Raw genomic sequence first — 72089 nt, 5'->3', positions numbered from 1 at the left:
AGACGGTGAACATGATATACGCAACCCACGTCCCCAAGAGGGAGCGGAAGCGTGTGCTAAGGGACGTATACGCGATGGAGCCAGTCGCCCCAAAGTTCAACCCATGGTCTTCCTGCCCGATCACTTTTGATCAAAGGGACCACCCCACTAGCATCCGTCATGGCGGATTCGCCGCATTGGTTCTAGACCCAATTATTGACGGATTTCACCTCCCTAGAGTCCTTATGGACTGCGGCAGCAGCCTGAACCTAATTATCAGGATACAGTGCGGAAAATGGGCATCGATCCCTCGAGGATTAAGCCCACTAGAGCGACCTTTAAAGGCATCATACCAGGTGTAGAAGCCAACTGTACAGGCTAAGTTACACTTGAAGTGGTCTTCGGATCTCCAGATAATTTGCAAAGCGAGGAGTTAATCTTCGACATAGTCCCGTTCCGCAGTGGCTATCACGCACTGCTCGGGTGAACCGCATTTGCCAAGTTCAATGCGGTGCCGCACTACGCATACCTCAAGCTCAAGATTCCAGGCCCTCGAGGCATCATCACGGTCAATGGAAACACCGAACGCTCTCTCTGAATGGAGGAGCATACGGCGGCTATCGCAGCGGAAGTACAAAGCAGCCTCTCAAGGCAATTCTCTAGTCCGGCCATTAAACGTCAGGACACCGTCAAGCGCGCCCGGAGTAACCTACACCAAGACCGCCCGGCACGTTCAGAGCAAGCGTAGCAATGCGGCCCCAACCCCAGCCCTCGCGAACTTGTGAAACCAGTGCTGCGCGTACATAACTACGCTCTGGAAATACCATGGGCACATGGGGAGGGGCACCATCACGGCACGCCTGAAACGTGGCTTAAACCGCACTAGGGGCTGTCGATCTCTTAATTTTCTCTTATTTTCAGGACTCCATTCTTCAGAAGGCTTGTCTGGCAGTACAATTGTCGCACAAACGATACAACCAGGGAAGCAGAAAGCTACGCTGCACTACGGAACTATAAGGTGGTCTCTATAACAAGCAGTATACCTGTTTCGCATAACATTCCGCAGCTCGCCCCTGGAAAGGACATATTTGATAGTCCCATCTTTTGCTTATCGCACTATTTGTATCGTCCTGCTTTGATCGCAGCCTTTTTAAATAAACAATGCATAGCTTCCGTCTATTATTGCATTACTCTTTTTTATGAATATATGTTCATTAATGACATATTGCACCCGTACACTTTGGTACGGCCAATATGCCAGGGGCTTAAGTACCCCACAATACGGTGTGAGAAGTCTGAACACTTTCACAAGTGCGGCACCCCGAACTTATAGCATTATATGCATCGGCTCCGAATCATGTCTTGGGTCAATAGTTGGGTTTGCCCGGCTCCTATGTTTTTGTACCTTACATTCCGTTATATCGGCTAAGGTAGCACTAGGAGAACTACTGTGATTGTGCCCCAGTTGAGCTGGGCTAAGCACCTCAGTAGAGAAAGCTAAAACTGACCGTCATGATGAGGCGAGAGCTGGTCGCTGTTCGAGAGATTTTCGAGTCCCTAAAGACTTATGCCGGTTAGAGCGGGGAGTCGGCTTTGTCCGTCCTAGGCGTGGATAGCGCCCCGAACTCGGTCTTCCGAACACTAGGGGCTTCGCCGAAATTTAAAATTATAGAATTCTATGGCTAAGTGAGAGTGTTCAAGCATTATAGTCCGATTGCCTTGTTCGTTGTGTTGAGCGCCTCCCTCGAAGGACCCAAGAATGGGAAAAAGAGTGCTCATGTTTATCCCGAACACCCCAGCACTCGTGCCATGGGGGCAGAAGCCGACGACTCACCATCTCTCAAATTTGATAAACGGCCGCACAGAAGGTAATATTTTAAATTCAAAAAGCATTTCTTAGCGCACATGAACAAGTTTTCAGCGCACAGGACAAAACGAGCGAGTTTACTAAAAAATTACATCCATGGAACATTCATCGGCCACAAGGCGGGCACCCTTCAGAATGCCCTCATAATACATCTCGGGCTTGTGATGCTCCTTGCCCGGCGGTGGACCATCCTTCACAAGCTTCTTAGCATCCAGCTTGTTCCAGTGCACCTTCGGATGGGCAAGCGCCCAATGGGCACCCTTGATGCATACGGAGCGCTTGATGACTTCGAGCCTTGGACAAGCCTCCACCAGCCGCCTCACCAGCCCGAAGTAGCTCCCAGGCATGGCCTCTCCAGGCCATAGCCGGACTATGAGGCCTTCATGGCCTGTTCGGCCACCTTATGGAGCTCGACCAGCTGTTTCAGCTGGTCGCTTAAGGGCACCGGATGTTCGGCCTCAGCATACTGAGACCAGAACACCTTCTCCATCGAGCTTCCCTCCTTGGCTCGGTAGAAGGCGGCGGCATCCGACACGCTACGGGGCAAGTCTGCGAATGCTCCTGGAGAGCTCCGGATTTAGGTAAGTAACAAGTAATTCACTTTTACGAGCTTGCTTTGCATAAATAATGCCTTACCCGCCGCTATCTTTTTTATTGCCTCAACCTCCTGGAGGGCCTTCTAGGCTTCGGCCTTGGCAGACTTGGCATCTTCAATGGCCACTACGAGCTCAGACTCTCGCGTCTTCGAGTCAAGGTCCAAACTCTCATGTTTTTTCATGAGAGCATGGAGCTCTTGCCGCACCTCGCCAACCTGCGTCTCATGCTTCTCCCGCTCGGTGCGCTCCGTGGCCGCCCTCTTTTCGGCCTCGGACAGCGCTTGCGTAAGGGTCGCCACCTCAGTTGTGGCCCCTACAATAGCCGTGTTAATCCTGTCACTTTTTGCAATTGCAACTTTCACATATTTCAATAAGGTATTTCTTACCTTCCTTCTCCTCGAGTTGCTGCTTGGCTAGGCCGAGCTCTTGCTTGGACCGCTCGAGGTTCTGCTTCAGCGTATCCACCTCCGTAGTTAGTGCGGCGGAGGCCAGCAGCGAAGCCTGCATACGCATATTGACTTGATTGTGTTAGACTCCTGTGAATGTTATTAGATCCTCTATTCGGCTTTTCTTTCCGAACGCCGAACAGAGCATCAGGGGCTACTGTCTATGCGGTAATATCTTTACATATTCTTTACTTACCTCAAAGCCTGTTAGAAGGCTGGCACAGGCTTCAGTCAGTCCGCTCTTGGCGGACTGAACCTTTTGGATCACCGCACTCATAATAGTGCGGTGCTCCTCGTCGATGGAGGCGCCGTTAAGCGTCTCCAGCAAATTGTCCGGTGCCTCCGGTTGGACGGAGGTCATCGGCTCGGTAGGCTTGCTCCTCTTGGAAGGAGGCTGCCTACTGGAGTCCAGAACCGTTGAAGGTTCCAGCGCGGTGTCCGGCTCAAGGCCGAACTTGGAGCCCTTCGGCGTTCTATCCCCTTTACGCCTGGAGTCCGGGAGGTTGCCTTGTGGCGCCTCCAGGACCACCTCCTGCCGGCTTGGAACCTGTTGGGACGCCACCTCGGCACCGTCCGTAGGGTGGGGGGAGGAAGCCGTCAAAAGCGAATTCACATCCGACGAATCCAGGGAGCCACTCGACGACTCATCGAGCTCGGCCTTGGGAGGACTGCACAATCATGTTCGACGTAAGGAAAAGCTGTGCAATGGGGGAATACTATGAATCACTCTGGTATCCGGATACTTACGATCTCGCCAGGGGCTTGGCCCTGTGCGGCCACTCCTCTTCGCCGTCGTCGGCGTTGGTGGAGTAGTCCGGAGGAGGGGTCTTCCCCCTCTTGGACCCTTCGGCCTCCCCAGTTGGGGCGACCTTCCTTTTCTTCCCTCCCCCCGCTGGAGGGGGAGAGGTCTCTTCTTCCTGTTCCTCGTCTTCATGGGAGGAGTGCGCCTTGGAGTCGTCGGATGATCAATCTGACACCTCCTGGCGCCGGGCACTCTTTCGAGTCCCCGTGGCCTTCTTCTTGGCCTTCTTCTCTGGCACCACGTAGGGTGCCGGAACCAGCAGCTTCGCCAAGCGAGCGTCCGCTGGGACTTCGGGCAAAGGAGCCAGACAGTTGATCTGTCCGGACGTCTCCTGACAATCCTGTCAAAGGTAAGGGAGCTTAGATCCCGCATGGAGTCGAACTATGAAAAACTAATACCCTGTAAAAGGTAAAAATAGCTTACCGCACGAGCGTGACGCTGCGTGCTGAATCCGCGATCCTCGGTAGTGGATGAAGGGGCCTCGGCGCCCTTGAAAAGCACCTTCCAGGCATCTTCGTACATCGTGTCAAAGAGCCTGCTCGGAGTTCGGTGCCGCACCGGGTCGAACTCCCACAGGTTGAAAGCCCGTTGTTGACACGGGAGGATCTGGCGGGTGAGCATAACCTGGACTACGTTGACAGGTTTGAGCTTCCTGTCCACCAGGGTTTGGACGCATGTTTGGAGTCCGGTAAGCTCTCCTTTTTTACCCCACGACAGGCCCGTCTCTTTCCAGGAGGCGAGCCGCGTAGGGGGTCCGGATCGGAACTCGGGGGTTGCGACCCATTCAGGGTCCCGCAGCTCGGTGATGTAAAACCACCCCGACTGCCACCCCTTTAGGGATTCCACGAAGGAGCCCTCGAACCATAGAACGTTGGGCATCTTGCCCACCATGGCACCTCTGCACTCCACTTGGGTGTCGCGCACCACCTTCGGCTTGACATTGAAAGTCTTGAGCCATAGGCTGAAATGGGGGCGGATGCGGAAGAAAGCCTCACACACGACGATAAACGTCTAGATGTTGAGGACAAAGTTCGGGGCCAGATCGTGGAAATCCAGGCCATAGTAGAACATGAGCCCCCGGACAAATGGGTGGAGAGGGAAGCCTAGTCCGCGGAGGAAATGGGGGAGGAACACCACCCTCTCATGGGGCCTAGGGGTGGGGATGAGCTGCCCCTCTTCGGGAAGCCGGTGCGCAATGTCGTTAGACAAGTATCCGGCCTTCCTCAGTCTTTTGATGTGTCCCTCCGTGACGGAGGAGACCATCCACTTGCCTCCCGCTCCGGACATGGCTGGAGAAGGTTGAGGTGGGGTGTGCAGACTTGGGCGCTGGAGCTCAAGTGCGCGGAAATAGATAGGCAAAGGAGGAAGAAGGCATGGATGAAAACGTGGATCCTTATCCCATTATATGGGCGGACGCGACTATGCGCCCCCACCAGCCTGGTAAAACTCGCTTATCTCCCAAGCGCCATAGTCAATGGCGCGGTTGGGTTACCCACACCTGTATTGATGAGAATCCCGAAATAAGGGGACACGATCTCTGCTTTAACAAGACGTGCCAAGGAAACTGCCTCGCTAAACGCGCTGAGGTGGGACAGTAAAACGATTCGAATAAAGACTTGGCCGTGGTGTGATGTCACGCTACGGAATACATCAACAGATTAGATTTGTGTAAATATTATTCTCTCTATGGAAATATGTGGAAACTTATTTTGTAGAGCCGGACACTACCTTTGTGTTCAAAATCTTCTATGAAGTACTTGGAGGAGGAACCCGCCTTGCAATGCCGAAGACAATCTGCGCACCGGACTCGTCGTCATTGAAGCCTGGTTCAGGGGCTACTGAGGGAGTCCTGGATTAGGGGGTGTTCGGATGGCCGGACTATACCTTCGGCCGGACTCCTGAACTATGAAGATACAAGATCGAAGACTTCGTCCCATGTCCGGAAGGGACTTTCCTTGGCGTGGAAGGCAAGCTTGGCGATACGGATATGTAGATCTCCTACCATTGTAACCGACTCTATGTAACCCTAGCCCTCTCCGATGTCTATATAAACCGGAGGGTTTTAGTCCGTAGGAGGAACAACAATCATACCATAGGCTAGCTTCTAGGGTTTAGCCTCTCTGATCTCGTGGTAGATCTACTCTTGTACTACCCATATCATCAATATCAATCAAGCAGGATGTAGGGTTTTACCTCCATCAAGAGGGCCCGAACCTGGGTAGAACATCGTGTCCCCTGCCTCCTGTTACCATCCGGCCTAGACGCATAGTTCGGGACCCCCTACCCGAGATCCGCTGGTTTTGACACTGACACAAAATCTTCATGATGCTCTCTTTATGTTTCAATTCTTATCCTTTATGTGAGGATCATTGAAATCATCATGCCTAGCTAGGGGCATTAAATGATAGCGCTTGTTGGGAGACAACCCAACTTTATTTTTGTTCCTTGCATTTTGTTCCTGTATAGTAATAAATAATTTATCTAGCCTCTATTATGATTGAGTTTTTATGTTTTAATTAGTGTTTGTGCCAAGTAGAACCGTTGGGAAGACTTGGGGAAAGTCTTTTTGATCTTGCTGTAAAAAACAGAAACTTTAGTGCTCACGAGAATTACTACCATTTTTATCGGAGATTGCTATTTAGTTAATTATTCTTGCAGATGATTAATAGATAATTTCCTCACGTCCAGCAATTTATTTGAGAATTTTATGAGTTCCTTAAGTATACGTTTGATCCAGATTACTACAGACTGTTCTGTTTTTGATAGATTCTATTTTCGATGTGTTGTTTGCTTATTTTGATGAATCTATGAGTAGTATCAGAGGGTATGAACCATATAGAAGTTGAAATACATTAGATATTACACCAATATGAATTTAGAATGAATTCACAACAGTACCTAAGTGGCGATTTATTTTCTTATACTAACGGAGCTTACGAGTTTTCTGTTAAGTTTTGTGTTGAGAAGTTTTCAAGTTTTGGGTAAAGATTCGATGGACTATGGAATAAGGAGTGGCAAGATCCTAAGCTTGGGGATCCCCAAGGCACCCCAAGGTAATATTCAAGGACAACAAAGAGCCTAAGCTTGGGGATGCCCCGGAAGGCATCCCCTATTTCGTCTTCGTTCATCGGTAACTTTACTTGGAGCTATGTTTTTATTTGCCACAGGATATGTGTTTTGCTTGGAGCATCATTTTATTTTCTTTTGTTTTGCTTGCCGTTTGAATAAAATACCAAGGTCTGAAATTATTAAATGTTAGAGAGTCTTCACATAGTTGCATAATTATTCGACTACTCATTGATCTTCACTTATAACTTTCGGAGTAGTTTGTCATTTGCTCTAGTGTTTCACTCATATCTTTTTAGAGCACGGCGGTGGATTTATTTTGTAAAAATAGATGAACTCTCATGCTTCACTTATATTATTTTGAGAGTCCTAAACAGCATGGTAATTTTCTTTGGTTATGAATTTAGTCCTAATACGATGGGCATCCAAGAAGGGTATAATAAAAACTTTCATATAGAGTGCATTGAATACTAAGAGAAGTTTGATACTTGATAATTGTTTTGAGATATGGAGATGGTGATATTAGAGTCATGCTAGTTGAGTAGTTGTGAATTTGAGAAATACTTGTGTTGAAGTGTGTGATTCCCGTAGCATGCACGTATGGTGAACCGTTATGTGATGAAGTCGGAGCATGATTTATTTACTGATTGTCTTCCTTATGAGTGGCGGTCGTGGACGAGCGATGGTCTTTTCCTACCAATCTATCCCCTTAGGAGCATGCGCGTAATACTTTGTTTCGATAATTAATAAATTTTTGCAATAAGTATGTGAGTTCTTTATGACTAATGTTGAGTCCATGGATTATACGCACTCTCACCCTTCCACCATTGCTAGCCTCTCTAGTACCGCACAACTTTCGCCGGTACCTTAAACCCACCATATACCTTCCTCAAAACAGCCACCATACCTACCTATTATGGCATTTCCATAGCCATTCCGAGATATATTGCCATGCAACTCTCCACCGTTCCGTTTATTATGACACGCTCCATCATTGTCATATTGCTATGCATGATCATGTAGTTGACATTGTATTTGTGGCAAAGACACCGTTCATAATTCTTCCATACATGTCACTCATGGGTCATTGCACATCCCGGTACACCGCTGGAGGCATTGATATAGAGTCATATTTTGGTCTAAGTATCAAGTTGTAAGAAAATAAAAGTGTGATGATCATCATTATTAGAGCATTGTCCCAGTGAGGAAAGAATGATGGAGACTTTGATTCCCCCACAAGTCGGGATGAGACTCCGGACGAAAAAAGAGAAAAAAAGAGGCCATAAAAAAGAGAAGGCCCACAAAAAAACAAAAAAAATAAAAAAATGAGAGAAAAAGAGAGAAGGGACAATGCTACTATCCTTTTACCACACTTGTGCTTCAAAGTAGCATCATGATCTTCATGATAGAGAGTCTCTTGTTTTGTCACTTTCATATACTAGTGGGAATTTTTCATTATAGAACTTGGCTTGTATATTCCAATGATGGGCTTCCTCAAAATGCCTTAGGTCTTCGTGAGCAAGCAAGTTGGACGCACACCCACTAGTTTCTTTTGTTCAGCTTTCATACACTTATATGTCTAGTGCATCAGTTGCATGGCAATCCGTACTCACTCACATTGATATCAATTGATGGGCATCTCCATAGCCCGTTGATACGCCTAGTTGATGTGAGACTATCTTCTCCTTCTTGTCTTCTCCACAACCACCATTCTATTCCACCTATAGTGCTATGTCCATGGCTCACGCTCATGTATTGCGTGAAGATTGAAAAAGTTTGAGAACATCAAAAGTATGAAACAATTGCTTGGCTTGTCATCAAGGTTGTGCATGATTTAAATATTTTGTGTGGTGAAGATGGAGCATAGCCAGACTATATGATTTTGTAGGGATAGCTTTCTTTGGCCATGTTATTTTGAGAATACATGATTACTTCATTAGTATGTTTGAAGTATTATTATTTCTATGTCAATAGTAAACTTTTGTCTTGAATCTTATGGATCTGAATATTCTTGTCACAATAAAGAGAATTACATGGATAAATATGTTAGGTAGCATTCCACATCAAAAATTCTGTTTTTATCGTTTACCTACTCGAGGACGAGCATGAATTAAGCTTGGGGATGCTGATACGTCTCCAACGTATCTATAATTTTTGATTGTTCCATGCTATTATATTATCAACCTTCGATGTTTTATATGCATTTATATGCTATTTTATATGATTTTTGGGACTAACCTATTAACCCAGAGCCTAGTGCCAGTTTTTGTTTTCCCTTGTTTCAGTGTTTCGCAGAAAGGGAATATCAAACGGAGTCCAAACGGAATGAAACCTTCAGAAAAGTTATTTTTGGAAAGAAAGCAATACAGGAGACTTGGAGTGCACGTCAGGGGATCAACGAGGAAGCCATGAGGCAGGGGGATGCGCCCACCCCCTGGGCGCGCCCTCCACCCTCGTGGGCCCCTCGTGGCTCCCCTGATGTATTTCTTCCGCCTATATATATCCATATACCCTAAAACTATTGGGGAGCACAATAGATTGGGAGTTTCGCCGCCAGAAGCCTCTGTAGCCATCGAAAACCAATCTAGACCCGTTCCGGCTCCCTGCCGCAGGGGGAATCCCTCTCCGGTGGCTATCTTCATCATCCCGGCGCTCTCCATGACGAGGAGGGAGTAGTACACCCTCGGGGCTGAGGGTATGTACCAGTAGCTATGTGTTTGATCTCTCTCTCTCTCTCTCGTGTTCTTGATTTGGCATGATCTTGATGTATCGCGTGCTTTGCTATTATAGTTGGATCTTATGTTTCTTCTCCCCATCTACTCTCTTGTAATGGATTGAGTTTTCCCTTTGAAGTTATCTTATCGGATTGAATCTTTAAAGATTTGAGAACACTTGATGTATGTCTAGCTGTGTGTCTCTGTGGTGACAATGGGATATCACGTGATTCACTTGATGTATGTTTCGGTGACCAACTTGCGGGTTCCGCCCATGAACCTATGCATAGGGGTTGGCACACATTTTCATTGTGATTCTCCGGTAGAAACTTTGGGGCACTCTTTGTGGTTCTATGTGTTGGTTGAATAGATGAATCTGAGATTGTGTGATGCATATCGTATAATCATACCCATGGATACTTGAGGTGACATTGGAGTATCTAGGTGACATTAGGGTTTTGGTTGATTTGTGTCTTAAGGTGTTATTCTAGGACGAACTCTAGGGCTGTTTGTGACACTTATAGGAATAGCCCAACGGATTGATTGGAAAGAATAACTTTGAGGTGGTTTCGTACCCTACCATAATCTCTTCGTTTGTTCTCCGCTATTAGTGACTTTGGAGTGACTCTTTGTTGCATGTTGAGGGATAGTTATGTGATCCAATTATGTTATTATTGTTGAGAGGACTTGAACTAGTGAAAGTATGAACCCTAGTCCTTGTTTCAACGCATTGCAATACCGTTTACGCTCACTTTTATCATTAGTTACCTTGCTGTTTTTATATTTTCAGATTACAAAAACCTTTATCTACTATCCATATACCACTTGTATCACCATCTCTTTGCCGAACTAGTGCACCTATAAAATTTACCATTGTATTGGGTGTGTTGGGGACACAAGAGACTCTTTGTTATTTGGTTGCGGGGTTGCTTGAGAGAGACCATCCTCATCCTACGCCTCCTACGGATTGATAAACCTTAGGTCATCGACTTGAGGGAAATTTTCTACTGTCCTACAAACCTCTGCACTTGGAGGCCCAACAATGTCTACAAGAGAAAGGTTGTGTAGTAGACATCACCGGGTCCCCCGGCAGACTCCTTGGCGGCGTCCTCGGCAACACCCTTGGCGGCCTCTTCAGCGGCGGTCTTCTCGGCCTCCGCCGCGGCGTTCTTGGCAACATCCTCGATAACAGTGTCCAGGTCCTCCCGGTCCGCCGGGAGAGGATCTAGGTATTAGAAGGGGGAGTAAAGCCAAGACCAATATTCAAGAAAAAGAAAAGGGATGGAAGGAGAATGGCTTACCCGTGCCAGGCAAGGAAGACGAGGCCCCCTCCCCGCCAACATTAGGCGCCGAGGTGTGGCCACCGGTGCCCAAGTTTGCCTCCTCCTCCTCCATGTGCATGGGCTCGGTGCTTGGCGCCCTTGCTGGGAACACCCCTCGGGGCGGCGTGGTTGATGGAGGCCGTGGGTTGGGAGTGGCCCTCAGCGGCTCATCCTCCTGCTCTCCACCTCCTGCAGTCACGGCAAGGTCAGCTCGAAGAACCGTGCCCTTGGCGCACGTCGACGAGGGGGCGGGTGGTGAACTTACGATGGGGGCTACTCCGGGGCTGCTATCCGGGCTACTCACCACCACCAGTGGCGCCTTGGAGGTGCCCGCCGGGGGCTGGCCGCCCGCCAAAGACCTGGCCCTCTTTACCCTTTGTGCCAGGGTCTCCGCAACCCTGCCAAGATGAAAACAAGTCAAGATAGGGGAGCATAGTTAGAGGGGGCTGGGAATGACAAAAGGGAACGACGCTTACTCGTCCTACACCTCCTCTTCTGCGGCCTTCCTCTTCCTCCTCGGCTGAGAGACCCGAGGTCAAAGAAGACCTCCGTGTCGTTGCTTGCGGGAGGAGGGGAAGCAGACGAGGTTGGGAAACGCTTGGACAAAGAAGAGGCAGATGCTTTCTTCTTGGCCACCATGGCCTTCACCAGTTTCTTCGCCGCTGCGGCCCTCGTTTGGCGTGCGGACACCTCCTGGGCGTGCCGGGGTTGGGCGGCCCTTCCGGGCCGAACCGGCTCACCGAAGCTGGCTCGCCGCAAGATTCACCCTTTCCCCGCGATTGGGGGCTCGACGGCTTCGGCTTCCTCCTTAGACGACTCATCATCGTCATCCTCGACGAGAGGGGCCTCGGTGGGGCCGTTGCTGGCCTCCCCAGCAGAGTCCGCCCACTGGGCAAGCTCCTTCTCCTCCGCGGCTGTCGCGGCCTTTTCCTCCACGCCGCCGGTGCTGCCGGCCTCCTTGGCGAGCTCCGCCTCCGCCGCCCTAGCGGCAATGTAGTCCAGCTCCGCCCAGGTGGTGTCTTGGACGAGCCGCGGCTCGTCACGGACGTACTTCTCCTCCAGATTGTCGAAGAACTCCTGCACCCGCTCCTGCGACGGCACGGCCCAGTTGGGGATGGGGCCATGCGCGTTACAGTCCGGCATCATGGCGATGATGTTGTTCCGGCACGAGTTATTGCTCAGCAGGACCACCCCCGCCGGCAACCCAAACAAGGGCCCCTTGGCGACCTTGCCGGCCCTTGCGGCCTTGCCGGACCTCTCAGCCCTGCTGTCGCGGCCCTCGTCGAGCTGGAAGATCCGCTGGCAGAAGTGGGCGTGCTCCAGCACTGTGAAGTTGTGGTCGAGGCCGGGGCGAAGCCTCATGATATCGGCCGCATTCGTGAAGAGCCAGGCCGGCCTCCCCCTTGTTATGCAGTGGAGTGATCCGGCGGCGGATGAAATCTGCCCCGATCATCACAAGGGTGAGCCCGGACTCGGTGAGGCGGAGAATCCGGGTGACGGCGACCTTGGGCTTGTCATCCTTGGCGTCGACGTCACCCCAATCGGGCCTACGAACGGGCGGCGCTTGGCAAACCTGGCAGAACTCCTGTGGGTCGTCCTCCTCGATCCAGCACCACCGCCTCCGCCATTGTTCCCACCTCTCCTTCTGGGCGCCATCTGGGTACGCGGCCCCTTTCTACCTCGGGATCCAGGTGATGCAACCAGAGATGGCGCCTCCCCTCTGGATGCAAAGGTGAAAGTAGTGGCGGTAGAGCACCATGTTGGGGACAACTCCGGCGAAGTCCTCACAAAAATGGGCAAAAAGAGCCATGCACGCCACGTCATTTGCGGTAAAATCCAAAAGGTGGAAGCCAAATGTGTGCATGACATCATTGAAGAAATCGGAGAAAGGAGGGCAGAGGCCACAGGAGAAGTAGTCGACGAAAAACGGGTACTGATTCGGGGCGGCCTTGGCGCAGTTGGCGGGGACGACGCGCGTGGCTGGGGGGAAGAGATGTATGACTATATTCGGAATACATGCCTACATTATATTGATGAACTGGAGCTAGTTCTATGTCACCCTATGTTATAATTGTTGCATGATGAATGCCATCCAACATAATTATCCATCATTGATCCATTGCCTATGAGTTCGTTTCATATTGATCTTTGCTACACTACTTTTCCGTTGCCACTATTATGATTGCTACAAAACTGCTACTATTACTGTTGTCACTGTTACCGTTATTTCCATATTACTTTGCTACTAAATACTTTGCTGCAGATATTAATTATTTTAGGTGTGGTTGAATTGACAACTCAGCTGCTAATACTTGAGAATATTCTTTGGCTCCCCTTGTGTCGAATCAATAAATTTGGGTTGAATACTCTACCCTCGATAACTGTTGTGATCCCCTATACTTGTGGGTTATCACGTGGTTCTCCTACTGGTTCGATAACCCTGGTCTCGTCACTGAGGGAAATACCTACCGTAGCTGTGCTGCATCATCCCTTCCTCTTTGGGGAAATACCGACGTAGTTCAAGCCGCATCAAATTTTCGGCGCCGTTGCCGGGGAGACAGCATCCACGTCTACCAGGTTCCTAATCACAATTCTCATCTCCTTGCAATTTACATTATTTGCCATTTTCCTCTTGTTTTCATCTCCCCTACTTCACAAAAAATACTGTGTTATTCGCCCTCTTTTTCGTTCGCCTTTTTCTCATTAGATGTTTTGTTTTCTTGTGTTGCCATGTGCCTTCTATATGCTTGGATCTTTGCTTTCTAATCTTTTTAAAAGATCCAGTCATGATGAACTAATTGCTAGTGAGTTGAGTGCACTAGATTATCTTTATGAAGTTTTGCTTGAGATTCGTGAATCTAGAAATTGTGATGAAGAAATTTATGAAGTGATTCATGATAGCTCCTTGAATGAAAAGCATGATTGTAATGATTTTACTATAAACTCTATTCATGTCAATTGTGTTAATACTATGCAAAACCCCAAGCTTGGGGATGCTAATTTTGCTATATGTCCACTACTTGTTGCAATGATCATGATTGGGGTGATAATGATTCTTATGATCTTGAAAATCTATTTAAGCCTCATGATGAATATGTTTGCAATAATATTTAAAGTGGGCTTGGAAGAGCGTCAACTTTAGTTAAAAATAATCCCACATATTTGGGGAGTGTTGAATCATATGAATTTTTTTATGACAGTGGGTTTGGAGAGGTCATGACTTTAGTTGATGTTAATCCCAATATTTTGGAAGATTATAAAACTTTTATGCATGTGGATCATGAAGATAAAATTTTATATGATAGCTATATTGTTGAATTTGATTATGATCCTATATGTAATAATTTTTAGAGAGGGAAATATGGTTATAGAAATCTTCATGTTACTAAATTACCTCTCATTATGTTGAGATTTCAATGTTTTATCCCTCTCCTTTGCATATGCTAGAAATTGTTTGTCTTGATAATTTGTTTTCTTATAAAATGCTTATGCATAGGAAGAGGGTTAGACTTAAATGTGTTTGTGACATGTTTCATGATGCTCTCTTTGTGTTTAAATTATTATCTTTCACGTGAGCATCAATGAAGTCTTATGCCTAGCTAGGGGCATAAAACGATAGCGCTTGTTGGGAGGCAACCCAATGAATAAAATTTATTTTTGTCTTTTTCTTTCTGTTCTTAAGCGTTTTCACAATTATGCTACTGTTATGATTGTGTTTTTATGTTTTAATTGGTGTTTGTGCCAAGCAAAGCCTTTGGGATCATGTTGGGTAATAGTTGATTTGCTCTTGTTGGAAAACAGAAACTTTTGCGTCGAGAAAAACCATTTTCATTTTTAAGAGAAGCGCGATAAAATCCTGATTTTTGTACACAAGTTTAATATACAAACTTCCCACGTTGTCCTATTTTTTCAGAATTTTTAGAGTTCCAGAAGTATTCGAAGTTTTCAGACTACTACAAACTATTCTGTTTTTGATAGATTCTGTTTTCTTTGCGTTGTGTGCTTATTTTGATGAATCTATGGTTTGTATTGGATGATATAAGCTATAGTAAAGTTGGAATACAGTAGATATAATGCAAGAATAAAATTTGAATGGGTTTGCAACAGTAGTTAGAGTAGTGATTTGCTTTGTTATACTAACGGATCTCATGAAGGTTTTGTCAAGTTTTGTGTGATTGAAGTTTTTAAGTTTTGGGTGAGATCATGATGGATGAAGGAACAAGGAGTAAGAAGAGCCTAAGCTTGGGGATGCCCCATGGCATCCCAGGCCATTATCTAAAAGAGAAGCAAGCAACTAAGCTTGGGGATGCCTGAGTGGCATCCCCTCTTTCTTCTAATGACCATCGATATTTTACTTGGAGCTATATTTTTATTCGTCACATATCATGAGTTTTGCTTGGAGCGTCTTGTATGATATGAGTCTTTGCTTGTTTTGCTTCTTATTTTTAGAGGCCATGGAGTTAGTGTAGAGGCCCTCCGTGATCAATGCCCCCTCTGGCGGAGCTCCGGAAAAGGCCCCAATAGATGGGATCTCTCGGGTACAGAAGGTTGCGGCGGTGGAATTAGGTTTTCATGGTGCTCCTAGATGTTTGCGGGGTACGTGGACTTATATAGGAGGAAGTAGGTCGGTGGAGCAACGAGGGGCCCACGAGGGTGGAGGGCGCGCCCAGGGGGGTAGGCGCGCCCCCTTGCCTCGTCGCCTCCCCGATTGTTTATTGACGCCCACTCCAAGTCTCCTGGATCACGTTTGTTGAGAAAATCACGTTCCCCATGGTTTGATTCCGTTTGGACTTCATTTAATATTCCTTTTCTGTGAAACACTAAAATAGATAAAAAAGCAGCAATTTGGGCTGGGCCTCCGGTTAATAGGTTAGTCCCAAAAATGATATAAAAGTGTAAAATAAAGCCCATTAACATCCAAAACAGATAATATAATAGCATGGAGCAATCAAAAAATATAGATATGTTGGAGACGTATCAAGCATCCCCAAGCTTAATTCCTCCTCATCCTTGAGTAGGTAAATGATAAAAAAGAATTTTTGATGTGGAATGCTTTCTAACATATTTCTCAATGTAATTTTTCTTTATTGTGGCACGAATGTTCAGATCTGATAGATTCAAGATAAAAGTTCAATATTGACATAAAAATAATAATACTTCAAGTATACTAACTAAGCAATCATGTCTTCTCAAAATAACATGGCCAAAGAAAGTTATCCCTACAAAATCATATAGTCTGACTATGCTCTATCTTCACCACACAAAATATTTAAATCATGCACAACCCCGATGACAAGCCAAGCAACTGTTTCATACTTTTGATGTTCACAAACTTTCTCAATCTTCACGCAAAATATGAGCGTGAGCCATGGATATAGCACTATATGTGGAATAGAATGGTGGTTGTGGAGAAGACAAAAAGGAGAAGATAGTCTCACATCAACTAGGCGTATCAACGGGCTATGGAGATGCCCATCTATAGATATCAATGTGAGTGAGTAGGGATTGCCATGCAACGGATGCACTAGAGCTATAAATGTATGAAAGCTCAAAATAATAACTAAGTGGGTGTGCATCCAACTTGCTTTCTCATGAAGACCTAGGGAAATTTTGAGGAAGCCCATCATTGGAATATACAAGCCAAGTTCTATAATGTAAAATTCCCACTAGTATATGAAAGTGATAACATAGGAGTCTCTCTATCATGAAGATCATGGTGCTACTTTGAAGCACAAGTGTGGAAAAAGGATAGTAACATAGGAGACTCTCTTTTTCTCTCATTTTTTTATTTGGGACTTCTTTCTTTCTTTTTCTTTTGGCCTCTTTTCTTTCTTTTTTTTCGTCCAGAGTCTCATCCCAACTTGTGGGGGAATCATAGTCTCCATCATCCTTTCCTCACTGGACAATGCTCTAATAATGATGATCATCACACTTTAATTTACTTACAACTCAAGAATTACAACTGAATACTTAGAATAAAATATGACTCTATGTGAATGCCTCCGGCGGTGTACCGGGATGTGCAATGATGCATGAGTGACATGTATAAAGAATTATGAATGGTGGCTTTGCCACAAATACGATGTCAACTACATGATCATGCAAGCAATACGACAATGATGAAGCGTGTCATAATAACGGAACGGTGGAAAGTTGCATGGCAATATATCTCGGAATTGCTATGGAAATGCCATAATAGGTAGGTATGGCTGTTTTGAGGAAGGTAAATGGTGGGTTTATGGTACCGGCGAAAGTTGTGCGGTACTAGAGAGGCTAGCAATGGTGGAAGGGTGAGAGTGCGTATAATCTATGGACTCAAAATTAGTCATAAAGAACTCACATACTTATTGCAAAAATCTATTAGTTATCGAAACAAAGTACTACGGGCATGCTCCTAGGGGGATAGATTGGTAGGCAAAGACCATCGCTCGTCCCCCACCGCCACTCATAAGGAAGACAATCAGTAAATAAATCATGCTCCGACTTCATCACATAACGGTTCACCATACGTGCATGCTACGGGAATCACAAACTTTAACACAAGTATTTCTCAAATTCACAACTACTCAACTAGAATAACTCTAATATCACCATCTTCATATCTCAAAACAATTATCAAATATCAAACTTCTCATAGTATTCAATGCACTTTTCATGAAAGTTTTTATCATATCCCACTTGGATGCCTATCATATTAGGACTAATTTCATAACCCAAGAAAATTACCATGCTGTTCTAAAGACTCTCAAAATAATATAAGTGAAGCTTGAGAGTTCATCTATTTCTTCAAAATAAAACCACCGCCGTGCTCTAAAAGGATATAAGTGAAGCACTAGAGCAAAAGACAAACTACTCCAAAAAATATAAGTGAAGATCAATGAGTAGTCGAATAATTATGCAACTATGTGAAGAATCTCTATCATTTAAGAATTTCAGATCTTGGTATTTTATTCAAACAACAAGAAAAACAAAACAAAACAAAATGACGCTCCAAGCAAAACACATATCATGTGGTGAATAAAAATATAGCTCCAAGTAAAGTTACCGATAGACGAAGATGAAAGAGAGGATGCCATCCGGGGCATCCCCAAGCTTAGGCTCTTGGTGGTCCTTGAATATTACCTTGGGGTGCCTTGGGCATCCCCAAGCTTAGGCTCTTGCCACTCCTTATTCCATAGTCCATCAAATCTTTACCCAAAATTTGAAAACTTCACAACACAAAACTCAACAGAAAACTCGTAAGCTCTGTTAGTATAAGAAAATAAATCACCACTTAGGTACTGTTGGGAACTCATTATTTATTTATATTGGTGTAATATATAATGTATTCCAACTTCTCTATGGTTCATACCCTCCGATACTACTCATAGATTCATCAAAATAAGCAAACAACACATAGAAAACAGAATCTGTCAAAAACAGAACAATCTGTAGTAATCTGGATCAAACGTATACATATAGAACCCCAAAAATTCTAAAATTAATTGGTGGACGTGAGGAATTTTTCTATTAATCCTCTTCAAAAAGAATCAACTTAATATCACTCTCCAGTAAAAATGGCAGTAATTCTCGTGAGCGCTAAAGTTTCTGTTTTTTACAGCAAGATCACAAAGACTTCACCCAAGCCTTCTCAAAGGTTCTACTTGGCACAAACACTAATTTAAACATAAAACCACATCTAAACATAGGCTAGATTAATTATTTAATAAACAGGAAAAAAGTAATGAACAAAGATAAAATTAGGTTCCCTCCCAACAAGCGCTATCGTTTAACGCCCCTAGCTAGGCATGATGATTTCAATGATGCTCACATAAAATACAAGAATTGAAACATAAAGAGAGCATCATGAAGAATATGACTAGCACATTTAAGTCTAACCCACTTCCTATGCATAGGGATTTTGTGAGCAAACAATTTATGGGAACAATAATCAGCTAGCATAGGAAAGCAAAACAAGCATAACTTCAAGATTTTGAACACATAGAGAGGAAACTTGGTATTATTGCAATTCCTACGAGCATATATTCCTCCCTCATAATAATTTTCAGTAGCATCATGAATGAATTCAACAATATAACTATCACACATAAAGCATTCTTTTCATGATCTACATGTACGCAAAGTTGACACTCTTCCAAAATAGTGGGATTAACATTAACTAAAGTCATGACCACTCCAAACCCACTTTCATCAATATAATCATCATAAATAGGAGGCATACTATCATCAAAATAAATTTGCTCGTCAAAACTTGGGGGACAAAAAATGTCATCTTCATCAAACATAGCATCCCCAAGCTTGTGGCTTTGCATATCATTAGCATCATCGATATTCAAGGAATTCATACTAACAACATTGCAATCATGCTCATCATACAAAGATTTATTGCCAAACATTTTAATGCATTCTTCTTCTAACACTTTGGCACAATTATCGGAATCCTTATTTTCACGAAAGACATTAAAAAGATGAAGCATATGAGGTAACCTTAATTCCATTTTTTGTAGTTTTATTTTATAGGCTAAACTAGTGATAAAACAAGAAACTAAAATATTCGATTGCAAGATCTAAATATATACCTTCAAGCGCTAACCTCCCCGGCAACGGCGCTAGAATAGAGCTTGATGTATACTACACAACCTTCTTCTTGTAGACGTTGTTGGGCCTCCAAGTGCAGAGATTTGTAGGACAGTAGCAAATTTCCCTCAAGTGGATGACCTAAGGTTTATCAATCCGTGGAAGGCGTAGGATGAAGATGGTCTCTCTCAAGCAACCCTGCAACCAAATAACAAAGAGTCTCTTGTATCCCCAACACACCCAATACAATGGTAAATTGTATAGGTGCACTAGTTCGGCGAAGAGATGGTGATACAAGTACAATATGGATGGTAGATATAGGTTTTTGTAATATGAAATTATAAAAACGGCAAGGTAACAAGTAATAAAAGTGAGTGTAAACGGTATTGCAATGCTAGGAAACAAGGCCTAGGGTTCATACTTTCACTAGTGCAAGTTCTCTCAATAATAATAGCATAATTGGATCATATAACTACCCCTCAACATGCAAAAAAGAGTCACTCCAAAGTCACTAATAGCGGAGAACAAACGAAGAGAATATGGTAGGGTATGAAACCACCTCAAAGTTATCCTTTCTGATCGATCTATTCAAGAGTCCATAGTAAAATAACATGAAGCTATTCCTTCGGTTCGATCTATCATAGAGTTCATACTAGAATAACAACTTAAGATACAAATCAACCAAAACCCTAATGTCACCTAGATACTCCAATGTCACCTCAAGTATCCGTGGGTATGATTATACGATATGCATCACACAATCTCAGATTCATCTATTCAACCAACACAAAGAACTTCAAAGAGTGCCCCAAAGTTTCTACCGGAGAGTCAAGACGAAAACTTGTGCCAACCCCTATGCATAAGTTCACGGAACTCGCAAGTTGATCACCAAAACATACATCAAGTGGATCACGTGATATCCCGTTGTCACCATATATAAGCACATGCAAGACATACATCAAGTTTCCTCAAATCCTTAAAGACGCAATCTGATAAGATAACTTCAAAGGTAAAACTCAATCCATTACAAGAGAGTAGAGGGGGAGAAACATCATAAGATCGAACTACAATAGCAAAGCTCGCGATACATCAAGACAGTACCACCTCAAGAACACGAGAGAGAGAGAGAGATCAAACACATAGCTACTGGTACATACCCTCATCCCCGAGGGTGAACTACTCCCTCCTCGTCATGGAGAGCGTTGGGATGATGAAGATGGCCACCGGAGAGGGATTCCCCCCTCCGACAGGGTGCCGGAACGGGTCTAGATTGGTTTTCGGTGGCTACAGAGGCTTCTGGCGGCGGAACTCCCGATCTATTGTGCTCCTTGATATTTTCAGGGTATATGGACATATATAGGCGAAAGAAGTCGGACAGGGGAGCCACGAGGGTGGGGGTGCGCCCAGGGGGTAGGGCGTGCCTCCCTGCCTCGTGGCTTCCTCGAAGCTTCCCTGACGTCTACTCCAAGTCTCGTGGATTGCTTCCGTTCCAAAAATAACTCTCCCGAAGGTTTCATTCCATTTGGACTCCGTTTGATATTTCTTTTCTTCGAAACACTGAAATAGGCAAGAAAACAACAATTTGGGCTGGGCCTCCGGTTAATAGGTTAGTCCCAAAAATAATATAAAAGTGTATAATAAATCCCGTAAACATCCAAAACGGGTAATATAATAGCATGGAACAATCAAAAATTATAGATACATTGGAGACCTATCATAGCCATGTTCCCCCCAACAAAGCACACATCATCAGTGGTACTGCCACAGTATAAGCAGACGACACAACCCGCAAGCGGCGGGCACGGCCTGTTGGCCAAGTAAGAGACAGCTGGCGGGACCCACCAGGCGGCGGGACCCACCAGCCCGTGGAAAAGCTGGCCACCAGAGACACTGACGGCTGGGTCCTACACCTAGCCGGATTACCATTGTAACCCTGGGTGGTAGGCCTATATAAACCCCCCAGGGCACCGATGCAAAGGGTTCAGCTTCTTAGATAACACACACACGTAGAGAGAGCAGTAGAGCTAGCCTTGCCCTTCTTCCTCCTCCAGCCCAACAGCTCAAGGAGCAAGCTTGTAGCTACTTGTTGAGATAGTGATCGTGTGGAGACTCTGTAGAGCATGACTAGGGGTGTTATCTCCTAGGAGATCCCCGAACCTGGGTAAGATGCGTCGACGTACCTATCTATGCCTTATCCTGTTTCCAGGCACCGACGACGTATTACTCTCCCCCACCATGATAAGCCATCCTTTGGCATATGTCACACGACACCCCCGACATTTGGCTCCCACCGTGGGGCTAGGTGCACTGTCATCCCGAGAACTATTCTGGACAGGAACCCTTTTCCTCCCTAGCGAGCGCAGCTAGCCCGACACACCCGATGGCGTTTGCGCCGACGCGCTGCATGGCGCAGAAGTCGGTTGCGCGGAGGCCTGCCTCGCTGATATCATCGGCGAGATCCGCCTCTCCGACGAGCCCGCGCCTGACGCGGGAGCAGCCAGCTCCGAGATCTTCTTCGTCGACCTCCTTGGCAAGCTCCACATCGCCAACGAGCCAGCTGTAACATCCCAAATTTTCAATTTGGAATGTTATACATAGGTCATCATATGCATATCATATTTTAATTGCATTTTGGTTTTTGATCCTAGAAATTCTAAGTAACTCAAGGACCCACGGAGAGAGTTCATATTTGAATTTTTCTCAAATATTGAAAAGAGGATCAATTTGGTTTTAATTATTTTTCTCTCCGAAAATATTTCCAATACTGAAAGTAAAAGAGGAGATAATAAGACTTCTCCAAAATAAAAGAAATATTGGTGGAAAAATATTTAAAATCAAATAAAGATTTTATTTGGATTTTATTTGTTATTTTATATGAATTAGAAAAATATGCATTTTTCAAAATTGCATTTTTAGTCCAAGAAAATGTTCACTATGTTCTAAATATTTTATTTGGACGGTGAAAATTGTTCTTGGCATTTTTAGATTTTTTATATTTATTTAGGATTTTCCAATTCGGCGGAATAGTTAAAAAAAAGACTCTCGGACCGAACTGGGTTGAGGCCCAGCCGGCCCACTCGCGCCACCGCCTCCCTCGTGCCGCGGCGTCGCCGGCACGGACGCCCAGGCAGAGTCCGGGCCGGCCCCATACCCAAGTCAACCTCCACCCTCCCAGCCCCAATATAAATGTGGCCGCCCCGCCCTCCTCTGCCCTCGTCCGCCCTGCCGCCGCAACCAGCGCGCCGCAGCCGCCGCCCCGCGCCGCCTGCTGCCACCATCGCGTCGCGCTGCCTGCTGCCCCGCCGCGCCGCCGCCTCGCCCCGCCACCCTGTTGACCCGCGCCACCGCCGCCGTCGCCGGTTATGCTCCCGAGAACCGGTAAAAACTCGCAAAGCCACCGCCGTTCTTTTAACCCCTAGATCATTTTTTAGATCGGTTCGGTTTTTCTCCCGTTTTCTCGGTTTATGTTATTTAACGAACGTTCGTTCGTTAGTTTGTTTTAACGAACACTTTTCGCCCGTTCATCTCTGTTAACGAACGTTCGCGCCGTAGTCTTTTCTTTTTATTTTATTTTCGGCCAGGGACCTATCCGTGATTATTTTTATCGCAGATTAGCCCCTAATCTTGAAACCCTCGCAACTTTTTAACCGTTCGTCCAAATCCAGTGAAACCAACGCCAAAATCTTCATCTCGAGCCCCTCTTTCTTGTTAATCAACTTGAACATGGTTTTGACAATTTAAAATTTGGTTTCAAGCAGATTCGAATTTGAAGTTCTTTTGATCGTAGTTTCAGTTCCGTAGCTCCGATTTGATCGATTCTTTTTGCAAATCAAATCTCTTCAGTTGAACTTTCAGATTTGGATCTTCTTATTTGAGTTTTACCCTTGAATCTATGCTTGAGTGCTTATGTGTGCTATTGTTTGTTCATGATAGAATACCCGGAGTGCGCAGTGTGCTACTACAAGTCTCTCGGGTTTGCGGATCATGAGCAAGGCAAGTAACACATTGATCATACCCCTTATTACCCAGTTTTTATGCATTAGTTACAATCCTCAAACGTTGCATCAGTAGGATCTCTTAACATGTGGTTTGGGAAGTAGATGATGAGGTAGAACCTATTGCCTTTTATTATCAAACCCTTGGGAGTTACTTCTACGTGATGCTTATATTGCCATGCTATGCTCGCAGACGTGGATTGGGTTTGAGTGTATCCATGACAAATGTGAGATTGTTAAATAATGGTTAACTTAAGGTGGCTACTTAAACACACATATGGGTGGATTGGTTGTAGGTACCTAGGGATATACCGGTGATATCCTTTTGGTTCGCCACCCAGGCTCAAAGGGATCATAAGATTATTCATGCTAGAAACTTCCGTGTGCAGCCACAAGCTATCATGGGCTTTAGCATAGTTGAGTATGTTGCATGACCTCTTTAAGTGTTGGGCTTGTAGATGTAGGGGAAAGTAGGTGTAACTGTCTACCCAGAGTAAAGAGTTAGTGCTTCTGAAAGACTATGTCTCGGTCATCCATTTCTCAAACACCATGTAGTGCGAGAAATGCAACGGAGGAGATCGAGTCTTGTGGGGAAAATGGCGCAAACCTCTGTAGAGTGTACAAACTAATCATGGTTAGCCGTGTCCCCGATTATGGACATCTTGAGTATCTGGTACTTGAATTATCATGTTGATCTCGTCACTAAATTATTTTGTGGGGTTGTTAATTACTGTTTAATTGGGATTGATATGGGGTTAACATTCTCAATGTTTATCAACTACCATGGTAGTTAAATAAAATATATTCCTTTGTTGTAGGAAAAAATTAGCTTCTCGCAAAACATTATAACCATGGAGCCTCCACCAACCATATATGCATTTAGTGATAGCTTACTTGTTCCTTTGCTCTATTGTGTTACATTGCCAGCATATTCCATGTGCTGACCCATTTTCAGGTTGCAACATATCATGTTGTAGACTTTTCAAACGAAGAGTAAGGTGTGCTAGGTCGTTGCCGTGCACTCAGCTATGCTATTGGAGTTGATGGACTCACTTTATCTTCCAAGCCTTCCGCTGTTATCTTATTTAGATGGCCTTAAGCCATATTTATTGTAATAAGTTCTCTCTTGAGACTATCGATGTAATAAGTGTGTGATTGCTACTCTGTTATAAATCATTCGAAGTACCGTGGGTGTTAGCATTACCGATCCAGGGATGACACTTATGCACAGAGATTTGACCGGTTGAGGTCAGATCGCTTCAAGATGGTATCAGAGCACACGCTGACTATAGGACACGACCACTAAGATAAGCCATAGGTCACTCTTCTCTACTCGTTTCTGACTCCTCTTCATTTTCTACTCTATTGGATGGCGGACTCAAGGAATAAGTTTGCACAACCGGATGAAGACACACCTATTGGGCGACACTTGAAGGAAGTCACTAGGTACCTGAACGTCGGAATACTAAACTTCACCGGCACCTACACCACCACATTACCAGAAGATGAACGTTGGATGATTCGATTACAAGTTCCAGGAGGACCAATACACAAAAATACACTTCCATGATGATACGTGTTTGTCACAGTAGGCCACGTTTTCTGTCATGCATGTACATCCATGACGATTTTATGACAGAATCAAGATAGTCATAGCTGTGCTGTCGTAGAAGTGTTCCATGACATTACCAAAATTATCATCACGGAAGTGTCCACTTTCATGACGATAAATCGCGCGTCACAGAAGTGCTTTCGTCAAGGGTGACCGACACGTGGCATCCACCGTAACGGAACACTGTTAAGCTATCGGGTCGGGTTTTGGATCCGATAACCCGTTAATAGCCTCGACCAATGAGGATTTTCCATGTGTAAAATCATCATTGGTTGGAGGGGACACGTGTCAGGTCCGCGTTGGCACAGGTGTCACTCATTCAATGGGCGAGACGTGCCTATGATATGTTGACATGTGGACCGGCCCATCAAGTTTAAATGGGCTGGCCCAACTGAAGGCCCAGAAGATTTTGCAGACCATAATGGGCCGGCCCAGCTAAAGGCCCCACGAGATTTTGCGGACCATAATGGGCTGGCCCAACTAAAGGCCCACAAGATTTTGCGGGCCATAATGGGCCGACCCAGGTAAAGGCCCACAAGATTTTTGTGTGTCATAATGGGCCGGCCCAGGTAAAGGCCCACAAGATTCTTGCGGATCATAATGGGCCGGCCCAGCTAAAGGCCCACGAGATTTCGCCGACATTAATGGGCTGGCCCAGCTGTAGGCCCACAAGATTTTGAGGACCCTAGTAGGCCGGCCCATTAACTGGCTGCCATGTTTTGGGCCAAATGTCGGCCCATATTTGATCCGGTCCATTAATGGCCTGCCACGCTCCGGGCCTAATAGTGGCCCATATGAGATCCGACCCGTTAAAAGCCTACCACGTCCTAGGCCAAATTATGGCCCAGATCAGGTCCAGCCCTTTAAGAGGCTTTGGGCTCAATTATGGCCCATATCAGATCCGGCCCGTCAACTGGACACTATGCCTTTGGGCCCACTTGCTAAAGGCCCACTTAGTAATTCGGCCTGATATTAGTTTTGGCTTGTTGAGGCCCGTTTAACATTTTGGCCCTATATTAATTTCAGCCTGTTAAAAGCCTGTCATATAGTTGGGCCTAACTACGGCCCAGTTTGCATCCGGCCTGCTCGCAGCCGATATCTGATTGGGCCAAACAAGGACCGAGAAAAATTTGGCCTGTTAAAAGCCCGTGATTTGATTCGCACAATCATGGGCCGGGGTTCATTTCGGGCTGCTGCCGGCCCGTGAGCTGTTCGGCACATTTCAGGCCCAACGTACATCGTGATTGCATGACGGCCCGATTATGTACCGTAATTTTACGGTTTGGCCGGTTTACTACGAAGACAGGATATATATACAGTAAAATAACTACAGCATCGTGAATAAGAAAAAACCTAGACTATACAATAAAGAAATTATGGCATATTACATCCACTGGGCATCAAAGTTCGCCACTATGATAATAAAGCACAAGCAGACAACAGATTACATACACTTGGCATCAAAGATCGCCACCAGTGCAAATAAACATGCCCACAAAATAATATACAAAACCGACATCACTTCAATAGAGTTCAAGAAAGGTTAGCCCTACTAGGGAGCTGCAGCGCAAGCAGCTAAGCAAGATGATGAGACTGTGATTGTTCAACACTTATATCTTCCTCACTCTGAAAGATAAACAAGCAGACAGATGACAGGTTTTGCACATAAAAGTATCAGTGCTGACAATTCATCACATTTCTTACTCACGAATAAAGTGACACAGTTTAAAATTGCATTAACACAATATGGTATTGTTCAGGTCAAGACATGGCAGGAAATGACATTGTGAAGGAGTTGGCAGCTTCACGACACCACTGGATTACAGATCAAGAACTCATAAGTATCAATGGTTAGTGTGTTGTCAATTTATACCATTTCAGATTGGCAAATAAAGAGACGGTTTAAATAATAGTAGAATGATATAACATTGTTCATAGTTAAGACATTGCAGAATATGACATTGTGCTGTAGTGGGTAGGTTCACCACACCACTGGATTACGGATGAAGAACAGAAGCATACATGCAGTGCAAAAGAAGATCACTTGCTCTGGATAGTTTAATTTACATGGTATGAAGAAGGAACTTGGTTGTACAACTGAAAACTTAAATTGAGAAAGGACAAACTTTTGTTTATGAACTACATAATAAACTTTAAACAAGAAATTTGATGCAAACACCAAAAATAAACAGCTGTTGCAGTCATGCCTAACCAAATATATATACAACAAAGTTTGAAGGCTTGAGATGGACAAACTTACATTATTGTTGAAGACAGGCTCTATAAAGGCCTTGTACATGCTGATGGGGGGGGGAATTCAAGAAGTTTACCACAGAATCTTCTTCAAAAGCATTGCCTTTATTCTACATTTTGTTAAGAGTAAATATAGATGTGATAATATACGAAAAAATGGAGAATATTTAAGATAAGATGAAGAGTGATGCTACATAACCAAGTAGCTATAAATGTAAGTGCAGCGATACAGGCAAAAGGTACATCCAAGAGCAATGCACAGCTAAACTTCTTCAGTATCAACCTTATGGTAAGAGTAAATATAGATCTGATGTGTAGAAAATGGAGGGCAAAGGAAAATAAGCTGCAGAGTGATGGTACATGAACAACTACCTGTCATTATAAGTACACTAATAAAGAACAACATGTACTTACAAGAACAATGCAGAGCTAAAAAAACATTGGTATTGGATATATTCTACACTAATGTAACCATTCATAGAGATCAGACAATTTGGAGCGAACAATTGATAAGCAAGCTATCATGCATACTATTGTCACATAATGAACCAGGTATGTACGCAAGTACAGTGATACAGGACAACAGGTACTAACAAGAGCATAGCAGTGGGTAGCATATTTGCGATATCCTGTCGTTCTTGTCAAAACGGAATTCTTCTTCGAGCAGATTTCCTGCAAAAAAGATCCGTAAGGCACATGCGGAAAAGTAGAAGTTAAAATTGTCATGTGATTTCATAGACAATACCTCATCCTGGGAACGAGACCAGTGCATAACAAGGTTTTTCCATTCAATGTCTTCTAAATTTAGCACATGAGACTTCACCGAAAATTCGTTTATAGAATTGCCATCAAAGTGTGATTTCCTCAGGTAACACCGATACTGCTGCAATGCTTCCTTGAAAAGCACAAGCAAGATTTGCTCGTCATGACTATCCAGATTGGCCCTCGCCTAGTTACAACAATGTAATGTAAATCATTGATGTGTTCAATCAGCAGAAAACAGGAAAATAATAACCATGAATAATAGCACTTACACGTAAGTTGGACAGGAAGATGTGAAAATGGTGTTTGTCTTCACAATAATCTTCCCATGATGGGAATATATGCACGTAGTCCCTAACAACATTGAAAGCATTGTCTTTTAAACTGGCAGTAAATGGAATGGGGTTCCAATCTGCGGGAATTGGCCATCTTTGCAGTTGGGATAGGTCTTCGGCCGGTGGACTTGCTGTACTTTTTGCTGGAGTGGGATTTTTCTGTGGTACAGCTGGTGCTATGGCAAATGAAATCAGTATACCTTTTGCTGGAGTACAGGTCCTGTGTGGTGGGGCTAGTGGTGTGGCCAGTGAATTATGGGTACAGTTTGCTAGAGTCGGTCCTACGTTTTGTGTCACTGGTTGTACAGCCAATATAAGTGGGGTGCTGTCTGATTTCTCCGGCACCACCACGTTTTTCAAGGACTTTGCTGGTGCTCCTTCAGGTTCGGCAATCACCCTCTTCCTTTTTGATGTCTGATGCACAAGAATAACATTTGAGTGGAAAAACATGGTATGATGACAGATGGAATATGTATTGACAATGGATGGGCATGGCATCTCGACATATATGATGAGTAAACTAAGCAGATGGCGGTGCAACAAAGTAGAAGAAATGCAAGACAACATATGCAAGATACCCGCAATCAATAAAACATTGCCAAATTAGAACATGCACCTTGATGGGTGAACAGGACAGGCCATCTGCCTTTGACTCCTCGAGGTTAGAATAGTCATTAGGATCATATTCTGAACAAGAATCAACAGGTGGGGAGCGTATGAGTTTCATTGCATCCAGAATGGCACTCAATGCCTTGGTGCCAATTTTGTAAGTCATTGCAGTGTTTAGCTTCAAGAGTGGACTGCTGCTAGTGTGACAGGAAGCAGCTACACAGATCATAGTGTAGATATAACGGGAAAACCTTAAGCATCAGAGTAAAATCGGCAAAGTGGAACTTGCTGGAATATATGTGCTAGTATTGCCGGTACGGCTAGAAAGGCCTCAGATACCAGCTCTCTTCAAGTGAAGGTGCGGTTCGATTCAAGTGGGCAGGCCACTACAAATCCTATTCCTTTGTTTACAAGATCGTACGAATTAAAGAGGCTCAAAGTGTCCATCACAACCGACCGTATAGACGTCTACACTTCAAATGTCCCTGCTCATCTTCAGTACAAGGAACATACTGTACTACTATCATACTCCCTCCGTTCCAAAATATAAGTCTTGGTAGAGATTTCCACTATGGATCACATACAGATGTATCTAGATACATTTTAGAGTGTAGATTCACTCGCTTTGCTCCATATGTAGTACATGGTAGAATCTGTACAAAGACTTGCATTTAGGAATGGAGAGTGTACATATTAAAGAAGAATGGAAGAGGAACATGGTAAAGAAGAGCAAGCAGATTTTGGATAATAAAATGTTGGTTGCGCAGTGCCCACACATGATGAACCAGAGTGCATTAAGAATGCAACTCCCAACTATCTCTCGACCATTTCAGGCGGTTGGATGAAGATCCTACGTCTCCTAACCCTTCTTCTTCCTCGTCTCTGATTCTTCCCATACAGAACACCGCACGGGCCGCCGGCCGGACCACCGGCCCCCACCGCCTGTGTTCCTCCGCCACCCCCAACCCCCACCCGCGTCGAGTTTTCTTTGTTCGGCGAGGCTGCACAACCACCCGAGCCCCTTCGATCGCACTAGCGAACTCCGGCGAGCTCTGAAAAATTGACTGGCCCAATTTTGAAATTTAGTCTACTATGATTTAACTAGTGTGGAATATAAAAGGGGAAAACCATAAGCATTGGGAGTATAGTGTTGAGCGTGCCATTGCGGATCCGAAGGTGCAAACCAAACAAAGGAAACTTCACAACCAAGACAAGAAATCAGAGTAAAGCTGTGGCGATCTATTTTCTTGCTGCGATAAATAAGTTGAGCAGATACGAAAGAGTACCACCTCTGGTGCGGCACCGTGTACGCATCTGCTAAGAATTTGATGGTGCTGCGGTAGCGATGGCTATCGGCGGCGTGGAATTAGATCTAGGAGTGTAGATGGTAGCGGCGGGGCGCGGTAGACGAGACGGTCGTAGGAGCAGCGCCGACAAGGTGGACGACGGCGGGGATGAAGCCAAAGGATGGGATGCAAGGATCCCGGTCCGAAGCCGTGGATGAGAGAGGTCAATCTCTTGCAATGGACGGCGGCGTCGGGGTATCAGCTCTGGCATGGTGGAGGAGGACAGCGGCGGATGGGGTGGTGGACGGCAGCGTACGGAGGAGGGTGGGGTGGAGAGGGTGTTTTGGCACCCACGGAGTACGAATGGGGAAAAGGGAGGTAGAGAGGAAGGGCGGAACCATGTATTCAGGGTGCGCTTGTCCCAAATGCGAGGAAATTTACAAACTTAGACCCCGTTTCAAATTTCTACTACATCACAACAATATTAGTCGGTTGGGGATAGGACGGTAATCTCGCATACACCGAATATTTGCCGGCGAGAGTTTGTTTTTGGCGCCCACCGTGTATGAATATGAATCGGGGAGGGAGTCGATTTCGGCCGAGGACACACTGTGTTTTGGCGCCCGCCGTGTATGAATCCGGGTGAGAGGCGGTTACGTCATGTTTGGGTGAAATTACAAACCTATCCCTATCGAAACCTATAGAAATCGAGCAGATAGGCTTTGCGTGGCAGGGATAGGCAGTAGTGATTTCCATCTCATAGATTTTTGTTTCGGGCGGTTACTGCGACTTTCCACGCTTCGTTCAAATTTTGCAGAGTGCACGTTTACCGTGCTAACTCAATTCGAATCCCGTTTGTATTCTTTTTTTCGGGCGGGATCCATTTTCAATTGGAATTACATTCTATATACATCATTTTTTATATATACTTTCAAAAGCACAACAAAGAATTCTGCTCCTTTATATGTATAATATGATTTACAAATACAACGATCTCGAAATCTTAAGGTTGAATTCAAAAAAATTTAACCAAATTATGTTCTACTAAAATGTATGGATCAGTAATATCTACATATTAAATAACATAGATGTGCGTGAATTCATATGAGTATGCATGTTTGATAGATCAATTTTGGTTCGAGTATGGATTACATGTATCATCATCTTAAATTCAAATATTTGAATCCCTTTTTTGTTCACTCCTTTCACGCCCATCTCTCTCGCATGCATGCTCCTTCAGGTAGCTATCACTCTCTTTTCTCTAGCTCACCCGCACGCTCACTTCATGTTTCTCCTATCCTCGCAAACATGGTCTCTTGATGTCTCCCTTGAGAAGTGTCACACTCTCCCTATCATTATACATTACACAGTTTTCATTATCTCTAACGTCTCTATTGTTCTCTGGTATCACTTGGTACCTAAGCTTTCTTTTTCACCGCCACACACACAGTCTCCACTCGTCTTTCACTTTGTCTTCCTCTCTATGGGATTCTCTCACACACCCTATATGTCTCTACATATGACTCATACCACTAAAATTACTCTCTCTCTCTCTCTCTCTCCTGTAGACACAACATTTGTTGCGGTCTCCTTTTCGTCTCCATCCCAGACTGACATTATTCATTTGTTTACCGATTAGACAGCCCCGACTACCATCTCCTCTCTCTCTCTCTCACAGACACACATACACAATTCCTACTTCCACTCCCCTTCCCGACTACCATCTCTCTCTCACACACACAAAACTCTTGCTTTCGCATCCCGACTCGTATTTCTCTCACAAACATTTATCGACTAGCTAGCCTCTAGATAGGTTTATACACTCGCACACTCGTGCTTCCACCATCGCATACATGTCTCTCTCCCGCTCCTTGTATCTATGTTGATTTTTCTTCCCTTCTTGAGACACGCCCTCTCGATCGTGCACACACACTATCGCCTCATTTTAAGCTGATACCTATCGCACACACACTCCTTGTGTCTTTGTCACACATGCACCCCGTCCTCCTCCACTCTCCCTCTCTCTCTCACACACACATGGGCTTTTTGCAACAACTAGCAAGATGCCCATGCGTTGCACGGAACATCAAGATGCATTTGTATGAGTAGTTTATCTTGTGGGGGAAAAGGATGAACGAGGGAAGGCCTTGTTTGCAAATGTGGAGAGGGGTGTGGGTATCTTTTTGCAAAATTGCCATAGTTTCCTTCCTATCCGTCAGATATAGATCGGATGGCCTATATTGCAGGATGGCAGGCACACGATCATCACCGACAATGCTTTTTATAAGAGTAGGGATAAAAAATAGAGTTGGTGATGATGGTGGGCCTGCCATCCTGCAATGGAGGTCGTCCGATTTATATCTGACGGATAGGAAGGAAAATATGGCAATTTACCCGCACTCTTCACCACATTTGCAGATAAGGCCTTACCTTGTTCATCCTTTTCTCCCACAAGATCTATATTCCATGCAACGCACGGGCATCTTGCTAGTAAGAGTAGAAATTAGACATATACTGTTATGACCGGCCAGGTCTATGGCCGCAGGAGGCCCAACAGACTGGCTTAGGCCCGCAAGTTATCTTAGTTTTATTTTCAGATTATGGTTATATATACGAGTTGTAAGACTATTTTGAGAATTAAGCAATAAGACTATTTCTATTGCCCGGCTCCCAGAGGAGCCGGAAACCCTAAACCCTAGCTGCCTCCTTCTCTCGTCGCCGGCCGCCGCCGCACTCAAGCCCTCGCCCTTCCCCCTCCTTTCCCTACTGTCTCCGGCCAAGACCGGGCAGAAGCCTAGCCGCTAACACCTTGGTATCAGGTACCGGGGTTTCGACCATGTCTTCCCCGCCAATCCCACCACTTCCACCGCCGATCCCCCACGCCTTCCCCACCGCTGCTGCTGTCGATTCCTCCACCACCGCCGCCGCGTCACCGGGTTCCACGGCCTCCCTATCAGCGCCGCTCTCCTCCGCCCCAGACACCACGACGGGCCAGGGCCAGCCGCACCTTCCCATCCAGCGACCATCGCCGCCGCCTTCCCCAGCGCCGCCGCAATTCACACCGGAGGCTATGGCCGGCGTGCTCAATGACCTAGTTGTGGCGGTCCAGGGCATCCACCTCTACTTGGCCAGCCCGTATGGACCGCCTCCACCGCTGCATTAGGCCGCGGCAGCGGGACAGCAGGTGCTTCTGTGGTACTCAGTACCGGCGGCCCTCACCGGCGGCTTCCCGGCGCTTCCCGCCCCGGCGGCTTCGACGCCGCCTTGGCCGTAGTGGCCGACGCCGTTCCCGGCGCGAACCGCGCCCCCCGCCACCGTCCAGGGACCGCAGTGGCCGACCTGGAACCCGCTGTCCGCGCCACCCTCCACTGCGCCATCCCTTCCGGCGGCCACGGTGCCAGTTCCACCACCGCCACCGCCCAACCCTGGCCCGGGCGGGTCCTCGCCGAGCAGCCTTCCGATCCAGGAGGTCCGCTTCCCTTCGTCACCATCGCCGCTTCCCGACTGGCTCCACGGGCCGTCGTCGGCTCCCACGGAGGCCCGGCCGCCGTCAGGGGTCCAGTGGCAGCCTGAGGCGTCGGGCGTCATAGGGCACTACGCCGGGCCTTCCACCCTGGACCGGGCGCCGTCATCCGCCCTCCGTACCGCCGAGGCAGTGGGCCCGGGCGCGCCACACCAGCAACCGCCCCGGTTCACAAAAATTGACTTCGCCACGTACGACGGTTCGGACGACCCGCTTAACTGGCTCAACCAATGTGACCAGTTCTTCCATGGACAGCGCACGCCCGCGTCCAAGCGCACGTGGCTGGCTTCCTACCATCTCCGCGGGGCCGCCCAGACATGGTACTACGCCCTCGAGCAGGACGAGGGCGGCATGCCACCATGGGATAGCTTCCGCGAGCTATGTCTTCTTCGATTCGGACCACCGATACGCGGGAGCCGCTTGGCCGAGTTGGGCCGCCTACCGTTCACCTCCACGGTGCAGGATTTCGCCGACCGGTTCCAGGCTCTAGCGTGCCACGCGCCGGGTGTGACAGCCTTACAGCGGGCGGAGCTCTTCGTCGGCGGCCTTCCCGACCACATCCGCGTGGACGTCGAGATGAAAGGACCACAAGACCTTCAGACGGCCATGTACTATGTGCGGGCGTTCGAGCAGCGTGCCCAGGCGTTGACGTCGACGTGGCCATCCGTGCCACGTGGGGGCCGTCCGCCTCCCCGGTCGCCTCCGGCCGCGCCGTCGTCCTCTACCACCACCCCGGCCACTACCCCGGCCCCGACGCGGCCGTTCCGGCGCCTCACTCAGGCGGAGCAGCTGGAACGCAAGCGCTTGGGCCTGTGCTTCAACTGCGATGCGCCGTATGCGCCAGGCCATGTTTGCCCGTGCCTCTTCTGCCTGGAGACGACGGACGAGACCGAGGATGACACCCCGGAGGCTGACCTCGGCGCCCCGACTCTTGCGGAGCCCGCAGCGGCACCCGCACCGGCCCCGGCTACCGCCCTCATGGTGTCCCTTCACGCGTTGGCCGGCATCCGTGATGAACGGATGATGCTTTTACCGGTCATGATCCATGGCGAGCGCCTGGTGGCCCTCCTGGACACAGGTTCCACGCATAATTTCCTACCGGAGGCCACCATGCGGCGTCTGGCGCTCCAACCGACCGGAGGGGAGCAGTTGTGGGCCACTGTTGCTAATGGCGACCGTCTACGCTGGCACGGGCTAGCCCGCGACATGCCCATCACTATCAGCGACGAGCACTTCACCATCACCTGCGCCGGCATCGATTTGGGCTGCTTCGACTTCATCCTCGGCCTCAACTTCTTGCGCACGTTGGGTCCTATTCTTTGGGACTTCAACACACTGACGATGACCTTCTGGCATTTGGGTCGTCGCATTCGGTGGGAGGGCATTAGGGGGGCCGCACCCGCACCCCCTCTTCAGCTGGTCGCGACAACCACGGAGGCCGAGCATCCGCTCTTCGACGGGCTCCTGCAGCAGCACCGGGATCTCTTTGAGGAGCCACGGGGTCTGCCACCGGCCCGGATCTACGACCACCGTATTCACCTCCTTCCGGGATCGGCCCCTGTGGCCGTATGGCCTTACCGGTATCCACAGCTACAGAAGGACGAGTTGGAGCGGCAGTGTGCACTCATGCTTGCCGCCGGCATCATCCGCATCTCCACGTCCCCGTTTACAGCACCGGTCCTCCTCGTTCGTAAGTCGGATGGCACATGGCATTTCTGCATCGACTACCGCGCCCGTAATGCTCTCACATTGAAGGACAAGTTTCCTATTCCGGTTGTTGATGAGCTTCTCGACGAGCTACACGGGGCGTGCTTCTTCACCAAGATGGACCTCCGGTTGGGGTATCATCAGGTGCGCATGCATCCAGACGACATTGCCAAGACGACATTTCGGACTCATCACGGCCACTTTGAGTTCTTGGTGATGCCCTTTGGCCTCTCCAATGCCCCGGCGATATTTTAGGCCTTGATGAACGATGTCCTTCGGCCCTACTTACGCCGGTTTGTGCTCATTTTCTTTGACGACATTCTTATCTACAGCGCCTCTTGGGCAGAGCACCTCCAGCATGTGGCCATCGTCTTCAACGAGCTTCAGGCGCATCATCTTCATCTTAAGCACTCGAAGTGCTCGTTCGGGACACCTTCGGTCGCTTACCTCGGCCATGTCATCTCGGCCGAGGGAGTGGCCATGGATGCCGACAAGGTGGCGGCCGTCGCCGCCTGGCCAATCCCGCAGTCTCCGCATGCTCTTTGCGGTTTCCTTGGCCTCGCGGGGTACTACAGGAAGTTCATCCGGGAATTTGGCCTCATCGTGGCCCCGCTCACGCGTCTCCTCCATTGCGACACCTTCTCTTGGGATGCGGAGGCCACTTTAGAATTCGAGGCCCTCAAGGGGGCCCTCACAACGGGGCCCGTACAGCAGATGCCACATTTCGACCTCCCCTTCAACGTCGACTGCGAAGCTTCCGGTGCGGGGTTCGATGCGGTCCTCCACCAGGGCGAGGGACCCCTCGCTTTCTTCAGCCGTCCCTTTGCCACACGCCATCTCAAGTTGGCGGCATATGAGCGTGAGCTCATTGGGTTGGTGCAGGCAGTACACCATTGGCGGCCCTATCTTTGGGGTTGCTCTTTCCGGATCCGCACGGACCATTACAGCCTCAAGTTCATGCTGGATCAGAGGCTCTCGACGGTGCCCCAGCACCAATGGATCAGTAAACTCTTTGGCTTTGACTTCACCTTCGAGTACCGGCCGGGTCGCCTTAACACCGTCACTGACGCCCTGTCTCGGCGTGACGCCGATGTGGACGATGGTGCAGCGGAGGGGGCGGCCTTCTGCATCATCACCGGCCCCTCCTTCGCCCTCTACGCCTACATCCGCCGGGCGACCGCAACCGCGGCCGACTCCCTCCTCCTGCAGCAGCAGCTGGCGGGGGGAGAGCTGTAGGAGCCGTGGCGCCTCACCGATGGCCTGCTTCTCCATGGGCACCAGGTCTTCAATTCCGGCGCACGACGATCTGCGCGAGCAGGTGCTGCGCCTCGCTCACTCGGTGGGCTATGAGGGAGTGCAGAAGACGCTCCATCGTCTCCGCACCGACTTCTACATTCCCGGTGATCGTTCCCTGGTCCGTGACTGGGTACGGTCGTGTGTGACGTGCCAGCGCAACAAGATGGAGACTCTACGGCCGGCTGGCATGCTTCAGCCATTGGAGGTCCCATCTCAGGTTTGGGAGAACATCTCCGTGGACTTCATCGAGGGCCTCCCCAAGGTGGGCGGCAAGTCCATCATTCTCACGGTGGTCGACCGCCTCTCCAAGTATGCTCATTTCATCGCGCTTGGCCATCCATATTCAGCGGCATCTATCACACGGGCCTTCTTTGATGGCATTGTCCGTCTCCATGGGTTCCCTTCTTCGATCGTCAGTGATCGGGACCCCGTGTTCACGGGACACGTGTGGCGTGACCTTTTCCGGCTGGCGGGCGTGAAGCTACGCCTGAGCACCGCCTTCCACCCTCAGACGGATGGCCAGTCTGAGATCGTTAACAAGGTGATTGCCATGTATTTGCGTTGTGTTACAGGTGATCGCCCTCGCGCATGGGTGGACTGGCTATCGTGGGCGGAGTACTGCTACAACACCTCTTATCACTCCGCCCTCCGTGCTACGCCCTTTGAGGTGGTTTATGGCCGGCCACCCCCGCCGATCCTTACGGTTGATCCAGCCTCGGCACGGACCGAGATAGCCGGGGCTCTTCTGAGGAGCCGTGATGAGATGCTCGCGGAGGTCCAGCAACGACTCCTGCAGGCCCAGCAGTTGGCCAAACGTTACTATGATGGCCACCATCATGAGGCGGAGTACACGGTGGGTGATTCGGTCTGGCTGCATCTACTGCACCGCTCTACGCAGTCCTTGGACCCACTCACGAGGAAGAAGCTCGGTCCTCGCTATGCCGGTTCCTTTAAGATCCTGGAACGCATTGGGAAAGTGGCTTACCGTCTGCAGCTTCCGACAGGCGCGCGGATCCATGATGTCTTCCATGTCAAGCTGCTCAAGCCATTCTGCGGCGAGCCACCCGCGGCACCACCGGCCCTTCCACCGATCACGGAGGGGCGTCTCCTTCCTGAGCCAGAGAAGGCGTTGAAGGCTCAGCTGCGCCGAGGCTCCTGGTACGTGTTGATCCGGTGGACAGGACTACCAGAGGAGGACGCTACTTGGGAGCAGCGCGAGGAGTTCCGCCAGCACTACCCCGACTTTCAGCTCGAGGACGAGCTGTTTGCGCAGGCGGGGAGAGATGTTATGACCGGCCAGTTCTATGGCCGCAGGAGGCCCAATAGGCAGGCTTAGGCCCGCAAGTTATCTTAGTTTTATTTTCAGATTATGGTTATATATACGAGTTGTAAGACTATTTTGAGAATTAAGCAATAAGACTATTTCTATTGCCCGGCTCCCAGAGGAGCCGGAAACCCTAAACCCTAGCCGCCTCCTTCTCTCGCCGCCGCCGCACCGCGCCAGGACGGCGCCTCACCGCCGGCCGCCGCGCTCAAGCCCTCGCCCTTCCCCCTCCTTTCCCTACTGTCTCCGACCAAGACTGGGCAGAACCCTAGCCGCTAACATATACCACTTCTCGAATCTTGAAACCAACAACATTCCTCCCTTATGTCATCAAAACCGCCAAAGGAATATATTTTGAGTGAAACATAACATATTTTTAGTGATATACATATTTCAAAACTAGACTTTTTGTCTATCAAATCGGTGAATATGTATTAATCTACTTTGATCGTGTGGCACCGCATTGGCACATTGCTAGTAGTTATTATAATTTTTTGGACACCAGACAAACGGTGGAGTACATCTACGAAGAGAAGAGGCGCACACACGCTGTCGGCCTCTCGCTGTCTCGCACACATGAGTGTTACGTAAAGGTGACGTTAACAAATAAACCCTAAAACCCTAGGTGCACGATTGCTGCATTCGCGGGTACCGGGTACGTGGTGGAGCACCTTTGTAGGAATAGTCAGCTCACGTGATAATTTGATCCGTAGGAGTTGATGGTCGGGACCACAGGTGAACGACTTGGAGCGCGGTGGCTCGCTAGTTGCCACAGATTGAGTAGCCACGTTTAAAATATCATTTTTTTAGCGGGGTTAAGAGTTTCGATTTTCAATGGCGCGTTATAAGTAGTAAGTAGTTTTTAGAACGATTGGTATGGAGCGAAAATGGAATTCATAGTACTATGTACTTCCTTGGCGTATGGTTGTATGGTTTTTTTTGCGATGGAGGTTGTATGGGTTTATGTTGCGAGATGTTGAACCTGGTAGTTCTAGGGCAAATACTATGGTTTAGATTTAGATGATGGTTTTCAGTAATGAAAATTGGAAGGGGAAAACCTTTTTTGATTAAAAAACTACTACCTCCATTCTGGTTTACTAGTCCCCATCGTACTTTGGGTCAAAGTTTGTCCATGAATTTTACTTGTAAAATGTGAATGGAAAACGAGATTTTGTTATACCCAAGCAAAAAAGGACTGGAGGGAGTGATTTCTCTGACACGGACGCGACCTCTCATAGCACAGGCATTGAACCGGCGCCGGCCAAGAGGGCCGCACTCGCTGTAGGCCCGGCTGAGCACGCCTCCTCGCCGCGTGCAACCAGCTTAAGACTACCCCACCTGCCTTCATTGAATCCACACATGTGCCGACAACTCGTCCTTTCGCGAGCCAGCAGGCATTTTAGAACACAAAAAATGACTAAAATATAATTAATTTACGCATGGTCTTGACCTGTTGTGCTCGCACTGGTAGCAGGAACTAGTAGAGGATTTTCTTTATTTATAACTCTCCTCACATTTTTTTGGATTTGAAGTGAATCATGGTTGTGGACATTATGTATGAATGTGCAGATATCTATGAACATGAGTTTGATGTGGAAGTTGAACTTGGAATGTCGGGCTTGCGCGTGAACTATACCATGTCCAATGCTTCGTCTATTATTGTTTGGAAAGTAATTGTTGTTATTACATGACCCAAAAAAACATTTTGTGCCACATCAGTAGATGCACGGACATCACAACAGGCATGCTGACTGGATAAACATTTGAACCTAGCTATTATGAAGGAAATTTTGTATTGACAACCGTTTTAGATAGCAGGAGACGCCTAGCCTGCTCTGCCTCTGCTAGCTTATTTCTGGCTTCTTCCATCTCTTCTTTGGCTTGGGTGAAGAGAGCATCTGATTGCTCTTTTTGCTTCTTCAGGAACTCAGCTACATTCTCAAGGGTTGCTGCATGCTTTCTTTCAGCCTTTACTAATGCCACGAGGACACGAACAGCTGACGACTCCACCTGGCTTGTGTGTAATCCAGCATCATCTGGGAATTTGCACCTTGTGTCTAATCCAGCATCATTAGGGAACTGGCACCTTGTGTGTAATCCATCCTCATTTTGGAAACATGATCTCGATGTTGACCATACTTCCCTCCTCGCAGGAACTGCATCCTGACATGAAATTACTTCTTTTTTAGATCAATACTCAGAGCAACCAAGATCCATTTAGTAGAAGCTAGATAAACAGAACTCGGAGAAGTGAATTCAAAAGGAAAAAAAAACAGACTACAAGGTGAGAACACCCACTTCCTACATCAAGCTAAAAACAAAAGCATTAGGACGATTAAGACTCTTCTTATTACACATCGAAGAACACCACGCTTAAGAGAAACAGAAACTACAACATATACACATCGAAGGACAAGAGGCTACACGAAAGTAATTGAAAGGGTGTTACTTACCAAAGCTCGTTTTACAGTTTCGGTGCAGCTCCTCTTTAACTTGCCACGCTCCTTGAAGATATCTCGAATATCCCGTGTTTGGTCTTCATTGCTCCTCTGCATGTCCGCACTCATGGTTTTAAAATCTCAACATGGCAAGAAAAATATACTACTAGTAATACTTGCGCATCTTGTGGGCAACATTAAAGCACTCGTCTGCCATGTTAGAGCATCTCCAACAGAATCGCAATGCGCGGCGCTTTAAAAATCTCAACATGCTATCTCTACTCTTTTCTCTAATGTTATATTTATTTAATATTTAATATTTAATATTTATCTCTACTTCCTTTACTGTCTACTTTTTTTTCTCTATACTTTTTTTCTTGCAATATAGGCTGTCCGATTTATATCTGACAGATAGGAAGGAAACAAATGGGAATTTTGCAAAAAGATACCCATACCCCTCTCCAGATTTGCAAATAAGGCCTTCCCTCGTTCATCCTTTTCTCCCACAAGATAAACTACTCATACAAATGCATCTTGATGCGTGCAACACATGACATCTTGCTAGTTCTAAAAACCTTTCCATCATTTGCCACAGTACTGGTTGCAGATGAAAAACCTACCTAAGGACAGCGCGATACAGGAGCGACGCACAATTACATGCTGATATTCTGTTGGACAATGGAGGCTATAACCAATTACTTTTACGGGAACAATAGCACCCAGGAAATTTGAAGGGTAGGTATAAACAAAATTGGAACTGCACATGTACTGCTAAGTGATTCAATACACACATTACCAATCGAGGAGGGGAACGATGGTCGTGGCGGCCTCTGTGAGTCATGGTCGGTAACGGGAGTCAGTTCATTGTCCACAACGGTGGCACTTCTGTGCTTGGCGTCGGCTTCCGGGAAGCAGATCCGAGACCGTGGAAGACGATGCCGGGGAAGAGGCTCCATGTACGATGACAACGGTGGACCGGCTCCAGTGCGGCGTACGAGGTCGTCGATGAGGCAGATGCACTGCGGTGGACGAGTGCGCCGATGTAAAGGGGAGGAGCACGAAGGCTGCGGTGCCGTGGAGAAGTCTATTTTGCGGTGGGGATAGAAAATGGGGAGTATTCAGGTGTACTACTCTGGGTGCCGAGGTGGGGTTGGCTGGGTAGGGTGAACCCGAAGTTACGAAAACAGCCCCCTACCAAGCATCATCCATAGGCCTGTTTCGAAGGCTATGATGGTAACTTCCCATTGCTCGAATCAGGGTCGCGGGAGATTTTCCCTCCGACCTCAAAATTTTGTGATACTGGACTCCCCGTGTGGCGTGTTGAGTGATTCGGCTAAGCAACTAGCGAGTAGTAGTAAACTCTGCATATTAGGTTTGACCAAAGTCAAACTTCCTAAATTTTAACCAAGTTTATAGAAAAATATAAACATTTACCATAACAAATATGTATGATGTGAAAGTACATTCCATAATGAATCTAACGGTATTTATTTGTTATTGTATATGCTAATATTTTTTGTTATAAGCTTTCTGAGAGTTTACAAAACTTGACTTTGACCAATGCTAATACGCGGACTTAAATAAAAACGGAGGGACTACACATTTTTTCTTAGTTTGTAGTGAACTAATCATTTGTTGAAATTGTGAAATAAATATATTAGGCTATTGACTTCGAATGTAATGGTCTATACAATTCAATAGTTACAATCATTGTCGAATCCCAAGATGTATACAAGGTCTATAGTACTTCACAACATGCTCAAACTCACATAATCCCAATCAAATGAGAATCTAAATGCATTTCATAGTTATTACTTTGTAGGATGCAACAAAAACAACCATAACTCTACATCAGCCATTATAGAAGCAACATTTTGACATATCCCAATGTGTGAATGAAACGTGCAGAGAGAGCTTTTGAAGATGGAGCAGATAGGGCAGGAAAGATTGTATGTATGTGGACAAGAGAGTAGGAGACAAACCTAACGAGACACAGAGAGAGATAGAGAGAGAAAGAGAGAGGAAGAAGTTAGGTCTGTGCGAAAGATGGATACATGTAATATACATGAGATGCGTGTGCATCTGGATTCTGTATACGTGGAAGGAGAAGAGACAACATGTTTGATGAGAGAGCTGGAAAAACATGGACGAGAGGGGAAGGATCTCATGGGTTGAGGGATTGACAATTTTGTGCGGGGGAGAGAGGGATTGGTAATTTTGTGCAAGAGAGAGAGAGAGGGTGGGGGGAGGAGTCAGTCAGCCGTCGTCACATCACCCTTCTTCCAAATGACCCCGCATTCTCTAGCGCGGTGTGGTCACCATCTTCGATCTGCTCAATGCCTTCTTTGAAGATTGAGGTGTTGTGCATGTTGGGGTGCAAAGAAGCGCAAGCGAGAGTGGTCGCCGTATAACCTTGGATGGGGATGAATTGTGTGCTCGGGGGAGTGTGTGTGTGTGTGTTGTGCTGCGTGTGTGTCTCTCTCTCTCTGTGTGTGTGTGTGTCAGATATTGAGAGAAAACAAACATAAGGAGAGAAATGAGTATTCATGAAGAGATTGTGCGGTCCTTGAGGTGGGCAGGGGCCGGGTGAGGGTGTCAAAATGTGCGCGTTGATGCATGTGTTGCATGCGACCGTGCGAGGGACGGACGAATCGAGAGAGATGGTTGTTGTGTTACAGATGTTCCTCTCTCTCTCTCTCTCTCTCTCTCTCACACACACACACACACACACACACAAGTAAACTAGAAGACCGTTCTCTCATGTATACACAACGTATCGGCATCTGTCTATGTCGCACTCATGCATGATCATTTGCACATTCACACCTCTCTATGTCTGTATCACACGCACACCGTCTCCACATTGCCCTTCCGCCACAACACACATATGGACACATACACACGTTCTCTCTCAGTCACACACACAAAATTAGTATTAAAAAACTAGGGGACACCTAAAACGTCCAAATCCAAATAAATACGAACTGGAGCTAAATTCAAATATATGGAAATATTGCAGCATCAAGAACTTTCACAGGAAAAAAAGTTGAGTAATATTCGAGGATTGTTTTCACACACACAAAAAGGTTCGGTGGATGTCCTTTGAGTGTGACACGGTGACGCACCGTTCAGTCGACCGCATGGCCGCGGTAGACGCGCTTGCACAGGATTCCGTATCGTGGCTGTGGTACTAACTAATAAAAGCGCTGCCTAAGTCTAATGTTTACATGTACTAGTACAGTTTTCTTTTAAGTTTGACCAACCTTATATATAAAACTAAAGTAAGCTCCCACACACACACTCATCAATATGTCGTCGCCGCCGTTGCGCATGTCGGCGCCCACCTGCTCCGGCCAACAATTTCTCGCCCATCACCGTCGTGTCGCCGCCATCCCTGTGTCATGAAGCTGAAGGCTCGCCCGCTCACGTCGTCTGCAGTCCCACCTTGCGATGCTCCCGCACTGCCAAGCAAGCGAGCAGCTGGTGGAGCCACGTCTATGCACGCAGCGTACGAAGAGGAGGACGAGCGCGTGCTCCAGCATGCCCGCGAGGAGGAACTAGCGTGTCATTGTCGTCTCTACCCATGCGGAGGAGGCACATATGGTGGCTGTCGCGGCGGAAGCCGGTCGCGCGCGCGTCGAGCCTGCAAACCGGGTGCGGACGCGGAATCTACCTTCGAGACTTTGAATGCCACGTGGATCCTGCAATCTGAAGGAGAAATTTGGGTCAGTCGACTCATGTGAGCCGTTTGATGCAACATGGATGGCTAGAAGGGCTTCTTCCACCTCTTCTGTCGTCTTGTTCCTTCGCTTCGTCGAACTTCTTTCACAAATCGACTGACCCAAATTATACTACTAGTACGAACGTATTAAGTACAGTAGGAACACGAAGATACGAGCAGTAGTACCAACTGCAAGAAGAACAGTAGTAAGACATAGTACTAGTACTACTGTACGTACTAAAGAGTTCAAATAACGAGAAAGAACATAAACATAGTTCTGCTGGGGCCTCAGCATAACACACCCTTGAAAATAAACTAAGCAACTAGTCCGCTTGACACTTCAGTAGAACCAGCATGAGCGACGTCACTGCCACAAACTCGGAGTCCGAGTCCACGTCCTCAACTTCGTCCTCGTCCCTCTTCCTCTTCCTCTTCGCTGACGCTTCTTTGCTTGAACCAAACACTGGGCTCTGCTTCTTCATCCAACCCTTGTAGATATTTAAATAAAGGTAGGCATCCATTGCTGCGTACAGGATGTGATCTTCATCTAATGTCTTCGACTCCCATGCATGATGAAACTCGTGATGAGGTTTCTTCAGTTTAGCATATGAAGGATCAATCATGGCTGCTGCCAGGGTCAGCATTGAAGGTTGAGAGGAGGACACCAGGCTTGCCTTCTGGAGATCGAAGGGCTGGCCTACAACGAGACCTATCTAACGCAGGACATCCCTGTCGTTCTTAAAGCCTACAGTAACGAATTTCACTCTTTTGTCCTTGAGGAAGTTCTTAAAATCCTGGCACTCAACGTCGGCATGGCATATGTGATAGACCAAGCAAACATTATGTACACAAACCTGGATCATGGCGGGCTTCTTCCTCTCTTCGTCCTTTAGATCCTTCTCTCATCCCAGGACTGTGGTGTACTCAACATCTAGCCCAGCGACCCACTCATCCGTTGAACTGTTGAACATGCGTAGGAAGCAAGCAAGCCATGCTTTCACCGTCTCGGATCCACGTGTGTAGATGACGATGAACTGATTGCCGGTGATGGCTCTAACCTGGTACTCAGCGACCATGGAGATTTGGGAGGCCATGGATTTTGGAGGAGGGTTAGGAGAAGTTGAACTGTTGTACCCCACAAAAAAACTGGGAGCGAACTAATGTGAAAGGACGGGACGACAGGGAGCGAACTGTTGTAAGGTAGAAGACGGGGACGAGTAGGGCGTGCGAACGACATGGGGTTGCTGGCTTGCCCGGTGGATAAACGGCTGCAAGCCCCCAAAGAGTTCTCGAGAACTATGCGGGCCCCACTAGATGTCATGTCTACTAGACCCATATCGTAGGCCTGACAGTATAGCTTTTGCCTGTTCGCACGCCATGCTGGCGCGTTGCTGTAACTTCACTTAATTCTGTCAAACGTCGCGCCTCCCACGGCCTTCGCCTCCCTTGCCCGGTCGCGCCCTTTGAGTCTTCGACCGGCTATAAATGAGCAATTTTTTTGCCTTTTTTTAGACAAGCAATTTTTTTGCCTACTCCGCATGCATGATACTCCCTCTGGTCCTTTTTACCCCCGTTAACCGTTTGCAAAGTGTTTGACCAAATTTATACTTTTTTGAACACCACGTTATATTAATTAACCAGCCACACCAGTACACTCATTCGATACAATATTCACCACACAGGATGGTACGTTATTTACAAGAATACCATCTAACCTATTGTCAAAGCTATACTTAGCGATTAAGTGTGCCACCTTATTGGCCGAATGGCTAATCTTTAACAATTGAAAATTGTTGATCAATTTCGAGATGCTCAACGCTTTCATCTTCAGGTCATGCATAGCAGACCTGCCATAGTCCCGCGATGCAAGAGACGCTACCACAAAAGCGCAATCAGTCTCTAAAATTACAGGAGTATGAAGAGAAATACCTATGTAGAGACCGGCAATGCAAGCCCTAAGCTCTGCTTCCTCCACGCTTTGAAAGGCATCAATGAAATCCCACGACCAAATTTATACTAAAAATATCAATATCTACAATACTAATTATAATGAGTATAAGAACTATGTTTTATAATGAGTGTAAAAATATTGATTTGACATTGTGAATGTTGACACATTTTTCTATAAGTCTGGTGAAAGTAGAGGTACATTGACATCAGACAAAACTTAAATGCACAATGCAGATTAGTTCCTCCGTCTAGGTGCGTGCCATGTCCTATCTTGTCATCACAACAAGGTTAGCTATTAGAGTACCACTACCTCCCTTCTAGTTTAAAGGGCTCGATTCAAAAATTTCACCTACTCTTAGCAAGATAGTAGAGGCGGTGGAATAGTTTTTGAAGTCTGCAAAAGTACTCAGGTAGTGTTGTCATTCTTCACAAAAAAATGTGTTTACCAATGCATGCATGAACATTAGTTACTCTAACCCCCCTCTCTTCTTTAATTATTTGCCACATCAACATGTTTGCTATTCCCATGTGCATGATACCAGCTAAGATACCACCATTGTCGGGTGGTAGGTGCGACATATGCCAACGGGTGGCTTATCATTGTGGGAGCCAGTAAGACGTCGCCGGTGCCTGGAAACGGGATGAGGCGAAGACATGCACGCCGGCGAATCTTACCCAGCTTCGGGGCTCTCCGTGGAGATAACACCCCTACTGCTGCTCTGCGGGGTCTCTGCATGATCACTAGATGAAACAAGTAGCTACACGATGCTCCGTGAGCTGTTCGGCGAGAGGAGGAAGAAGGGATCGGCTCGCTCTCTTCTCCTACCTATGTGGTGTCTAAAACTAGCAGGGATCCCCTCTTTGCATGGGTGTCCCGGGGGGGTTATATAGGCCTACCCCTCGGGGGTACAATGGTAATTCAGCTGGGCGTGGGGCCCAGCCGTCTGTGTCTACACTCGCCGGCTTCTACACCGGCTGCTAGGGCCCGCCAGCTGGTGGGTCCCGCCGGCTGCCGGCTCCTTGGTCGACAGGCAGGCCCCACTGTCCAGGGCCCGGTCGGGGGATGGTTACTGTTGCTCAATCCTGGTGATGAGGGCTTTGCCGAGGTGGGCGTGGCTACAGTGCCGCCGTCCGGCGAGTGATCGATGTAGCCTCACCGCGTCTCGTCTCCTTAATGGGGCGTCTCCCTCGAGGGAGGTGGCAAGCCGGCTATGGAGAGACGGCTTTGTCTTGGGCCGACTGAGGGAGGCCTGGCCGCCTTCAGGTGTCTCTCTGCCCGAAGGGTCCCACCACCCGTGGGCCGCACTGGTGGCCCGTCGTGGATGACATCAGGGTCAACGTGGCAACAGTGCTGCGCCGGACGGGCCATGGCCACCCATACGGCGCACTGTGCCGGGCGTGCTCCGGGATTCGGGGGTGGCAGGCTTTACTGTAGCCACGCCCTGTCACATCGCCGTTATGTGGATGCAGACTTCGAGGGTACGATCTTGACCGCTTTGTGGGAGCCGGCCTCTTGGAGTCGGCCTTCTCACGGCCGGCTTCTTGGAGCCGGCCCTCCCACGGCTTTCTTCATGAGGGCCATAGTCGGGCCGCCTTTCGATAGTCAGCCGGGAAGATAGCCGGCAAGGCGAAGGGGGCCCCGCATCTTGGATTCTTGAGGGCCGGATCGGCTCGTAATTTTTTCAGAAGGGCCAGGGGAGCCGGCTAGGCTACCCGTGGTCATTTACTCCGACAGTAGTCCCCGAAGTTGGTCGAGCTTCGAGGCTGACAAAGGGACGAGAAGCTTGGTCAGCTTCCTACCCTGAGGGGCCGGCTTTGCTTGTGCGCGCCGTCTTCAGAAAGCTCCGTTTCTCATAGGCGGGAACGCGGGTCGCCCTGCGAGCTGACCGCGTGCCATCCCGTGGGCCACGTGGCAAGGAAATCCTCCCAACGCACGCGCGTGACGGGACGCCGCCGCAGGCCCGGGCCCGCCACTCGTAGGCCTTGGCCCGAGCGCGGATCTTCTGCGGCCCACACGGACCGCTCGCCTTCCTGCGGCAGTTTTATTACGCCATCAGGGCACAATAATCGCGGGACGTGGGGGAGCGGGCGCAGTTGATCCCCATGTTCCCCCACGCCACGCCTCCTCGGCTCCGCCGCGCGGGTCCATAAGTAGTAGGAGGAGGGGGGGCGGCAGAGGCTCGCACGCTCTCCCTCGCTCCGCCCCTTCTTGCCTTCCTTCTTCTTCTCTTCGCCACCGCAGCAACCCATTGCCGCGCCGTTCCGCCATCAGGCATCTCGGTTCCTTTGGTCCTGCCGTAGTGGGGTCGTGCGCGTCTCCGCCGTCGCTTCGTCTTGCTCCCCGCCGCATCGCTCCCATGGCGCTGTCGAGCTCGTGGGATGGCTCCAACGTCCACGAGGACCACGTCGTGTTCCTCCGCCGGACGCGGCGCCTGCCGGGCGAGAACTTCGTGCGGGTTCGTCGGGCGCCGGAGAGGGAGATCTCGCTGGCGCCGGAGGAGGGCAAGCGGGTGATCTTCCGCTTGCACTGGCTGCGCGGCTTCGGCCTCCCGGCAAGCGGATTCCTCCGAGCTTTCCTTGAATTCTACCACCTCCAGCCGCATCACCTCACGCCCAACGCGGTGATGCTGTTGTCGGCTTTCGTCACCCTGTGCGAGGGCTTTCTTGGGGTTCTCCCCACTCTCGAGCTCTGGGGGAATTCTTCCAGAGCAAGCTCGGCACCGTCGTCGCGGGCGTGCCCGCCCCCTGCGGAGCCTTCATTGCCATGAGGCGGACGGGCGAGAACAATCCGTTCCCGTCCATCCCGCTAATCCAGTCGGTGAAGCTCTAGCAGAAGTCCTACTATTACGTGAAGAACGTCGCCCAGCAAGGCGACTACATCAACCTGCCGGCTTACGTAGCCGGCCCGCCGGCTGGGAGGCAACCTTCGTGGAGCTACCGGGCCAGGTCGCTGTCTTAGGCCGGGAACGCAGCCGTCTCCCGGCTTTGGGTGATGATCCAGTCGGAGGGCCTGACCGGAGCCGACTTGGTGGCGGCCTTCGTGGAGCGTCGATTACTTCCGCTCCAAGGCCGGCCTCACATGATTTGCCAGATGAGCGGCCGCTTAGACCCGTGCCAGCTGAGCACCAGGGAGATGCCTCATGCAGAGGTGTCTTACATGGTGAACTACATCTCCAACTGCAAGCTCGCCGAGGATTGGCGATACGGCAAGGGGCCGTATTCCCGCGCCACCCCTCCGCCTGCCGTAAGTGTTTCTTCTTTTTCTTCCTTTTGTAGCCGGCCTCATGATAGCCGACCTCTGATCAATTGGTTTGCCCTTAGCAGAACCCTCTTGTTCTGCCGACGGCCGGGGCCGCAGGGGTAGAGCACCAACTCCTCCCCGACCGCACGGTGGATGACGCCGACGATCCGGACCTGGGAGCGGCCACCATGGAAGACGCCATCGTGGGGGAAGGTGACGAGGCAGGAGGCACGGGGCCCGGAGCCGGCTTTGAGGACTGGCCGGACGACGACGAGGTCAAAGCCGCCCCGCACCGCCAGCCGGCGCCTGATCATCAAGGTGCGGGCTCGTCTGCCGCGCCGGCTGCCCGTGGCGGCGCGCAGAAGCGCCGGGCCGCGTCAACCTTCTTCGGCAGCCGGCCGAAGAAATCCAAGGCTTCCACGGTGGTGACCAAGCGGGATGAGGCGGCCGCGAAGGCAGCCCATTTCCGCAAGGCGGTGAAACAACCGCAGGCGATCTCGGCGTAAGTCATCGAACGTCTTGTATATTATATATATATTTTTTGTTGTCCTTTTCGATTGAAGCCCTTCTAAACCTTTCTTTGCTTGCCGGACAGGGCACCGCTTTCCCTTGAGCGAGGTCCTGGTGGCTCCGTAGTCGGGCCGACTGGAGGGCCCTCAGGCTCCTGTCATGTGGATCCCCACGCCGACCTCAGGGAGGCCACGGAGCGGAACGCACGGGAGATACAGGAGGAGCGGGAGGCGGCGGAGCGAAGGACCGCCCAGGCGGCGAAGGAGCGGGCTGATGCGGCGGCCAAGGCCCGGGCGGAGGCGGCAGCCGCGGAGACGGAGGCAGAGGCCTCGTGCAACCAGCCTCCGCTTCTCATCGTTCACCTCCGCGCCGTGGCCCCCGACATCCCCGTGCCCCCGTCGGAGGAGGTCGACCAAGACCCGCCGGTGATGGAGAGGAGGGAGGACCATGTGGTCTCCATGGAGGGGGCGCCGCAGACGGCGCTGACTGGAGCGGGCCAAAGCGGCCAATCAACCGCGGCGCCAGAGCAGCCGGCCAGGGGCGAGCCGGAGGCAGGAGCCGGCCTGGAGGTGCAGCCGACATTGCGCCGGTGCGTAGGGGGAGGCACCTCTGCGCCGGAGCCGCATTGAGCTGCGGGCGCCAGCCAAACGGCGGAGGCCCTGCAGGCGGCCAGCGTCAGCACGTCTGAGTGGACTCCCAGCGGGGGGACGGGAGAGCTGAACACGGCGGCCCAGGAGGTCCGGAACCGGCTTCAAGCCCAAGCCGCCTCGCTGCAGCAATACACCCAAGAGTTCCTCGTGACGCGGGCTGTCATCCGGGTGAGTTTTCTGACCTTGGTTGTTTTGCTCTTTCGATTTCTTCCGTGGGGGCGCGTCAGCGCACCCACTGGGTGTAGTCCCCAAGTTCCGAGTCGGCTGCTGCGCAGGCGGCTTGGAACTTACTAGGTCCTGACAACTATCTTATTCTCGCCTCCTGTCTGATCTTCCAGGAGTATCATAACCTCCGCGCTTCTGCCTTCAACTCCCAGGCTCAGGAGCTGGGCCGGAGAACCGAAAACCTGACCAGCAGCCGGAGTGCGTGCTTTGTTTCGTTCATCTCCTGTGGGGGCGCGTTAGCGCACCCACTAGGTGTAGTCCCCAAGATTCGGGCCGACTGCTGAGCAGTCGGGTCAGATCTTCCTTAACGACTTCTTCCTTATTGATTTTCCTTTGTCTTCGTGCTTGCAGGAGCCAATGCCGACTTGAGGGGGCAGCTCAGCGGGGCGCAGGCCGCCCTTCGCGCCAAGGAAACCGAATACAACACCTTGGTCCTAGAGCGTGACCGCCTGGCCAAGAAGTTGGCCGACCAGGAGGAGAGCCACAAGGCGGCCCTGAAGAAGGCGCATGACAGCGAGGATGCCCTGAAGGCCGAGTTCGAGACTGAAGCGGCGGGCTGGGCTGAGACAAAGCAAGCGCTGAAAGAAGGCTTCGGTCGTATTGAGGATTTGATCGATGGTAAGCCGCCTTCCTCACTCCCGTCTTGCCCCTTACCCCCTGATTTGTGTTCTGACTTGTGCTGCTTTTTGTTCTCTGCGCAGACTACTTTCCCGGCTACTCCGTCATCACCACCCAAACCATCAAGGCCCATCGCGAGGCGCGCCGGCAGGCGGGGGCTGAAATCGCGCCGGATGCGAGCCGGACGCTTGAGGAGCAACTCTTGGCGGTCCAAGCCCGGCTGCAGCCGGCTCACTGTATGCTCCGCCGCCTCCAGCACGCCGGGGCGCAGGTGCTGGCCACCCTCTGGCCAGGCGAGACGATTCCCCGCACCCCTAGTCGGACTACCGATTGGCTGGAGGTTGCGGTTGGCCGCTTCGAGGCCTAGAAGGCATCGGCGGCCCGACTTGGGGCTGGGCGGGTGCTGGAGTTCGTCCGAGCCCGGTATCCGGGGCTGAACTTGGACCAGCTGTGCACCTGGCGGCTGGAGGCCGACGAGGAGCTGGAGGAGGTGCAGCCGCCTATCGCTCAGCGTGCTTCGACGATCGCCGAGTGCACTGACATCAGTGTCTTTGCTCCTGAAATAAATGACGACGGCGTTGCCCAGCCGGAGGAGTGGTTCGGGCTGGACCCGGCGGCGGGTGAGGACTCGGCAGAGGAGATCGCCTCTAGTGATGAAGGCGAAGACGATGAAGGAGAGGAAGGTGAAGACGTTGAGCCGGGCGGTGAAGCGGTCAGCCAGCCTCAGCCTGACCGTGCCTCCAGCAAAGAGGCGCGTGCAAGCGCGCCTTCTGCGGGAGGCGGTGATCATGCCGAGGTTCACCAGTCGGCCACTCCTCCAGCCGGCACTGCCGTCTCCACCGACCTGCCTGACTCGTCAGTCGCTCCCCTGGCTTAATCTGCCGTCCTTGCTTTTCCTGTCTGTTACCCTTTGAACATTTTTTATTAAACTTGCGCAGTTCCACCCACTGGGGGTGTATTCAAACTATGTTGAATGTTGGCCTTTTGAAGGTCTTTTGTGTAAATATGATTGTGTGCGTGTTTGGTTTCCATTCACGTATGCTTTTTATCCTTAGGCTGTTTCCTTTGTCGCCTTCCCCTTTTGGGGAGGCAAGTACTCAAGGTTTCTTAGATTGAAGTGAGGTGAATGGAAGCCGGCTGGCCGGCTACTCTGGTAGTCGGTCGGCGGTGGGAGAAAAACCGGCTTTTGTTATATTAGTCCGTTAGTCCCTAGCCGTTTTTCGTGTGGGCGTCCTTTCCTGCCTTTAACTCTTGCCAGCCGGACAGCCGGTTCTTCGAACTGCGACTTTTGGCAAGAGAAGGCTTGGGTGCCGGCACACTACTTGTCTGACCGCGGGTAGGACTTCTAATATAACTCCAGGCGGCCAGTCCCCGGGCCGACTAGTCGAACCCGGTGCCGGACGAAAAAAGTAAATGTAATGACAAGGTCATAAGCATAATATTCTTCATTTATAGATAAAGATGGCAGTCCCCGAGCTCTCCTCGGGGGGCCTATTGTCTCATACTTAGTACAAAAGTTAGCGTGATACATACCACATTTCAACTGTAAAATCTTCGGAGGAGGTTGGCGTTCCATGGTCGTTCTGACTCCTTGCCGGAATCATCTATCTTGCGTGCCTTCAGCTTCTGTGCATCGATTAGGTAGTAGGAGTCGTTGCCTAAAGCTCTGCTGATGACGAAGGGGCCCTTCCAAGGGGCCGAGAGCTTGTGCTGGCCGGCTGTTCGCTGGATCAGCCGGAGCACAAGATCGCCCTCTTGGAAGGATCTTGGCTTGACCTTCCGACTGTGGTAGCGGCGCAGGCCCTGCTGATAGATGGCCGACCGGCTGAGGGCTAACAACCGGCCCTCCTCCAGCAAGTCGACACCGTCTTCTCGTGCTTCCTTGGCCTCCGCCTCCGTGTACATGGTTACCTGAGGCGAGTCGAAATCGATGTCGGTTGGGATGACCGCCTCGGCACCATACACGAGGAAGAAAGGAGTGAAGCCGGTTGACTTGTTTGGGGTAGTGCGCAGACTTCAGAGGACGGTCGGCAGTTCATCGAGCCAACAGCCGGCCGAACGCTCCAGTGGTACGACCAGTCGGGGCTTGATGCCGACAAGGATGAGGCCGTTGGCTCGCTCGACCTGGCCGTTTGACTGCGGGTGGGCAACGGACGCTAAGTCCAACCGGATGATTGCTGGACCACCAAGTCCGAGTCGCCATAACATAGGATCCGGCGAATGCCGAGCTCTTTGGCAAACCGGAGACCGTGTATGAGCGCCTCGTACTCGGCCATGTTGTTGGAGGCGGCAAAGTGAATTTGCAGTGTGTATCTGAGCTTGTCACCTTTGGCAGAGGTGAGGATGACGCCGGCTCCCAAGCCGGTGCGCATCTTGGACCCATCGAAGTGCATGCGCCAATGAGTGGAGTCGGGAGCTGGCGGTAGGTACTGGGTCTCAGCCCAGTCGACGAGGAAGTCGGCCAATGCTTGGGACTTGATGGCGGTGCGAGGCTGGTAGAAGATCGTGTAGGGGGCCAGCTTGATGGCCCATTTCGCCACCCGGCCGGATGCATCCCGGCTGCCTATGATCTCAGCCAGCTGGGCGGTGCATACCACCGTGATGGGATGCTCTTGGAAGTAGGGCTTCAGCTTCTTGGTGGCGAAGTACACTACGTAGCACATCTTCTGGTAGTGCGGGTAGTTCTGCTTCGAGGTAGACAACACCTCGCTCAAATAGTACACCGGCCTCTGGACCGGCTGGGCTCGGCCCTCTTCTGGGCGTTGGACTACGATGACGGTGCTGACCACCCGGCAGGTTGCGGCAATGTAGAGGAGCATATGCTCTTTCTCAGTCGGCGCCGCCAGGACAGGCGGCGTGGCCAGCATCTTCTTTAGCTCGTGAAAAGCTTGGTCGGCTTGGTCATTCCACTCGAAGTGGTTGGTCTTCTTCATGAGGCGGTAGAGGGGAAGAGCTTTCTCTCCGAGCCGGCTGATGAAGCAGTTCAGGGAGGCCAAGCATCCGGTAAACTTCTGGACATCTCGAAGTTTGGTGGGAATCGCCATTCTCTCAATGGCCTTGATCTTTACCGGGTTGCATTCAAGGCCGCGTTCGGAGACCAGGAAGCCTAGGAGCTGGCCGGCTGGCACTCCGAACACGCATTTCTCTGGGTTGAGCTTGATTTGGAACCGACGCAGGTTCTCAAATGTTTCCTTGAGGTCTTCCAGCAAGGTGCCGCGCTTCTCCGTCTTCACCACAATGTCGTCTACGTAGACGTGGGCATTTCTGCCGAGCTGCTTGAGGAGGCAGTTCTGCATGCAACACTGAAAAGTGGCACCGGCATTTCTCAAGCCGAGTGTCATAGTCAGGTAGCAGAAGGCTCCGAATGGCGTGATGAAGGCGGTCTTCAGGCGGTCTGCCAGATCTAACTTTATCTGGTGGTATCCTGAGTAAGCATCCAAGAAACTCAACAGCTCGCATCCGGCCGTGGAGTCTATCACTTGGTCAATCCTTGGCAGGGCAAAGGGATCTTTGGGGCAGGCCTTGTTGAGGCTCGTGTAGTCTATGCACATGCGCCACTTGTTGTTCTTCTTTAGCACGAGGACCGGGTTGGCGAGCCACTCTGGAAAGAAAACTTCCATAGTGAAGCCAGCTGCCAGAAGCCAGGCTATCTCCTCTCCCACAATCCTTCTTTTCTCCTCCGACAGTCGGCGGAGGGGTTGTTTGACTGGCTTTGCATCTTCTCGGACGTGTAGCTTGTGCTCGGCGAATTCCTTCGGAACACCCGGCATGTCCTTGGGGGACCATGCAAAGATGTCCCGATTCTCATGGAGGAAATCGGCGAGCTCGCCTTCCTATTTGCTGTTTAGGTTTGCCCCAATGACGGCAAACCTTTCTGGGTGCTCGGGGTCAAGAGGTATCTTCTTCGTCTCCTTGGACGGCTGGAAAGATCCTTGGGCATCATACTCCTTGGGATCGGGGGACAGGGCAGACTGTTTGCCGGCCATGGCCACGACTCGGTCCAACATCTTCTTTTCTTCGGCAATCACAAGGGACTCGGCCAGCCGACTGCTGGCTGCTGCGCACTCGGAGGACTTCTTGTAATCGCCGGCTATGGTGATGACGCCCTTGGTGCTTGGCATCTTCATCTTGAGGTATGCATAATGGGGAACTGCCATGAACCTGGCCAAGGTAGGTCGGCCAAGCAATGCATGGTAGGGGATCTCCAGGTCCACCACTTCAAACCAGATCGCTTCCCGGCGGAAATGCTCCTTGTCCCCAAAAAGTACATCAATCTTGATCTTGCCAATGGGGGCGTAGGACAGGCCGGGTACGATGCCATGGAACACAGTCCGACTAGGCATGAGTTGCTTCGTCTTGACATTCAGCTTCTCTAGGGTGTCACGGTATAGGATGTTGATGATGCTCCCGCCGTCTATCAGCACGCGGGAGAAACGGGCGGCACGTCTATCCGTTGCAAGGGTGGCATCCAAAACCAACGCATAAGAGCCGGGAGATGGCATCACCTCTGGGTGGTTGGCCCGGCTCCAGCTGATAGGTTTTTTTGACCAGTGCATGTGCTCGGCGGGGTTGGCAGCGACCATGCTGACTTCTTGGTGCTCTCGGCGTTTGCTGCGCCGGTCTTCGGGCTGGCTTGTAAAGACGATATAAGCGGCATGCTCGTCGGGGAACTCATCGTGCATGGCTCCGACTACAGGCCGAGCGGTCGACGGCTGCGGAGCCGGAGGCGGCGCGAGCCCTTCGCCTTTGGAGATTCGGGTGAGCCAGTGGCACTTCCGGGTTGTGTGGTTGGACGGCTTCGCGCCGCTGTGGAACTTGCATGGGGCGTCGAGAGTCTGCTCGTAGGAGAAGGCCGGCTGCCAAGCCAGCTTGCCACCCCTCTGCTTCTTGGGTGCGGGCTGCCCTTCGGGCTGCTCGTCTTCGACTGTGGCCACCTGCCGACTGGTGGAGGGCGGCACGGGGCCCTTGCGCTTGTGGTTGTTCTGGTGTGGGCGTCGGCCGGAGTCCCCAGCCGGCGTCTTGGGCCCCGGGTTGAGTACTTTCCCGGACGCGTCTACCCGAAGTTCCGTCTTCATTGAGGAGTCGGCTGTGGCGTACCTGTCCGCTATGACCAGAAGCTCGTCGAGGGTAGTCGACTCGTCGCAGAGGAGCTTGTGCTTGAGGAGGGTGCCTTTTCGGCACCTGGCAGTGAAGTATTCTATAGCTTGCACCTCGTGCACCCCTTCGCAAGAGTTGCGGAGCTCGGCCCAACGCGTGAGGTAGTCGCGAGTGGACTCGGCAGGGCCTTGCACGCACAAGGAGAGCTGTCTGGGCTTGGGAGCCCGCTTGTAGGTGCTGGTGAAGTTGCAGACGAAGGCTTCTGTGAAGTCTAGCCAGCTGTTGATGCTGTATGGCTTGAGGCTGTTGAGCCAGGTCCGCGCCGTGTCCTGCAGCATGAGGGGCACGTACTTCACGGCAATGCGCCGGTTGCCGTTGGCTATGCTAACCGCCATGGAGTAGTCGATCAACCAATCTTCCGGCTTCACGGAGCTGTTGTACTTGGGCGTGTCTCTTGGGAGTGAGAACCCTTTGGGGAAAGGCTCGTCGCGGATGCGGGGGCCGAAGGAAGGCGGGCTGGCATCGTCTTCTTCTTCCAGCGCCAGGGATCGCGCTAGGCGGTCGATCCGATGGCGGGCGTCGTTCTCGCCGACTCCTTCGTAGCGGCCTAGCCGGCCGCTGACAGTTGGATGCGCAACAGGCGGTGGGGTGGGATATCTCTCCCCACGGGGCCGAGACGGAGGCGGGTTGCCCCGCCACTCCACGGCCCGGGGATGGCCTTCTGCGTCTCGCTCGATGGAGATTTGGGTTCGGCTTCGGCTGGCAGCCGGCTCTTTCTCGCACCGCGCGCGGGCTTTGCCCGCGGTTGGCGTCCGGGACGTCGTGCTGTGATCTCATCGCGGGGGAGGGCTTTCTGAGCGGGGGTCGGCTTCGTGCCGCTGCGCGGCCGCATCGATTAGCTGCTGGATGCGTCTGGTCATGTGGGGGAGTTCTTCGGCCCCCAATCCGTCTAGATCGTCTACGGCCGCCTGGGCGGCGCGCAGGTTCTCGAGTGGAGTGGCGTAGACTGGGCGGTCGACTCCTAGCGTATCGACGACGACAGCGCCGCACTGTCTGACAACGCTGACCCGGCTGGGCCCACCTTGGGGCGGCGTGCCAAAGGCGGCGCGGTCAGCTTCGCGCCGGTGGGCCTCAGTGAGGCGTCTCATGGAAGCCAGCTTCCGGCCCTCCGCGAGGAGGGCGAGGCGGCGAGCCTCCAGTGCTTCAGCGTCGGCATCGGCCGGGAGGGGGATGGACAAGTCATGGACTGCCGCATGCGGGGCGTCGTGGGCGCTCTCGTCGGAGGCGCCGTCGTGGCCGATGACCATCACCTCGGTGGTGACAGCGTCGCAGCCATCGGCCCGGGGAAGTGGGTCGTTGTAGATCATGACGTCGGTGGGGAAAGTGTCGAGTGAGGCCGTGTCGGAGTCGACAGGCATCAGATCGGTGGAGCCGACCAACTCCAAGTCCACAGCAGGCTCGCCGGAGATGCGGAGTTGGCCGAGGAGGTTGACGAGGTGGTCGGTGCCCGCGTCGGAGGCGAGCTCGTTGGAGATGAGGGTCTTGTCAAGGAGATGGGCGAGGCCGCTCGCTGCACAGACGTTGGTGACGCCTTGCAGCGCGTCGTGGCAAGCGCCATCGGGCGTGCCGGGCTGGCTACGCTCGCTGGGGAGGAAGAGGGTTCCCGTCCAGAACAGGTCTCCAGACGACGGTGCACCTGGCCCCACGGTGGGCGCCAAATGTCGGGTGGTAGGTGCGACATATGCCAACGGGTGGCTTATCATTGTGGGAGCCAGTAAGACGTCGCCGGTGCCTGGAAACGGGATGAGGCGAAGACATGCACGCCGGTGAATCTTACCCAGCTTCGGGGCTCTCCATGGAGATAACACCCCTACTGCTGCTCTGCGGGGTCTCCGCATGATCACTAGATGAAACAAGTAGCTACACGATGCTCCTTGAGCTGTTCGGAGAGAGGAGGAAGAAGGGCTCGGCTCGCTCTCTTCTCCTCCCTATGTGGTGTCTAAAACTAGCTGGGATCCCCCCTTTGCATGGGTGTCCCGGGGGGTTTATATAGGCCTACCCCCCGGGGGTACAATGGTAATTCGGCTGGGCATGGGGCCCAGCCGTCTGTGTCTACACTCGCCGCCTTCTGCGCCGACTGCTGGGGACCGCCGGCTGGTGGGTCCCGCTGGCTGCCGGCTCCTTGGTCGACACGCAGGCCCCACTGTCCAGGGCCCGGTCGGGGGCTGGTTACTGTTGCTCAATCCTGGTGACGAGGGCTTCGCCAAGGTGGGCGTGGCTATAGTGCCGCCGTCCGGCGAGTGATCGCTGTAGCCTCACCGCGTCTTGTCTCCTTAATGGGGCGTCTCCCTCGAGGGAGGTGGCAAGCCGGCTATGGAGAGCCGGCTTTGTCTTGGGCCGACTGGGGGAGGCCTGGCCGCCTTCAGGTGTCTCTCCGCCCGAAGGGTTCCACCGCCCGTGGGCCGCACTGGCGGCCCGTCGTGGATGACATCAGGGTCAACGTGGCAACAGTGCCACGCCGGACGGGCCATGGCCACCCGTACGGCGCACTGTGCCGGGCGTGCTCCGGGATTCGGGGGTGGCAGGCTTTACTGTAGCCACGCCCTGTCACATGGCCATTATGTGGATGCAGACTTCGAGGGTATGATCTTGACCGCTTTGTGGGAGCCGGCCTCTTGGAGTCGGCCTTTCCGCGGCCGGCTTCTTGGAGCCATCCCTCCCGCGGCTTTCTTCATGAGGGTCGTAGTCGGGCCGCCTTCCGATAGTCGGATGGGAAGACAGCCGGCAAGGGGATGGCGGCCCCGCATCTTGGATTCTTGAGGGCCGGATCGGCTCGTAATTTTTTCAGAATGTCCAGGGGAGCCGGCTAGGCTACCCGTGGTTATTTACTCCGACAACCATTATGGCCATCCTTAATCATCGCATGCAATAATTTAGTGCACCTTGAAATATGAACATGTGTGGGGCGTGTATGTTTTTAATGACTTGAGACTATACCTAGCCCGACATGCAAGATGACTTATTATGCACCATTCCCCATACCTGCAGAAAGCCCTTTCGTCTCCAAATCTTTTTCTCTCCATGTGTGGAAACAATATGCCTGCCAAGCTCTCCTTCTCCCTTCGACGGTCCCACCACTCCACCCCGTGTGAAAAAATCTGCATGCATGACTATCCTCCCCCCACGCTCGTCCAATCCGTTGTGACCAGCAATATTTCCACCCCTTCGCTCCCCCATAATTTACTCCAACAAATATGCCCACGTAGCTATTACTTAACTGCAGGTGCATTGGGTCACTGACGTATGGGCCCAACAGGGGTCTGGCCCACATGTTAGTGACGCAACTGGACCTGCAGTTAAGTCAGTGCAGCTCAGTACATATCTTATGTAGGTGTGCCATTGCTCGCTATAAATACTATGGCTCCCACGACATCGCTATCTGCTCCCCCTCACGTTCATGTTCATCACTATCTCCTCCCCCTCCCTCTCACGTCGACCACCATGGCATCGCCCCTCCCAAGCCCTAGGAGCCCCTCGCCGCACCGCGCGGACAGTCACGTGTCGCCATTCCGTTCCTCGCCGCCACTAGTCGAGGAGGACGCATCGTTGTTCCAATCCTCGCCGCTACGCGACGCGTCGCCGTTCCAATCCTCGCCGCCACTAGTCGAGTAGGACGTGTCAGCGTTCCGCTCCTCGCCGCGATGCGACGCGTCGCTGTTCCGTTCCTTGCCGCCACTAGTCGAGGAGGACGCGTTGGCGTTCCGCTCCTCGCCGTGACGCGTCGGTGTTCCCAATCTTGCCAGCACGCGCTCCAGAGGACGCATCGGCTCCCCGCTACAAGGAGAACGCCGCACCGCCCACCGAGCCCCCCAGCCTTGAGGAGCTTTGTAAAGAAATGTATGTCGCATTGTGGGAGGCTTTGCCTCCAGCAGAGCGCGCCAAAATAGAGGCAGAGAAGAAGGCCGAGGAAGAGAAGCGCACCGCGGAACAAGGTGCCTGGGAGGCCTATGTCGCGTTCGAGAGAGTCATGCAATTGGCTCTTTGGCAGAAGGCTCGTGCAAGGGACGTGAGGGTGGCGGAGGACGCCCGTGGCGACGCCCTGAGTGCAGTCGGGCCCAAGCGCCTCATCTACGCTTGGCGGTACGTGGACCGGGTGCACGCTTCCAGTGAGGAGGAGTACCTGTTGGCACCGGATCACCACACTGGTGAGATCGCACTCGCCCGCCGGCAAGCCGTCAATCAGCACCTCGCGAGTTGCGAGGCTGAGGAAGAGGCGTTGTGTTGGCGCGCTAGGAAACGGCCGCGCACCAGGGTACTCTGGCGCGCCGCAAGCGCTCCAGCGAGCGCCATGGCTTTTAGGAGGAGTATAATTTTTGTTTCGTAAGGCGATCTCATTAGTTTTGGGACGCAAATGAGAAATCCCGAACGTTCAGGAATTTTTAGCGTCCTTAATTAAGTATGTAAAAGGGAAAGTTTGGAAACCTTGTGTATTCATACGCATTTTGCAAGTACGTGCATATAGCACAAACTTTACTATATACTATCACACTACACGTCTCTCTCGATATATGCTTGCAGACTGTGCTACTCCCTCCGTCTAGGTCAATAAGTCATCTTTGGTTGTGCACCGTGACCAAGGAGGGAAGACTTATACACCTAGATGGAGGGAGTACTACTATTACTTATGTACTCCCTCCATCCGGGTTTATTAGGCCTCTTAGCATCACAAGCATGTCCCCTTTTATAAGGCCCCGCGTTGGAAAGGTGCATGCATGCAACCATTTCATTGGTTGTATTGAAAGCTATTGTTGTTGGTGCCATGGCTGAAAAGTTAATAAACTTCATGTGCGCTTTTTCATTGGCTGCATGCATGTGAGAGAGTGCATTGGGAGTGGAATGGAAGAATTATGTGAGCAAATTACTATGTGTCTTGGTCTAAGAGAAGTTGTCTTTAGGCCTAATAAACCCGGCAAAGGAAGTACGTGCAAATGCACGTTTTAACATTAATGCAGTTTTTTGTAAAAGTAGAAAAACAGCACTAGTCAAGCTTGTGAAACGATTCAATGCAAAACAAATGCAAAAATGCTCATTTGATTGTTTACTTTTAGCTTCCTTCTCTGTGGTTATTTCTCTGTCATACTTTGTACGTAGTATCTCACTGGTTGGAAAGGCATGCAAATTCCCAAACCGCTTCCTACACCCTGTATCGATTTTTTCCTAACAAGTTGTGCCGTGCAATTGGAATTCCAACTTGAGTACTACTACTAGTAGGAGTACCAGGGGCCAGTTCTTTTAGGCTTCTAGTTTAGTAATCCCATAACTACTACCTCCGTCCTGGTTTATTGGTCCCCATTGTAATCTGTGTCAAATTTTGATCATAAATTTAACAAACGAAATGTTAGTGCATGTCACATGCACTACTCCATCCGTGTAGGTGAGTAAGTCATCTTAGGCTGTGCACCGTGACCAAGGAGGAGGAGAAAACAAGAAACGTTAATGTTTATTTGCTAATTAATAGTATTGCATGCAATGAACTAACCACTGCATGTCGTGTTTGATATCTCAAGTCATTAAAAGCATGCACACTCTTTATCTCTTATTGGTTGATATGTCAAGAAACAATAAATGAGGTAGAAGTTAATGCACCGCGCCTAAGTGTTTTGGGATTATTTGGTTTTTGTAAGATGACTTACACACCTAGACAGAGGGATTACAATGGTGAGGAATAAACCAGTTAAATCTTTGGTCAAAATTTAGCACAAATTACAATGGTGAGGAATAAACCAGGACGGTGTAGTAGTTTAGAAGCCCAAATAAATGAGTGAGGTGCCTTATTGTTACTCTCCACTGTGACTAGTTTTGTGGGAAAAGCTGGGGAAGCCGCCAAAAGAACTGACCCTAGGAGTAGTAGCTAGGGATCGAGTGTGCGAGATGAACCAGAGAAAGTAAATGCAGAGAGATGAAATGCAAAAAAGAAGGAGGGATGTGATGGTTGCTTGTCCGTTTATTTTACCAGGCCACTTATTATTGGCCGTGGTTGGGTTTTGTGATATGACGGCTTTACTGCCGCGCCACGAGCGGGGTGAGAGGTGAGACTCCCGTGCAGTGCCGCCCTCTACACTTGTACTACATAGGTCGTGGTTTATTAGTCCCCCATTGAATTTGACTGAAGATTTAACTGAAAAAATGTTAGTGCATGTCAACAAAAACTATATCATTGGATTCGTATTTGAACATAGTTTTGAATGATATAATTTTAGGTGACATGCATCAGCATTTATCGTACTATATATAATGTTAGTTCAATTTTTGGTCATACTAATCTATAGTAGTAAGGTGCCCGTGCGTTGCACCAAAGAGTGAAATGCATTGATCGGGGAGTTGTTTATTTTGACAAAGGATGTGGGGGTCATCTCAAGTGTAACGGGTATCGATAGGTTTCTTCGGATATTATTTCATCTCTAGAGCTCACAAACATCCAGGTGAAATAGATAAAAAGGTATCTTTTGCAAACAAAAACGTTCAACTGTTCAACCTGCATCCAAAACTTGTGAAGAAATAACACTTATTGTACTTTGCAAGAAATGATCTTTAAGAATTAGTTTTTGAGTATCGATTGTCATACATGTTGGCTACAGATGACATGGCACTTTCTTATAGTCAATAGTTGGCTATACTATTAAGTATTATTAACCATGCCCTTATACACCTAGACGGAGGGATTAAATCAGGATGACTTGCAAGCGGGCAGAGGAGATGTAAGAAATGGTTCATCGTAAGTCTTTCACCAGTACTGTAGTAAAAATTCATACATGGAAGATTCTAGACTAAACCATAAATGAATACAGTTTTATTCATGCGCGATACTCCAATAGAGCAAGATCCTGCATGGAAGTCTCCACATGCTTAGACAACGGATTACATTGAGCGAAGACTAATGATCAACATTTAACTTGATAATGCGTATGTCCATGTGAACCTCCTTGGAGTCCCCATGCACCGCGTCGGTGGGTAAAGGATGCCATGGGTTTCCCAAGTCCACATTGGCGGGATAGTCCCAGCTCCCTAGAGTCCAAGTCTGTTCGATGAGGCCGGTGTTGCCGCCCACGCGACCCGGCGGGGTAGTAACACTGACCACGCACCCGTACATCGGCCTCGTGTCAGTGTCAGCGACGTCGCCCCTGACGCAAATTACAAAGACGGGGCAACGGCCTGCGCGGGCCTCGCCGGTGCCCATGATCAAGAGGAAGACGCTGCCTTCCTCCTCCGAGACTAGCAGGCGGCAGTGATCCTCCAGCGACTCCGGCATGGTGAACGGGTAGCACGTCTCGTACTTGATCTTCTCCACCAAGGGCCAGCAGTGACCGCTACACGCATCCGTGAGGTGATGCACCATGTCCACCGGCGAGCCACAAAACAGCATCGGGCACTCATAGCAGTGGATGAAGGGCTCCTTGGAGGCATCGACCAGGCCATCCATGAAACGGGAGTGGCTGTAGGGGACGTTGCGCCAGTTGAATATATGAGCAAGTTACTATGAGATTTAATATGAATAAGCACAAAATAAATCATGAATTCTACCACGATTTCGAATAGGAAGGACACAAACACATACGGTGCAACGGGAGCAGCACCGTTGGCGTTGAGGTTGTTGCCCATGTCCAAACACCACGTAGACACGGTCTTTGAGCATGGTTCGTAGCCATTCCATGCTCGGGCATTGAAGTTTGTAACTATATTAGATTAGAATATACTACTCCTCCGGTGCTAGTAGTAGAGCAGAGTCCTACTCTACTACTCTACTCAAGCAAGTTAGGGCATAGCACTGTAGGGAGTACTAGTACTATGATCACTCAAGCAAGTTGTCTGGCATCGACATGACCCTACGCTGCTGGTATGTGTCTCGTAAGTCAAGTGGCATGCTGTAGTCATTATCACTTGTCCACTTCCCGCAGCACATATTCGCTTCTCCATATTTGTCCGCACATAATATCGTCCAATCTTCCATCCCCGCTAAGGCGTCTCCCCCCTCGTCCGAAACCCAAGCACTAACAATGGCAGAACCGAGCAGCGTCCGTCGAAAGAGTGGCTGGAATTCGCTCCCCACAGAGGTAATCAAGCTCATTGTTTCACGTGTGGACAATCTCAGTACCATGCCGCTCGCCGCATGCTTGTCGGGGCTGTACCGTTTACTCAAAGCCCTTAGGCCGGAGCTTTTTAAGCTAGCTCCTTGCTTGCTGATGCCGCCTGGTCTTCAAAAACAGCGTGTCACGCGGCATAACGATCATAGGGTGGCGAGCATCAACCCCCTTGACTGTGATCCGATCCCCGTCAGCCTCAACTACATTAACGGTATGTACTGGGTCGGCATGAACACGTCTTGGATGGTGCTCGTCGACGGTCACGGCAGCTGGATGCTCGTGGAGGTCTACACCCGGCGATTGATCCCCCTTCCTTTGATTAACACTGCACTGCTTTGGCACCGTGGCCCAGAATACTCGGAATCTTATAGTAGCCAACATGATACCAAGTTTGATTTGCTCAAGGTTGTAATCTGCCAAGTGCCCACAAGAGCTGCGAATTATAAAGACTTCAGGCTAATTGTGTTCTTCAACCGCGGTCTCGCCTATCTGACAGGTCACTGCGGTAAGTGGATAAATTTGCACGTCCATCGCAGGATCATACATCCTCCATGGCTCTCTGATGCCATTGAACACAAGGGCTTCATTTACGTTGTTGACTCCTTCTATGGCTGGACGTATTGCTGGCCTACTCCAGTCATCGCTACAAACGGCTGTTACAGCAGTATGTTACTTTCCTATGATATCATGATGGCCTGCTTATATTACTGTCAACATTTGCTGAAAAAATATTCATGTTCATCACATGCTGTTCTTAAGATTGACTAAATCAAGAGCCCTTTTTTATTTGACTCCAACTTGATATGATGTTGTAGGACGCCTAGTGTCCCTGCCCTTCCTAATCCCAAAACCTTAAAAAAAGCGGCATGGCAGTTGCAGGTGGTTCCTGGCTCGATCAGACGACGGCGAAAGATTGATGATCGTTCGCACGTACCGGACGTGTTGTTTCGCGGAATACAATCACAGTCACTGCAAGGTCTTTGAGCAGGATCCCAGCTTCTCTGGGCCTTAAGGAATTTTTGACTGGAGGCTGATAAGTAGCCTTGGTACACGCTCTTTGTTTGTCAGACTGAATTATCCGATTAACCATGAGATAACCGACGGCAAGGATCATGATGGCAGCGCGGTTTCATTCATCAGGCAAAACTGTGTGTACACAACGTACCATGCATCTCTGCATGCACCATACCCTGATATGTGCCGCAAAGCTCTACAACCCAAAGTAGGAGAGAGGGTCGCAAGTATCAGACTTCGACCTACTGGATGGAGTTTCCCCCGTCAGGCACCCATCTGGTTCAAGCCGTCAGCCAATCTCCACAGCTTAATAAATAGTAACGTCTAACTAAGCCAGTTAGTTAGATGCGTACACTTGGTGTAGTAGGATATTTATTTAGTTTGATGCATACACTTGTTCTTTTTTGGTAGCCCTTTTTTAATGATGGCTGATGTTTGGTTTGGAAGAGAGAGCTGCGTCTTCACTCTTCTGGCCTGCTTACTGCTTCTGTTGCACCCCCAGCCCTGGTTGCTGCTGCTGCTGTTTTTAATGTAAATCAGTAGTATATTTCATCTGTTGGTTGAATAAATGTGTTGTTAGAACGACAAACACAATGTTTTGGAAGTCGTTGCATGCTTTGATCCTTTAGTGCCCCGTACCGTACGTAGCGCATACTATTTTTCGTACGGAACACATTTTCCACCTGTTGATAACATGCAGCCCACTGATGAAGGCCCAATAGAGAAGCCCATAATTAACTAGAAGGGAGGCTCTCACATGAATCCGGCCCAGGTAAATGCTCATGGTCCCCTAAACATAAATAAGTAAATAAATAAATAAAGCTAAACGCTCATGCACCAGTTCTTTGGGAAAATAGGTAGCCCATTATTTCTTTTTGAAGAATACCCAAGCTAGGCCTATTTGTTTTCTCCGAATTACTGGGCTGCAAATCTTTCAAGACGAAGAGGGATGTATTCCGGCCTGGCTTAAGAGTATGCTCAATGTCTGTTAAAAGTAATATCAAAAGGGGTTGAAATTCCAAAAAATTTATAGCAAATGGGATATAAGTTTCTTTTTTTGTTTTTGTTCTTCACTGATATCTTATATGTATTTCATTGGATTTAACATGACATAGTACTAATTTATTTTTAAATTTGTTTTAGTATGGCTATTAATTTTTGGATTAAGAATATTTCGTTCCCCAGCAAAAATTTGCGAATTTTCAAAATTTCCTACATATTTAGTTAATTTTTTGACACTGGTACTCACCAGAAAATGGCCAGCAATTCTAAAAATGGAAAATGGGCTTCAATAAATTCCATATGAATTAGAAAATGAGTAAAAATTATAAAAATAAGAGAAAATGGGCTGTACACGCCACAGATTTTGAGGCTTGCTTTTTACGCAAGGCTTTGTTAGTGAACACACGATTCTAGCAACAGTGACTGTTGGATGTCCATCCAACGGCCGACGTGCTTCTTCAATCTCCGATCTTCCTGCTCCAGCCGCCTAAACTAGCGCCGGCAGGACTGCCTGCTCCCTCCTCTTTTGGCCCGCCGTGATGCCGCGCAGGCTTCCCCGGCCCACCCTACTCCCTCTGCTGGCCTAGCCGCACACAATCAACTGCCTCCTTGTTATGTGAAAAAAAATGATTCCTCCCACTGACATCTGGGGCGCACCGGTTGGGAGGCTGATCTATGGGGCCTACTAAGTTGATGCGTACGCAGGGCTTGTCAACTTAGTCAATAAACGATTCTAGCAGCAGTAACCGTTGGATTTGAATCGAACGGTCCCGCTGCTTCTTCAATCGCTGCTCTTCTTGCACCAGCCGCCCAAACCAGCGCCGGGGAGACAGCGTGCTCCTGCCTCCAGTGGCCGGTTGTGCTGCCATTGAGGCCTCATAGCCCCTACTACTCCCACCGCTAGCCAGGCCCTGCGGCGACGACAGCCTCACACCGCAGCTGAACCAGTGAACCCTCGTACTCCTCTCCGCGTGGGCATCCACTTCCGCGTCTTCCCCGGCTCCGTGTTGTCCCCTTCCTAGGCCTCGCCGTCATCCACCGCCTTGGTGCTCTCGGCGCGGCATGGTCAACGTGGTCAATGACATTCCATCGAAAGAGTACTGTACATGGAGAGGCTGACAGCTGGGTCCACGGCCACAGCCCAGTTTTTTTGTGATTTGCCAAGTAAGTTGCTTTGTCAGGCCTGTTGGGCTGCAAATCTTTCAAGACGAGGAGAGCTTTCATTCGGCTGGCCGAGAAAATGGCCCGTCAGTAATGAGAAATGGGCTGTGCATTTTTAGAACACATCAAACCGGCAATTAGTTTCAAATATCTTTTTTTTTCATTTCGAGATTTTAAATTACATTAATTTTTATGCGTGGAGAATTTTTTGGATTTTATATTGATATACATTTATTGTTAAAATCAGTTTGAATGTGAGTCGAAATTTCGGGATTAAAAACAGTTCAGACCGCACTGAAATATGCAAAATTTCGTATAATTTGTTAACCGTGGCCACAATATGGGTTGTAATGCTAACAAAAAGAATATGGGCTCCAAAAAACCTTAATAATTAGCAAATGGGCTGTAAATTATTAGAAATAATGGCAGATGGGTTGTATGCTGTTTTCCATAGATTTGGGGCTTTCCTAAAAAAAGGTTGACGCACAAGCAGTGACTGTTGGATGGCCATCCAACGGCCGTCGTGCTTCTTCAATCTCTGCTCTTCCTGCTCTAGCCGCTCAAACAAGCGCTAGTGGGACTGCCTGCTCCCTCCTCCCCGCGGCCGGCTCTGTTGCCGCGCAGGCCTCACCGCCCCACCATACTCCCATTGCTGGTCTAGCCATCCCTCTACTCACCCACACCTGTTGTTATTCTTTGGTGATGGTAGACGAACCAGTAAACCCTCGTACAGTCGTACTCCCCTCCACGTGGGAAACAACTGCTGAGTGTTCCCTGGCTCCATGTCATTCCCTTCCTAGGCCTCGCCGTCGTCCACCGCCCTGGTGCTCTCGGCACCGCCTGGTCAACGTGGTCAACAACCGACATGCATCTGAAGTGGACTGTACGTGGAGAGGCCGACAGGTGGGTCCACAGCCGCACGCAAGGAAATGCCTCCTTATTATGCGCAAAATAATGATTCCTCCACCTGACATCAGGGACCCACCGAAAGGGCCTCTGTATTTCACGAAAAAATGTTACCGCCGCTGACAACTCGGACCCACCAGCTATATCTTCGCACACAAGGAAGTGCCTCCTTATTACACACAAAAAAATGAGTACTCCCCCTGTTAGCTGGGACCCAGTGTAGTGGCAGGCTGACTTGTGGGCCTACTAAGTCGACGGGGATGGAGAGCTTTGCCAACTTAGTCAATATGCACGATTCTAGCTCCAGTGACCGTACGATGTCCATCCAACGGCCATAGTGCTTCTTCAACCTCTGGTCTTCTTGCTCCAGCCGCCCAAACCAGCGCCGGTCGTTCCTCGTGCTCCTGCCTCTCGTGGCAGGCTGCGATGCGGCGGAGGCCTCACCGCCCCTACTACTCCCACCGCTGGCCAGGCCATCCCTTTACTCACCCACACCCCCTGTTATTCTGCGGTGACGGCAGCCTCACACCGCAGTGAACCAGTGAACCCTTGTACTCCTTTACGCATGGGCATCCACTGTCGCATCTTCCCCGGCTCCGCGTCATCCCCTTCCTAGGCCTCGTCGTCGTCCACCGCCCTGGTGCTCTCGGTGCGGCGTAGTCAATGTGGTCAAGTAACGGCTTCCATCGGACGTGGACTGTATGTGGAGAGGCTGACAGCTGGGTCCACGGCCGCAGCAAGGAAGTGCCTCCTTATTACGTGCAAAATAATTATTCCTCCACCTGACAGCGGGGACCCACCGGATGGGCCACCGTATTTCGCAAAAAAAACGTTTCCCCCCTGACTGCTGGGACCCACCAGCTACATCTTCGCACGCAAGGAAGTGCCTGACAGTCGGGAGCCACTTGGTCGAAGCGTACGTAGCATTGTGATTCTGGTCGCGAACGTGTACATACATATATACTGGTGGATGTAGAGGCGCACACATGTCATAGTAGAGGCACGCACGTAGCATGTACACGTACGTACATCGGCCATGGTGCAAGAAAGAAAATACGGCCACATATGTGTACATACAGGAGGGGTCTCGAACGCCTACTCGCGCATACGTACGGCCAGGGCTCGTGTACATGGTTGGATCAGAACGGAGAAACAGCGTCGTCGTCGTGTTCATGGGGAAGCAACGGAATGCGTCGTGTTCATGGGGAGGCAACGAAATGCGCTGTATTCATGGGGAGGCAACGGAACGCGTGTGAGCCAACCGGATGGGTCGGAACAGAATGCGTGGTCGTGTTCATCGGGAGGGCTTGGACGGAACATGCGATGGAAACGAGGCCTGGCGTACCGCACAACAGAGGAAACGGACCTCCTACGTTCGGAACGAGGTCCTGTTGATCGGGAAGGGTGTGGCGTACTGCAAAACGGAGGAAACAGACCTCCTACGGCCGAAACGGGGGTCCTGTTGATCGGGAGGGGTGTGGCGTACCGCAAAACGGATGAAACGGACCTCCTACGGTCGAAACGGGGGTCATGTTGATCGGGAGGGGTGTGGCGTACCGCAAAACGCATGAAACGGACCTCCTACGGACGAAACGAGGGTCCTGTTCATCGGGAGGGGTGTGGCGTACCGCAAAATAGGACTCCACGAGATACTGCTCATCTCTACCGTCGACCTCCTCCAGCCTCCACGGGCTACCGTCGACCTCCTCCAGCCTCCATGGGCTCCTATTCATCCAGCCTCCACCGCGCGCTACTCCACCGGCTACTGTTCAACCACCCCTCCACGGGAACCCCTCCATCGTCTACTGTTCATCCAGCCCTCCACACCACGGTGTCCTGTTCAACCACCCCTCCACGGGCACCCCTCCACCATCTACTGTTCATCCAGCCCTCCACAGCACGAGGTCCTGTTCATCCAGAGTCCACGCCACCACTCACTGTTCATCCAACCCCCCTGCAACGCTCACTGTTCATCCAATCGATCGGCTTCAGTTAGCAGCAGTAGCGAAGGAATCGCTCGATCGGGTTCAGTTAACAGCCATCGATCGATCGCTCGGGTTTAGTAACGTGTAGCCTGTAGTGCAATCGCTCGGGTTCAGTTAGAGCCCAACGCCTCGCTCAGGTTCAGTTAGAGCCAACGCCTCGCACACACACACGCGCGTACGTTTACGAGAGAAACGCGCATCGCTCTGCCCCTAACCTCCCACCGTAACCGGGAACTCCCCGAAATTTTCCTCCCCCTCGCTTCTACCACGGTTTTTCGGTCATGGACGACACAAAGAATGTCATGCAGCCGCGTCTCCGGCCCGCCCAGGACGAAAAGCCCATTTTCTGTCATGATTTTTTGTCATAGAAGTAGGAGCCCACCACATCTATGATGATACCGGGTTTTGTCACAATTATCATCATAGAAGTGTCATATGTATGACAGAAAAAAATTCGTTCAGCCCAAAATGTCACGGATGTGTCTTTTTTTGTAGTGGACATTCACGCCAGTTACTGAACCCATAGAGTTTTCCTTTGATGCACCAACCTGGAGTCTAGGAAAGAGCATGGCAGCCCACATCGCCATAGTACGCATCGGCGAAGTTTATCACAAGGATCTTAAGGACACCATCTACCACATATGTGGGCGCCGAGATGAGCCATGGGAGATCATCAGCACCAGGAGGGACAGGTCCATTGCAGCCTTCATCCAGGAGTTAAACCTGCACATTCGTCGCCAGGAGAACTAGATGTGCGCAAGCATGATAGATCTGAAGAAGTTAATGACTAGGAACATGGAGCTTTAAGAGGAACTCAATTCTACACGCGACGGATATGAGTAGGAAATCACATTACTACTGGAGAAGAATGATGACCTGACAAGGAAGCTAGGAGTATTCATGGGAGACCCCGCGCCAGGAGGAGACAACGACCATCCCAAAAACTACATCATCATCAAAGACACCGACTCCGACCCCGATAGTAGTGATGATGATTATGAAGACGAAGCTAGAGAGGATATCATGGAGTCTTCCACCGATCAAAATTTCTAGTCAACCACCATATTATTAGTAGTATTTACCCCATGTATATAGTAGTAGTCCGAGCACTATAACAATAGTTAGATCGATTGTATGCCCTTGCTTGAATTGATTTGATGTGATATGAATGTGTTCGGTGCTCTAAGTTGCCTTCCCACTGGAGCTCACTCAGTTGATCCAACAGCAGAATACCCTGATGTAGTTGCTAGTCCAGAACCAAGGAAACAACAACAACAACAAGAACAATCCACCGCCACCACCTCCAGTTGACAACTTAGCCCGTTTTCTGAGGTTGAAGCCGACAGTGTTTTCCAGTAG

Source organism: Triticum aestivum, chromosome 1A (genome assembly GCF_018294505.1).
Source record: "Triticum aestivum cultivar Chinese Spring chromosome 1A, IWGSC CS RefSeq v2.1, whole genome shotgun sequence".
Lineage (NCBI taxonomy): Eukaryota > Viridiplantae > Streptophyta > Magnoliopsida > Poales > Poaceae > Triticum > Triticum aestivum.
The sequence above is the reverse complement of the archived record's forward strand: the minus strand, read 5'-3'. Positions refer to the sequence as shown.